Raw genomic sequence first — 60,948 nt, forward strand, 5'->3', positions numbered from 1 at the left:
GTCCGGAGTCTTTAGGTATCTGTAGGCACAATGTAAGTGATGACACCACATCTCACCTGCAGCTTCTGAGGCTCCCTCTTTCATCACTGATGCCGATAATCTGAGGCTGGGCAGCCCGAAACGGGGACAGCAAAGGCAGTACTGTCCCGTTGTATCAATGAGAATCCCACTACCCAGGGGCTCGATGCAAGTGCACTGTTGGCCCTATGGCTAAAGCGGCCTCGGTGGCCCTAAGAGGATAGGGTCATCAATATTTTAACCTGGAAAATCCCTTTAAGACTAAGGCCCCAAATAGCGAGTCGCAAGCAAAATATGCAGTGGAAAAGACCGCATCAGAAATGCAATACGTTTTTTTCCGCAGAGTTCTTCACTCAAAGTCCGCAGAGTTTTCTTCAGCAGAATTTCTGCCTTTATTGTAACTATACAGAAAACACCAGTGTTTCCAAAGATATAATTGAAATGCTGCGATATACAAAAACACAAATGTTTTTTAAGTCGCAGCATATCAGCTGTGGATTTATTTTTTTTTGAAGTGTGTGGATAGGATTAGCCAGAATCCCATCCACTTTGCAGGTAATGTATAATACAGCATGGGGCCCCGGCCAAACTTAGTAATATTGGAGGACCTTGAACTGGTAAGTCCCTGGTAAACACTGATACAAAGTAGGAGTTTAATATCTCAAACTTCTATGTCATGTAAAGTTATATGCCCATGGTCAAGGCCGTTATATCAGATTTTGTTTATTTTTACCATCTATAAAATATTATAGGGTAGGATTTGTTTCAACCCCTTAGTGACCACCAGCCTGTTTTGGACCTTAATGACCAAGCCAAATTTTGGAAATTTGCCCTGTGTGACTTTATCAGTGAATAATTCTGTAACAGTATACCGCAACCAAGCAACTCTGATATTGTTTTTTCGTGACATGTTGTACTTTACTGAGGTGAAATTAGACTGATATAACTTGTGTAAATTTATTTAAAAAACTCCGCAAATGCTGAAAATTTTTAAAATCTTTCAATGTTTTCCATTTTTCAGCTGCGGTATCTCACATATGCACAATAAGACAAGGCAAAAAAGTTAGTAGTTACAGTGGGGCAAAAAAGTATTTAGTCAGTCACCAATAGTGCAAGTTCCGTCTGTAATTTACATCATAGGTAGACCTCAACTATGAGAGACAAAATGAGAAAACAAATCCAGAAAATCACATTGTCTGATTTTGTAAGAATTTATTTGCAAATTATGGTGGAAAATAAGTATTTGGTCAGTAACAAAATTTCATCTCAATACTTTGTTATATATCCTTTGTTGGCAATGACAGAGGTCAAACGTTTTCTGTAAGTCTTCACAAGGTTGGCACACACTGTTGTTGGTATGTTGGCCCATTCCTCCATGCAGATCTCCTCTAGAGCAGTGATGTTTTGGGGCTGTCGCTTGGCAACACGGACTTTCAACTCCCTCCAAAGGTTTTCTATAAGGTTGAGATCTGGAGACTGGCTAGGCCACTCCAGGACCTTGAAATGCTTCTTACAAAGCCACTCCTTCGTTTCCCTGGCGGTGTGCTTTGGATCATTGTCATGTTGAAAGACCCAGCCACGTTTCATCTTCAATGCCCTTGCTGATGGAAGGAGGTTTGCACTCAAAATCTCACGATACATGGCCCCATTCATTCTTTCATGTACCCGGATCAGTCGTCCTGGCCCCTTTGCAGAGAAACAGCCCCAAAGCATGATGTTTCCACCCCCATGCTTTACAGTAGGTATGGTATTTGATGGATGCAACTCAGTATTCTTTTTCCTCCAAACACGAAAAGTTGTGTTTCTACCAAACAGTTCCAGTTTGGTTTCATCAGACCATAGGACATTCTCCCAATACTCTTCTGGATCATCCAAATGCTCTCTAGCAAACTTCAGACGGGCCCGGACATGTACTGGCTTAAGCAGTGGGACACGTCTGGCACTGCAGGATCTGAGTCCCTGGCGGCGTAGTGTGTTACTGATGGTAGGCTTTGTAACATTGGTCCCAGCTCTCTGCAGTTCATTCACTAGGTCCCCCCGCGTGGTTCTGGGATTTTTGCTCACCGTTCTTGTGATCATTTTGACCCCACGGGGTGAGATTTTGCGTGGAGCCCCAGATCGAGGGAGATTATCAGTGGTCTTGTATGTCTTCCATTTTCTAATTATTGCTCCCACGGTTGATTTCTTCAATCCAAGCTGGTTGCCTATTGCAGATTCAGTCTTCCCAGCCTGGTGCAGGGCTACAATTTTGTTTCTGGTGTCCTTTGACAGCTCTTTGGTCTTCACCATAGTGGAGTTTGGAGTCTGACTGTTTGAGGGTGTGCACAGGTGTCTTTTTATACTGATAACAAGTTTAAACAGGTGCCATTACTACAGGTAATGAGTGGAGGAAAGAGGAGACTCTTAAAGAAGAAGTTACAGGTCTGTGAGAGCCAGAAATCTTGATTGTTTGTAGGTGACCAAATACTTATTTTCCACCATAATTTGCAAATAAATTCTTACAAAATCAGACAATGTGATTTTCTGGATTTGTTTTCTCATTTTGTCTCTCATAGTTGAGGTCTACCTATGATGTAAATTACAGACGCCTCTCATCTTTTTAAGTGGTGGAACTTGCACTATTGGTGACTGACTAAATACTTTTTTGCCCCACTGTATATACTTCCAAATGTTCCTTTTGTGTTTCAAGCATATTTGAATGATTTTAGCATATTTGAGTAATTTAGACAATTTACAAGTTTATAAGCAAATTTTGAATATGTGATTTTTTTCTTGTACCAAGCTGTTTGAAGACAGGAATAGACCCAATTTGGAAAACTAGACCCCTTCAGGTATTCTTTGAGGGGTATAGTGAGTATTTTGATCAAACAAATATTGTTTTGCAAGAATTATTAGAAATTTTCATTTTCTTCAAATATGTGTCATTTTAAAGCCAGTTGTTTTGCACACAACACATCAAAAAGAAGAAACACACCCCAAAATATATCACCCCACTTATTCCGCGTTAAAAAATTTACACTTTGTGGCCTTAGTCCTATGTACGCACATACAGTAGGGCCCAAGAGGTAGGGAGTGCTGACTGGATTGCAAAACACAAATTTTGCGTGCAGATATTTTAGGCCCATTGCACATTCGAACAAGATTTGAGTTGCCAAAGCAATTGAAAATCCCCATAAATGACACCATTTTATAAACTAGACCCCTTAAGGTATTCATTGAGGGGTATATTGAGGATTTTACACCCAATAGGTTTTGAAAAACTTTGCGTCAAACAAAAATTTTTCATATTTTTTACACAAAAGTGTCATTTTATAGGCAGTTTTTTTGCACATAACACATGAAAATTGAAAAAAAAAAACAAAATAGATGACTCCATTTCTCCCGTGTTAAAAAATGTCCACTTTGTGGCCTTAATCCTATATACGGATGCACAGTAGGGCCCAAAAAGAAGGGAGCACCAACTGGATTTCAAGACACAGTTTTTGCTTCAAAATGTTTCAGGCCCATTGCACATTCAAGCAAGATTTGAGTTATCAAAGCAATTGAAAACCCCCCTAAATGACACCATTTTATAAACTAGACTCCATAAGGTTTTGAAAAAATTTGACATTGATCAGAGATGTGGCCTAAAAACTACAGATTTAGGCCGCAAGGCCTTTCAAGATGGCGGCCGTCACTATTCAATGAATAGTGACAATCGCCGGACTGGGGTCGGGTAATGGCCGGCCCACGGATGTTCACCAGGTTGTCAGCTAAGATAGTTAGCTGAAAACCCGGTGAGTTTTGGCACTGATAGGGTTAAAACCTATCCTAACCGCCCAACGTAATTTTACTATAGGACAATCAGGAAGGACCTGTCAGTGCCGACGTAATTTTACTATGGGTCGGTCGTTAAGGGGTTAAATGGATTCTATCATTGACTCTAGTGATTTTTAACTAAGCATATATTTGCATATCCTGTAGAAAGGCTCTTCTAGGCATACCTTTTAATTAGTAATCCTCCCAGACGTTTTTGAGTTAGACTGCTTTTATTGATATACTAATTATCCACCACGGTGCACTCCGACAAGTAAGATTTTTCAATGCCTCTGGCTGATTTAAAAGTTAAAAAGGTAGTCCATTTTTGCCTCGACAACCCCTTTCAATTTTTAACTTTAAGGTTACTTTGTGTATGCTCTATGAACCTATTACCTTTTTGAAGTGTGTATGTGAGCAAAGTTTCCACTATGCTGCTATCAGTGGTGGTGCAGGGTGTATTTGGGGGAGGTGTAGACTGTGTGGGGGTGTGATTTATGCTCAATTTGCAGCCTGAGAGAAGGGTGAATGTTGGATTGAGTGAGTAGTGAATTGACCTGACAGCCACACCCATGTCAAATGCTAAGTCAGCCCATACGTGACAACTACAAATTCACGTGAATCTTTGTTCCCACTTTGTCAAAAAAATAAATAAATACAAGGGTTGTGAGTGATCTCGCCTCGCCAAAGCCACTTTGATCCAGCCTCTGGCCTACCTGGACTTGCCACGGGCAAAACTGAGATTCCCTTCTTAACTTTACCGTCTGCTCTCAACCTGAGAGAGGGACCGGGTCTTATAGGATAATATGACACAAGCCTTCTAAAGTTTTATATTTATTAACCCAAGAGGGTCGATACTAGACAACCAACATACATAGAGATATATGCTAGCGGATACAAGCTTATATGGTTACAGAAAGGTATGTTACAGTGCAGTAAGATACAAAGAATAAAAGAATAGAAACAGAATTATAATACCCAGTTGGGTCTCTGGAGTTCACTTCATGAAATCCAGGGCACAGTTCTTTAGAATCCATAAGTAGAGTTCATAAGTAATCCTTAGGTGGTAAGGGATTGACTCACCATTAGCAGAACAGTCCAGGGTGCATGGTATCTCCATAGGCAATAGAGACCTTAGTCCAAGGGATTAGCTTCCACAGCACTTCGTGACACATCCCAGAAGTCCAGGAAGAACAACAAGACCCTGGGGTCTTGTCATGTGTGACAATATATCTCCCCCTCCCACGATGAGGTCAGCAAGGTGGGCAGCTCTGCTCCTCACCTTGTACCAGTATGACTATATACGGTCATAACTCTTTGCAGATGTCCTGTGGAGTCAGGTTGTCTGCTAAAAGGTGATAGCAAAGTTCTCAGTCCACTGATCCCAGACACCCCCTGCTAAGAATAACAAAGTTAGCACAATCATGACAATGCTGTGCCCAGGTTGAGACAAAGGGATGAGCCAAGCTACCTCCAGGGAGGAATTAGGCTTGGACAATTGGACACTATCTCTGGCATCTTGCTAATCAGGTCGAGTAAATTAACAGGGCAAAAGGGAAATGTATCTGAGAAGGCAGTGAAAAAACCCCATAACTCTGGGCCATTTATCACAAGGGTGGACTGTATTGACAGCAAGTGCTAAGAAATTCTTAAAAGTTATACCCTTAGCCCTAATGCACACAACAGAGTGTGAAGGCCAAGGCTCACCAGTGGGGAAGTCTGATGCTCTATTCCGGTCCAATGATTATAGAGCTGGTCTTATATCCTGCTCCCTGTCATTGTAACAGAATTGATTGGAGGCCCCCATGGAAGTGATTGCATCACAAAAGACACTCAGATGTCACTTCGAATGTTATCTGAGTGATTTCAATGAAAAAAATGGAAAAATGTCCCCACTTCCTCTGATGGCACACTCAGTTGTGTACATGGGACCATAGGCTAAGGCCACATATGGAAAAGCAACATTTTCTGTTGTAGGTTTTGCTGTCTTTTTTTTTTAAGCAAAAGCCAAGCATGGCTTCACAAATTATAAGAAATATAAAGCAAGGCGTTATACTTCTTCCTTCTGCTAAATACACTTTTGACTTTGACCCAAAAACATCAGTAAAATCTGCCTCAAAAAGCACAGCTTTTTTGCAATGTGGCCTGAACGTCGCAGCAAAAAACGCAGCATTTTACAGTCACTGCAAAGTGAATCGGATTCTAGCACATTTTTGGAAATTATAGCAGGTCAATTATACCCAGGGAAACGCCAGCAGGCTTCCTGTAAAAAGTGCTGCAGGTAAAACCACGATGCATTTCTACTATAGTTTTTCTGTTGCCCTTTTTAGCTGTGGTCCACTGTGTGGGGCCTTAGCCAAATGGATTTGTTCCATGAGCACAACCATATTTAAATTTGTAGACAATTGAAAGTTAAACATTTTTTCAAACATAATTAAAATTTTTATGAAATTTAAAGATTGTTTCTAAGAGATGAGAGAACAGTAAAATGTTCGATATTCGTTTCGAATAGCCACTCAATATTCGAACGAATATCGAACCCCATTATAGTCTATGGGGAAAAATGCTTTGTTTCAGGGGATCCCACCATTCGACTCAGGAGAGTCACCAAGTCCACTATAACACCCCAGGAAATGATGCCAACACCCTGGAATGCAACTGGGACAGCAGGGGAAGCATGTATGGGGGTATCTAACATGCCCAAGTCACTGTATTATGTTGGGATCCCTGTCAGCTTACGATATGCGCGAGCTGACTTTTTACCATAGGAATGCATTGACCAGCGTTGATTGGCCGAATGCCATACAGAGTACGGCATTCGGCCAATCAACGCTGGTCAATGCATTCCTATGCCGAGATGTAGCAGTACTGGCACTGCTACACCGGAGATGAAGTAGAGCTGAGTGTGCGCTGAATCCTGCTGCACACTCAGCTCTGCTGCATCGGCCAGCACTGCTACATCGGGCCGTGCGCTCAGCTCTGCTTCATCTCTGATGTAGTAGTGCTGGGCGTGCGCTCTGCTTGGCTGCATCTCCGGAGTAGACGAGCTGAGTGCACAGCCCGATGTAGCAGTGCTGGCCGATGTAGCAGTGTCTGATGCAGCAGAGCTGAGTGTGCAGCAGGTTCAGCTGAACCTGCTACACACTCAGATCTGCTGCATCGGACACTGCTACATCGGGCCGTGCGCTCCGATGTAGCAGTCCGAGTGCTGGCTGGTGTAGCAGTGTCCGATGTAGCAGAGCTGAGTGTGCAGCAGGCTCAACCTGCTACATACTCAGCTCTGCTGCATCGGACACTGCTACACTGGTTGAGCCGATCTTGAAATTTCAGGATCGTTTTTAAAATCCGATTTCCGATCATTCAGAGATTGGATTTTAAAAACGATTAGAGATGAGCGAGTAGTATTCGATCGAGTAGGTATTCGATCGAATACTACGGTATTCGAAATACTCGTACTCGATCGAGTACCACTCGCTATTCGAATGTAAAAGTTCGATGCAGAACCAGCATTGATTGGCCGAATGCTATACAGTCGGCCAATCAACGCTGGTTCTTCTCCTACCTTTAGAAGTCTTCTTCGTGCAGCTTCCCCGCGGCGTCTTCCGGCTCTGAATTCACTCTGTAGTGCGGGCATGCGCAGTCGGCTCTGCCCAGGCCCGATGCCTGGCAGAGTGAATTCAGAGCCGGAAGATGCCATGGGGAAGATGCACGGAGAAGACTTCTCGGAGGATCCAGCCCGACCCTCACTCGTGGACTTGGTAAGTATAATTTGATCAAACGTTGCCTACCCCTGAAATGAGCATTTTCCCCCCATAGACTATAATGGGGTTCGATATTCGATTCGAGTAGTCGAATATTGAGGGGCTACTCGAAACGAATATCGAACATTTTACTGCTGCACACTCAGCTCTGCTGCATCTGATGTAGCAGTGCTGAGTGTGCGCTGAACCATGCTGCACACTCAGCTCTGCGTGTGCTGAGCTCTGCCGCTTCTCCGTGTAGCAGTGCTCTGTCAGCACTGCTACATCTGAGATTGGACCACAATGGAAACTGCTGTGGACAGATCTTAGACTCCGCCTCCTCCAGCAGAACCAGCGTTGATTGGCCGAATGCAGTACACTGGCCAGTCAACGCTGGTCAATGCATTCCTATGGGAAAAAGTCAGCTCGTGCATATCGCAATCTGACAGGGATCCCGACCAGATAGAGCCCCAAAGAGCTGGGTGAGTAACATTTCCCCTTAAATAAAGGTAATCCCTAGCTAACCCTGCCTGTACATCTGTCCCTGTCTCACAGTCACATAGTTCACATTCTCAAATTAATTGAATGTTAAACTCACCATTTGTATAAAGTAGAGGTCATCTGATTTCTGCCGCCAATTCCTTTTTCCATTTTTTTTTAACTGTCTCCGTTGTCGTAGTTCCTGTCCCACCTCCCCTGCGCAGTTATTGGTGCAAAAAAACGCACCAGGGAAGGTGGCAGGGTATACAAATTTTTACTGCGTTTGCCTCGTGGTATTCGATGGGAATCGAATACCTCGAACGGCCTGATATTCGATCGAATATATATTCGATCGAACGGTGTTCGCTCATCTCTAGTCTCTAATCATCTTAGGGTCCATTCACAAGGAGTAAATGAGTGCTCATTTTGGCAGAAAACACGTGTAAAAATAAGACTCCCATCGACTTCAATGACATTTTTTACACGTGTAAAAAATGCACCAGAAAACACGTTATTTGATGCGTTTTTTTACACATGTAAAAAATGTCATTGAAGTCAATGGGTCTTATTTTTACACATGTATTCTGCCAAAATGAGCGCATGTTTACTTCGTGTGAATAGACCCGACAGTTTTTGTTTTGATAGGTTATCAATAACCATGAATGTAGGAACTATATATGGCCTGGCAATTACAAGAACCTAGCCATGATTTCCTAACTGTGGCCAAGCAATAACACAAAAGCAGCGTATGCACAACAAGGTAGACCAGCCACAATAAAGTTTCCATTTTTTTTATTTACAGAGAATAAAGTGCAACATGTGTCCTTTTTTTCCCTTGTTAAGGAAGCAGCCTTGTTTTTATCTAAACATTAGTATCAATGTAGATGGATACCCTAACACATGAGAACAATGGACTTCAAAGCAACAAAATAAAAGTAGCCTCCCTTAACCGTTCTGAAAAAAAAGGATGACACCAGCCATATGTGACAGTTTTCATGACCTATATAGCTACGTTTTTTTCACTGAAAATACACCTCATTATATTACAGAAATGCTGAAAGTGCAATATGAATATTTGTAAAGCAGCTCATGTATGGAGCACTTCAACAGGGCTAAAATTGCAAGTGCCTGGCACTGATATCATTGGTGAAGCCCTGAATAGAAGAAATCCTGGTTGTGATCACACAGCATTGTACTTTAGCACTGGCAGCTAGTCACCTAGCAGACAACACGAGCATGCCCGACATCCTGCCTGCTTACTGCTCCTTAGGCAGAGCCATGAAGGGGGCATCAACAATGTCATCAGAGGCATGGGCATGTCGGAGAAATAGCACGAAAACTTGAAATGGAGAGAAGTGTAACCCAGACTCCCCGGACCACTCCTTGTAGCTGCCATTGACCTCAATGCTGATACATGTAACCATAGTAATATCACTGTGTAGCTCTAAAGAGCAGGTGATAAACCCAGAAGAGCGAAAAAGCGCGATGTAATCGCTCCATAAAATAAGCCGCGTCTGTAGCTTTCTTATGCAAGCGTGTTTTTTTTTTCCTGGTGTCGCTTTCTGCTGTTTGCTGCAGCGTTTGCTTGCTCAGATTGCAATACCGCCCTGTGACCACAAGAGGCAGCAGCGTCAATGTCTTTTTTTTTTTTTTTTTTTTTTATTTCAGTGCCTTTTTTTTCCCTCCATGGTTTCTCCTCCTCGCTCTTGTGAGTAACTTGGCGTTTGGTCTCAGCAGCTTCCACACGTTTCCTATACAGAGAGCGCTCAGATTCTCTGCCTCCATTAAGGACACCTCGAGCTGCTCTTTTGCTCTGCAACCTCCCACCCCCTCCCTTTGAAACTTTTATTTCTCGGCTGGATCACCTAGAAAAGCAGCCAGGACGGGGGGAGACAGATCTATCATACAGCCATAGACCAGAGAGCGGGGGACGAACGACTCAAGAGAAAAGCAAGAAGATGGACATGAAAAAGAGAATTCACCTGGAGCTCAGGAACAGGACGCCGTCTGATGTAAGCTCATCTTTCTATTAATCCCCCCGCGATGTGATCGCGCATCCCTTGTCATGGCTCACACGGTATATAGACGGTGACTTGGCCACACTGGCCACCACATGGGCTCCTCACTGCACTTTAGCCCACTTTATGTCACCTGGCACTTCATTGCCATTGCCCACCACAATGCTAAACTTTGCGCCTATGTGATGCCCCTATAGCCTGGAAGGTGATCATTCAGAGTGAGTTTGTTGTCTGTAGGGAAAGGAGGAGGAGGAAGGGATGGCGTTATGGAAAATTAGATTTAGATGGATGGTTTCATTGGTTTTCAGACTTTTAAGTTCCTGTTTTTTTCTACTCTTTCACACTCTCTTTAGCTGCCAGACCGGTAGCCATGTTTTGCATTCACGCATTACCTGACCGCCCTGCCAGGTTGTAAGAGTGTTGGTAATGGTGAGGAGTTGGAGGCTTGTTCCACCCTGGCATGGGAGGAAGTGCAGCACTTTAGTGGAGAGTTAGAAGGACATGCCCCTGGTTTAGGCTGTGCTGGACTATGGCAATAAAATGAAGCTCCATAGTCGTGTGACGGGGCAGCCTGCACACTGGAGACACCGCCGGCTGCCTATTGTGCCCGCACACAGGGCTGGACGGACGGAAAGTCGACTGGAAAGTTGCTGCTGCTGTTCCCTACAAATAGATAAATGCCATCACGTGACTCCGGTATAATGAGGGCAGCATTGTTATCTGTGAGGTAATATGGCACCGCTTGTACTGGCATTATACATAACCCGCAGCTAGTTCCCCGACCGGACGCCCCCATTGTGTAGCCCCCGGCACGGCCCTGTTGATGTTCGCATGCAGCGGCCAGTATACAGTAGCAGTGCCCACACTACAGCACCACATAGTACTGAATGGCCGTGGTGTCATTACATTGCAGCAGCCCTAGTTATAGATCTCCTCACAAATAGCCGAGTACGTGGCTGTTTTCTATGTGTGAGTAGTTACCAGCTCGGTAATATGGAAATGCAATGGAGAAAAAGAAGAAAATACAGATCTAGTCAGCGAGTCCGGGCGACATGTTCCCCTCCTCCTCTTCCTCCTCAGCTAGTCGGGCGGGAAAGCGCAGCAGAGCAGAGGGGGAGGAGGATGTGAGGCTCTTATTCACACACACATATACAGTACACAGAAATAAATCCATTATCCGTACTAAAGTGCAGAACACATCCCCGCCCAGGGAGACGCAGCGCTTGCTGTGCGTTATGTCGGGGTATTCCAGCATTCCCCCAGCCTGGCAATGTCAGAGGAGGAGACATCGCCATGTTGTCCTGTCGTCTTCCTCTTCGCTCACGCTCTCCATGTTGAGTATGTCGTACTGTCGGCGCTCTCCTTCTCTGGTGACAGCTGCAGTGCCCGCCTTCCACCCTCCATTTTGCCCCGTTCAGTGTGTGTGTGTGTATGTGTCCCCGGCATGGCGCTGCTCGGGCATTGGTGTCATTTGCTTCGACGTTTCCAGTGCATTTTGGCTGTCTTCCTCCTCAGCTTCTCCTTCCCTCCCCCCTCGGTGCCTTTGTCTGCTATCTGCCTTGTTTTAAAGGTGTAATCTCCCTTCTTGCTGAACAGTCACTTAGACACCCCCCATAGCCCAATACTTGAATACTTGTACAATGTGTATTTTCTTATATGTTTGACTGAAAGACGTGCACTGTGTATAGAGAGCTCTCCTGTATACCACCCTCAGTGACCTAGTATTGTAGATGCCAGTCACCCCTTACCATCGCTATTGTATAAAGGATACATGATCTAATTCACATTTTATTATTGATTGACCAAACCTGCCAATGCTGATAGCACAATGAGGACTGTCATCACTTAACCATTTTGTTTATAGGTGAATTGAATTGGTCAAGGTCACACGACTTGCTGTGGTTTACCTGCTTTCCAATAGAATGTCCTAAATTCCCATAGACGGTGCCTGATATAAAATTAAAAAGAAAATCCATGTTTATTTGTTACATGATATTGTTATAATAGAAAGTATAGCATTCCTATTAATGTCAGTTAGGATTCTATCACTATATGCTATGTCATGGAGAGGTTAAAACCCTCCCCGTGTAATTATACTATCCCGATTGACATTGCAATGAGCCTCAGTGAAGCACTTGCAGGTTACAAAGTGGCTTTCCACACTATTGGAACTGTCACAATGACACAAGAAGGAAGAAAAATAAGAAGTTCCTTTTTCTGGACTAGCAATGCTTCTGGATGTCTCATTGAAGTTATAAAATATCTTGTCAGATTTAGTTAAAAACTGACACAAAGAAGATATTTTATCAATCCTTATACTATTGTGGCGTAGAGGGATAATATTGTGGGGCATTTCTGGTGCAAAGCATTTTTTGGCACTAAACATGCTCCAAAACTCCTGTTCTGTGTTTCACTCAAATAAGGGGGGGGGGGGGGGGGGGGCATCTTGTCCTGACCTATTCATTATAAGTCACACCGATTTCTAACTGGCATAAATCCCCATTCTGCCACACAGGAGTGTCCCTGGTTGATGAAGAGCCCGGAGACTCTTCATAAATGAGCTGTGGCCTCTGCCTGTCAGGGATTTTATTAGGACTGGTATACAAAATACCAGTTTTAATACATCTGCCCCAATGGATTTGAGCATGTTTGTAGATCGTCATAGTGAGTCATTTTTAAACAAGCAGTTTTCTTGTTTTGTTTTTTTAATACTGATAAACTATCCAAAGGACAGGTCATCAGTACCTGCTAGGTGGGGTTCGACAACCCAATCCTGCATCCAGTTGCCTTCACAGACCAGGTTATTGTAGTTCTGTACCACCTCCTTGACTTCTCAACATAGAAAGAGCGGAGATTTTAATGAATCTTTGGCAAGTTCTACGAAAGCTTTTCCCAAAAAACTATATCAATGTAAGGATGGGTTCACACTATCTTTGTTAATGTCTGTTATTGTCATAATCTCCCATAGGTTCAAGGCTCAATCTAATAAAATGGTAAAATAATAATACATTTTTTTTAAAAAAAATACAAAGTTCAAATCACCCCCCCATCCCTAGAATACACATAAAACTAAAGAATTATTATAAAACACATAAACATTAGATATGCGTCCAAAAACGCACGCTCTACTAAGTGATAAAAATATTTTTCATTGACCGTTAACATCGCAGCAGGGGAAAAAAATCAAAAGTGGGGAACCACCATTTTTAACTGTTTCATCTCTGATAAAAATTTGAGCAAAAAGTGACCAAAGCAATATAAATTCCTCATAATGGTATAACTAAAAATTATGTCTCACCCTGCAAAAAAAGGCTCCTTATACATCCCCATACACAGAAAGATAAAAAGTTATGGGTGTCAGAATATGGCAACTTTAAGGGAAAAAAATGTTTGCAAAGTTTTTTGTTTTTTTTTTTTGTTTTTTTTTCGATTTTTGTGGCTCTTAGGCCACATTCAGACAATGGAGATGCAAAATGGCTGTGCAAAGGGTTCATTTTTCATGACCAGCTAGCACTTGAGGGGGACCATTTTTCATTGATCCTCCATATATTACAGTTTATGGAGGGATCCGTGAAAACAGCCAAAATAGGACATGACCTATATTTTGACGGTCTGTGAGAACAAACTGTCAAAATAATGGTCATGAGAATAGCCCCCATTCACTGACAATGAAAATAATGCTGCTGTGTAACATCTGATTTAAAAAAAAAAAATGGATGTCACATGGCCATTAATCACTGTCAAATGAATGTAGCTTTAGCTGTGTCTCAATATGTGAATTACCCTGATGGTAACAAGCCACGCCCCGTTCATCAAAATCAATTGTTCTTTTTCCCAAAGACAGAATTCGGTCTAAAGCTGCCCATGCTAGTAATCTTTAGAATATTATTTTACTGTGTTTTCATGGTAGTTTGGTGTGCAAATTGTACTATATCATCATATAAGCATATGCTGAAACCGCACGCATGTATGCAATTTTCTGATAAACTATCCCCATGCACCAGAAGACTCGTGAAGGTTATACTGAACAGATAAAAGCAACTGACTTTAATAACAATTAATAAAAGTAGTGTGAACCCTCCCTAGTTATACATTTACTTTCATATGACTTGAGGGAAGGTTTGAATCATGTAAATCTGTTATGCTTTATCATTGTAAGGCCTCCTTGACCAGTTTTGAGCATTCTGTACAGTAAGAGATAGTCTGTTCATTGTTTAGTTTAAACACATCTGTTAATTAGGCTCTCTACAGTTAGGTGGGTGGTATGAGACTGTCTGATCCAATCTAGGACCGCCCACCTGACAGTAAATCTAATTGCTATATTGAGTTCTGAAACTATGGGTAAGTTCATACGTAGTTTTTTTGGTATCCACCTCAAAATCCTGACCAAAAAGAAGGCTCCTATTGAAATCAATAGGAGCCGCTCAGGAGTTTTTTCCGGAAGCCGGAAAAAAGAAGCGAGATGCTCATTCTTCAGGCCGAGTCGCCTCGCGATTCGCCTGAAGACACTCCCTCCTCCAGCCTAGGCCCATTCATTGGGCCTGATCCGGAGTGGAGTGCGCAGCTGGATGCCGGTGCAGCTCAAAGGGCTTTCAGTTGCGGCAACCTGGCTTTTGGTCCAGAACCTGAGGCGGCCTCCGCCTTAGGTTCCGGACCACAAATCGCCGTGTGAACTTACCCTAAGTGTAAGTTCACACAGGCTTTTTTGGTCAGAATTTTGAGGCTGTATCTGCCTCAAAATCCTGACCAAAAAGACAGTTCCCATTGAAATCCATGGGAGCTGGTCAGTTCTTTTTTCCAGGAGACGTTTGTTCTGGCTCCCGGAAAAAAGAAGCGACATGCTCATTCTTTCAGGCGAATTCACCTCGCAACATCTGCCTGAAGACACTCCCTCCTGATTAGGCCCATTCATTTAGGCCTAATCCGGAGTGGAGTGCGCTACTTGATGCTGGTGCAGTGGCCTGCACCTCAGGTTCCGGACCAAAAAAACCCCGTGTGAATTTACCCTAACAGCACTGATTGCTCAGGAATGGTGGGGGCTGAAGAAAAATTCAAATTTTTCCATCATTAGTGGAGCAAGGAGGTGGCAGGAGCTGAGCAGTCGTCGCTGGGTTATGTAGTTCCTGCAATCAGTGCCCACACTAATCATGGGCATTAAACCCCTAGAGCCTCAGTCAATTATGTCCAAGGCGCCATTATCTTGGTGATGCATGGGGGATGGTGTTCCATTGCTGTGACTTCCAGGAGCCTGTTGGAGTCATTGTACAAGTTCTGTTGCAGGCTGCTCCTCACCTGTAGATCAAAAGAATGGACATTTCCATAAATTACATAAATAAAAATTTACTTATGACACTGCAAAAAAAAAGTGCCTTATGCAAAAAAAACAATAAATAAATATCTCAGATGTCAGAATGGTATGACTCCCAAGACATTTTGGATTATTATTATTTTTTTATTTTTTTTTAAGGATTTAAACTAAAACAAACAAACAAAAAAACACTGTAAGGGAGCCTTCACACGGAGTTTATGCTCCGCTCATTCTGAATGTAAACTCGTTCAGGATGAGCGGCGTTAAAACAGATCCCATTGATTTCTATGGGTGCCGGCTTGCGCGCGCTACCCATTGAAATCAATGGGAGGCTTTTTTTTTTTTTTTAACCTATAGCTTTCAATGTGATACGCGCATATGCCGGCACCCATAGAAATCAATGGGATCTGTTTTAACACCGCTCATTGTGAACGAGTTTATGTTAGCGTGAACTCCGTGTGAAGGCTCCCTAAATTTGGTATTTATCTTAATCATACTGACCCACAGAATACTGGTAACGTCATTTTGGCTGCGTAGTAAATGCTGTAAAAATGAAGATGGGAGAAGGTTGTGCAAATGCAGTTTTTCTCTAATTTCATCCCATTCTGAATTTTGTTTTCCAGTACATTGTACGCAACATTAAATGTTACCACTATGAAGTACAAGTTTGTCCAGGAAAAAATTAAGCCCTCAAAAGACTCTGTGAATGAAAGATTGAAAAATGGCTGTGACGGAAAGGAGTTACCCCGTATATACTCAAGTATAAGCCGAGGCCCCTAATTTTTACCACAAAAAACTGGGATAACTTATTGACTCGAGTATAAGCCAAGGGGGGAAATGCAGCAGCTACTGGAAAATTTCAAAAATTAAAATGGCCGGAATTTTTGGGTGCTGGGAAAGGGGAGGGGGTGTTTTGGTTGTCTGTTTGCCCCTTCCCTGAGCTTGAGGACTGTTTTTTTTTTTTTTTGTTTGTTTTTTCCCACTTGGAATTCAGCCTGGCTGAATATAGGGTATCTGCAGTGCTCCTATTAATCCCTTCCCGACGGAACAAGAGCACTGCAGATCCCCTATATTCAGTAGACTGGGCACTTTCAGGCACAGGGATACCTAATGTGTTTGTGTTTCACAGTCATTTTCTACTTTTGCATATAGTCTAGGGAAAGGAGGGATTTAGAACTTTTATTTTTTTTAAAGCTTATTTTTTTCCCCCACTATTTTATGGGAGATTCTATACATTAATATTGCGACTGGTCATAGACTGACTCGAGTATAAGCCGAGGGGGGCTTTTTCAGCACAAAAAGTGTGCTGAAAAATCCGGCTTATACTCAAGTATACGGTAATACAGCCTGACACACACAAACCAAAACCTTACACCACTTTAATATTTGGCTGCTGCCTTATTACAGTAAAACTCCAGCAAAATCTGCATGTCTGCATCATACAGTGCAGATATTTTTTCACAACATATTTTCAGTTTGTAAAAACCTTAAGTTGCCTAAAGTCATAAAAATCGCTGCAGAAAAGACTGCGGAGGAAATGCTTCACATTTTTTTCTTCAGCATTTTTGACAGAAAGTTGGCAGAGTTTTCATCTATGGATTTTCTGCCCATTATACCTATATGGAAAACGCCAGCATTTATGTAGGTATCATGTACATGCTGGTGTTTTAAAAAAACACGAGAGTTTATGAAATTGCAGCATTTCCACTATGGATTTTTTTCTGCAATAAAGTCAGCCAGATAGAATTAGCCAGAATCCCATTCACTTTGCAAGTAATATAAAACGCTGCTATTCGCAATGTGGGGTCCCGGCCTAACTTGCATTTTACTTTTGCCCTTTGTGGTTTTTCAGTGCAGAGTGTATAGCTTCAAACAGGAAAAAACTTTTTTGTACAGTCCAAGTTTTTTCCTGTTTGAACTTATTCCAACTGATGAGTATTTGTATCCATGCATCAGCAGCCTTAGATGAGACTTTGCGCCACAATCACATCATTATCGTGAGTGCCCTGTATGTGCATTTTTTTCTTTCTGCTTTTTTTCTACGCAGAATGTATAACACCTTGTTCCTGTCTACTGGTGGTCTTTCTAAGCGATCCAGAGCCTTTTGACTGTGTGCATGCCCTCACATATACACCGCTCCTAACCACTCTTAAAAGCTATGCTAGAACAATTTAAAGGGCGTTTAGATATTCATCAAAACAAGAATTTTGTTTTCTTTCCGATGATGCAAACCTCTTAAACTCTGAAAGCTCGGCAAAATGTGTTTGAGTGTGTTATAGAGGCATATCCAGCAATTCGTGATCTGTCACGAAGAGGCACACTACCCATAATTAACCTCCGGGAGATGTTTTTTTTTTTTTTTTTTTCAAGGACAGTGGGCAAAGCACTTTTATGCCCTCTTGTGGGAAGACTCCGTATTTAATCAGACCACAGCTGTCAACGTTTGTTCTGAATTGAGTTCTAACTGTATGCAAAGTTTTATATAGAAGATCTTCTGAGTGGCTCCTCTGCCACCACATACATTCCACAGATAAGTTAGTATGAATGGCTTGACACATCCCCTTTACATTTAACTTGAAATATACTGCATTTTTGTGGTCTGTCAATGCCAAAACAGAGTAAGGGTGCATTCACACTGAGTAAACGCTAGCTTATTTTGTAGAGTAAAATTACACTTGTAAATTTTGCTATCCCATTGACTTCAATGATATTTTTTTACAAGTGTAAAAAATACGCCTGTAAAAAATACGCCTGTAAAAAATACGCCTGTAAAAATACGCCTGTAAAATGTCATTGAAGTCAATGGGATAGCAAAATTTACAAGTGTAATTTTACTCTACAAAATAAGCTAGCGTTTACTCAGTGTGAATACACCCTAATACACTTTCTGCTACAAGTTTGTATACATCGAGAACTCTCAATTGCAGTTTATGGCCGCGTAAAGGAGAATTAACAGGCTTTTTCTGCCCTTGCGATATTCAAGTTTTTACTTGAAAATGGTGAATGAAACCATAGAAACTGTACCCGAACATAGTGTTTCATCTGTCCTTCGCTTCCCTCAGATATGATTGTATAAGAAAGCTGACAGATTCACTTTAAGGGCTCACTCACACAAACAAGTTTCTCAGCTGAGTTCTATCCATTTTTGTAACTGACCAAGCTCAGACCTATAAAAGTCAATGGGATGATGGGCACATTTTTTTTTTTTTTTTGTAACAGATATGTGTCAGTTTTGAGAAACTCTGTGAATGTTCTACTCCAAACTCTAATTTCTGGACCAGAGACTCCTAATTAAAAGCGTTATGTGGGGAGAAAACAATAGGCATAAATGGATTAAGCAGGGACAATACATACATGTGGAGAAGACATAGTCCAGCCATAATAAAGACTGAGTTTCTGACAAGTTTCTGAAAGTTCCTGCATTCATGGTCATGTCTATTGACCAATGATCAAGACTGTCACCATTAAAAATGGATAGAGAAAATTTCTAAAATGTTGCAAACCAGTACCTGATTGGCACCGCCCCCCACGCCTACCCGAAACAAAACTTGTACAAAGCAACAAAAAAAACACAAAAAATCTTTATTACAAAACTGACAGCAGCAGAAAGGGAATGTATAAACTGAGAGTATGAAGGAAGACACCAGAAGTGACCCCCCCCCCCCTTTCCCCCAATTATAGGAAGGGAAACTGTATATTTTGATTTTGGAGCTCAAATCTAGAAGGTTTTTGGTCACCATGCCACTTTTGCAGAGTCCTTGAAATGCTAATAAAGTGGAATCCCCTGACGCATGCCCCCATTTAGGAAACTGTACCCTTCAAGGAATTTATCCAGGTGGGTAGTTTGGTAGTGAGCGTTTTTACCTCTCCTTGTGTTGAATTATTTTCCAGAAATTAACGTGCAGCTGATGTTTATCAAATTGTGGGTTGCATTTTCTCCTTTAATTCCTTGTGAAAATGAAAAAATTGAGTGTAAAGTAATGTCTATTGGGAGAAAAGTGTTTTTTAAATTGCAATGTTGTTAAAATGTGTGAAATAGTTGTGAAAGATTGGTTCTGTATGCTATCTGACAATGGTCTGGTTGGAGTATGGAGGCCTTGTGGGAAGTGTGTCAATACTACAATTCAGCCCACCAGGGAGCCCCTGCATCCCGTATAACATTGCTGATGCTGAGGTTCACCTGGCAGCTTCATTTTGACTAAATATGTCCGAACTGAAACTGCTATGATCGGAGACTAAACATATATTGAGAGGTAGCTAGTTTTCCTAATGTTTAGGTGTGTGTGTTTGTGTATGTATATATATGTATATATATATATATATATATAATTTTTTTTTTATTTTTATTTTTTTTCTTATATGATGTGTCTGTGTACCAAATGCCAAATAAGCATCCAGAAGGAGTTGTTGTCCTGTCCTGAAGCTTTCTTGTTGTGACTGTAATGACTATGCAAGTGGTTACAATATTACAGTCAACGGAGAAGATTATTGAGTGAGAACTAAGGGTCCATTCACACAGAGTAAACGCATGCTCATTTTGGCAAAATACAAGTGTAAAGAATACACATGTAAAAATAAGACTCCCATTAACTTCAATGACATTTTTTACACGTGTAAAAAACGCAACGTTCGTGCATTTTTTCACGTGTAAAAAATGTCATTGAAGTCAATGGGAGTTTTATTTTTACATGTGTATTCTTTACACTTGTATTTTGCCAAAATGAGCACGCGTTTACTCCGTGTGAACGGACCCTTAGTCTAAAGATGGCTGCTGGGGTTGTAGTTGGCAGGTTAGCTAGGGAAATGGGGAAGGAGAGTGAATGCAGCCCAAGAATTCATAGGATTTGTATTAAAGGCACAGCACAAGAAGATGCAGATGTAAATTTATGCAGAGCATGCCAAGAGCTCCCAGAGAACCCAGAAATCACTCAAAACACTGCTCAAGGTATTTGGGGGTGAAAGGTCTGTTATTAATAGAACTAACAGCCCTTTTTCAAAAACTCATTTTGTGCCTGGAGAACCCCTCTAGGCTGAAGCCCATGTTGCGGAAATGCAGCTCTTTTTGTTGCGTTTTTGAGCCAAAGCCAGGGGTGGATTGAGCAGAAGCTAGAAGTATAAGAACTTCCTATATTTCACATTGCTTTTGTAGCCATTCTTGGCTTTGGTTCAAATAACCCAAGAAAAAAAGCTGACTTTGAGCAACATGGAGCCTCAGCCTTGGCTTGAGAAAGCGCGTGTGCCGGTGCAAAACGGCTGTTGTCCATGCCCTGCATGTCATTCCCCCCTCCCGATTTGTTTTATCTTCACTGTTTAATAAAGGATAATGTTTTTAAGAAAACTCTTCAAGTGGGTGAGTGCCCCCGTTCCTTTTTTTTTTTCTCTTTTTTCGAACATTTCATTTGTTTTCATTTGGGATGTAGAGCACCACACTGGAAGACATTCATGACCGTACCCATAAGCCACATACAACTGCATAGTGTGTATTAGCAGTTGAATTTAAGCGATAGTGCCACTTTTTCTTGGGCTTTTTGCGTTAAGTGGTTAAAGGGGTATTCCCATGTACATAATCATATCTATATTTGTAGATAATTAAAAGTTAAACATTTTTGCAAATATAAGTTATTACAAATTCTGCAGCGTTTTAAAGATTTTCTCTAACTTTCTTAGTGGTGACAGTATTTTATCTTGATCAATTGCCATGGATATGACCACTAATGCAGGAACTTTCTATGGTCTGTGACTTGTCAGGAACCCAGCCATGATGTCCTTATTGTAGCTGGGTTATCAGGCAGGGACACTACATGTATCAGAAGATATCTCGGCCACAATAAGGAAATCATGGCTGAGATTCTGACCTTAGAAAGTTTCTGCATTGGTGGTCATATCCATGGCAACCGATCAAGATAACAGACTGTCACCACTAAGAAAGTTAGAGAAAATCTTTAAAACTCTGCAGAATTTTTAATTACTTACATTTGAAAAAATGTTTAACTTTTAATCATCTACAAATTAAAAAATAATTATGTAGATGGGAATACCCCTTTAACCCCTTAAGGACCAGGCCATGTTTTGGTTTCGCATTTTCGTTTTTCCCTCCTCACATTTCAAGAGCCATAACTTTTTCATTTTTCAGTTCACAGAGTCACATGATGGCTTATTGTTTGCGGGACAAATTGTACTTTGTAATGGCACCATTCAATATGCTGTGCAATGTACTGGGAAGCTGGGAAAAAATTCAGAATGAGGTGCAATTGGAGAAAAAATGCATTTGCGCCATTTTCTTATGGGTTTAATTTAATCATGTTCTAACACCTGTAACTTTTTCATATTTCCATGTATGGAGCTGGTTGTGGTGTCTTTTTATGCGGGACAAGATGACGTTTCTATTGATACCATTTGGGGAAAGATCTGATGGTTTGATCACTTTTTATTCAATTTTTTATAGGAGGCAAAGTGTTGAAAAAAACGCTTTTTGGCTGTTTTTATTTTTTTTGCCGCTACGCCGTTCGCAGTACGGGATAAATGTTTTAATATTCTAATAGTTCGGGCATTTTGGAGCGCGGGGATACCTAATATGTTTATGTTTAATGTTCTTTAATTACTTTTATAGCTAATCTAGGGAAAGGGGGGTGATTTGAACTTTTATATTTTTTTTATTTTTTTTAATACTTTTAAAAACTTTTTTTTTCTTCTGTTACATTTATGATCAGACCCCTTAGGTACCTTGAAACCTAGGGGGTCTGATCGCTCATACTATTCACTGCAATACTACAGTACTGCAGTGAATAGCAGAATCCCAGCACTTCTATTAGACGATGCCTCTGGCATCGTCTAATAGATCTAGTGCAGAGACAAGCCTGGAAGCCTTCAATAGGCTTCCGGCTGTCATAGCAACCGATCACCGCCCTCATGTGACGTTCAGGAGGGCGGCGATCGGGGAAACATGGCGGCGCCCATGCCGCCGGCGCCGTTTACACACTGTGGTCACGTTTGACCGCAGTGTGTAAAGGGTTAACAGCAGCGATCGGCTCGGGCACCGACCGCTGCTGTTATTGGCAGGTCCTGGCTGTATGATACAGCCGGCATCTGCCGTGTATGGAGCGAGCTCAGCGTGTGAGCTCGCTCCATACATCCCCATGCGACCCATGACGTACAGTTACGTCAAGGGTCGCTAAGGGGTTAAGGCCTCATGGAAGGCAACACTTCCTAGTGTTCCTTGTTTGTAACCTCAGTAGAAATAAAGCATTGTTTTTTTTTATAGGTCATGAGTGGCTGGCTAACTGCTTTTTGAAAGGCATATTATTGGCTAGCTGCCATTCAGTAGCCTCTGTCATGGAAACGGAGAAACATGTTTCACAGCAAAAACCACTTCAAATGTATGCTCCAGCTTAATAGTACAAATTTTAATCCTTATAACCCCATTTATACAACCTCAAAACAATAAAAGGGATGCGTAGAGATATTTGTCTAGTGTATTGTTAGAGATGACTGCAGCAGGTGAGTTAGACTTAGCTCTTCACTAGTTCAGGGTTTAGATGCAGAATAATGCTGTGCACATAAACCCTGCATGGTGACACTCTGAAGTCCCTATAAATCTGTAACACAATTCATTGTAACTGCCTACAGTGCCCCCAGGAAGCATTTCCCTATTCTCTCCTAGAATTGTACTTTTGTAAAACAGTATGCAACATGCCGTATTTTCTTTGAAAGCAAAAAACTGAGTGTTGTACTAAGAGTCAGCAATACAGTTGTGTGCATGATGTTTATGCTAGATTTTAAAGAGGACCTTTCATCACCTGCGGCACATGTGGTGTAATACACCGCTAGAAAGCTGATTTCCCATTCTCTGCTTTCCCATTCTGTGCCCCGGGTGAAGAGCTATCGGTACCGGTACCGTAGCTCTTCAGTGTCAGTAGGGCGTTTCTGACAGTCAGTCAGGAACACTGCTCCTCACAGTAGCGCCTATAGCACTGTACTGTGAGAGCAGTGAGGAACTCCCCTTCTGATGATTCCTCACTGTTCAGCGTCATGGCTGGGTGGTAAGCAACACCCCCTCTCACAGTACAGCGCAATAGACGCTACTTTGAGGAAGGGTGTTCCTGACTGACTGTCAGAAACGCCCTTCTGACATTGAAGAGCTATGGTACCGGCACCAATAACTCTTCACCGGGGGCACAGAATGGGAAAGCCGATAGTGCGCTGAATTCAGCTTCTAAATCTTTGAATCTTGGTGGTAAGAAATGATGAACTAGTATTTTCTAAGAGAGTGACTGCACAGGGAATGCCTTCATTAAATGGAGTCTACCACCTCCTTTACAGACTACATTACAGTGATAAACATACCTATAGGTTTCGAGAAAATCAACTATGATATCTCATGATAATGAGGCACTTGGTGCACTGAGGATAGGCCTTCATCTCCAGGAGTACTGCTCAAATAGCATGGGTGATGTCATAGCAGTGGGAGGAGGGTGGTGCAGGCAAGGGGCTGAAGAGCAATATGAGTGCTCAAAGCAGCTGATGGACCACTGCCTCATTTGCATAAATTTTTGAAGTTGGTTTTCTCCAAATCTACAGAAGTGACATACATAACATGCTTTTGCACATGTTTTTAGATTGTGTGCTAAGGTATAAGATTAATTTTATCTTGAATATGGTATGCAAGAAACCATCATTGGCTAATACGTTCCATGATACTTTTGGACTTACAGCATTGAAGCTTGGTTGTGTTGTGTATATCATTTAGCTGCATCATGTACAGTATTTAATGCCTGTTTTTTGCACATAATGGCTTTACTTTCTTTTTGACCTGCAGAGCAGAATTGTGTACACCCTTTAATAAGCCATGTTTCCCTTAAACAGTAACATGTGTTTGTATAACACATTCCTTGCATAGTAAAAGCAAAGGTGTACAATGTTAGTAAGAGAAGGGCTTTCTTACTTTCAGTCAATGCCCCTTTCATAGAACGTAGGGAATTGGCTCCCCTCAGCTCTGAGACACTTGTCAATGCATTTGTTGTAATGCTTGAGGATATATAATTAATGCCTGTTGTTATCTCGCAGGCAACTCTGTGGGTGAATTCTGACTTGACTGTAAATGTGTGGTTAATATCCACATTATTTCTACAATATAATATGATTTATAAAATCTGCAACATGCCCTAAAATCCACAATGTTTTGTTTCCAATATGTTGGAGGGGAATTTGTGAAAATCCTATCCACGTTTGGTGAACTTGACTTGAGTTTGCCAAGACACCCCACTCATGCATTTATTATATGGGTGGCCATTCTTTTAAGTAGCCACCATGTAATGCTACATTTCTCTTGCAGCGTTGGTTGGTTAACCATGCAATTCTAAGCAAAATTAGCGGTTTTTGCAAGTTTCGTGTAGCTTCACCGACAAATGGAAAGCAATTTCCTTTGACAAATTGATAGTTTAGGGAAATACTGCAACTTAATCTCTTGAAATGGAAAATTATTATATATGTTTCTTGCAGTGTTTCTAAATATGTAATCCAGAGCTGTGCAGTTACAAGCGAAAAAAGTTCCTGACTCAGGCTTCAGAACAAAATTATTAAAAAAACATACTATATAATTTTTAATTTTGTATAATTAAATGCAGAACTTCTTGCCTATTTAAATGAATTTAGAAAACTGCAGTTCTATCAAGCTAAGGACCCCTACATAAAACTGATATAGATGAGCCATTTCCTCCAAAGCTTTTCTCTTTCTTAATCCCATCCACACATTGCAGAAAATAACTCTGCAGCGGACATGCTGCCTTTTTCCAAATCACCCTAGTTTTCTGTAAATCACAGCAGAAAAACCAAAATGCTGGCAATTTCTGTGTAAGTGTAATAGAGGCAGAAAGTCCGTAGAAGAAAACTTTGCAGACTTTCTGTGAAAAGAACAGTGATGCGTTTCTGTGTGTGTGTGTGTGGGGGGGGGGGGTCTTTTTGTTGTTTTTTTTGTTTGTTTTCTTTCTTGTGCTTTTGCTGTGGCTCACTACATGGCACTTTAGCCTACAGGAGTTTTGTTTGGTACTTGCTTATTCTGGTTTCCTTCTCATCGTTGTGAAATAGGCTCATTCTCAGGCCTGAGGTATCTCTGTAATAAGGTTTCAGAACTGGACTCATCCTAGCCAATATGCTCAAAAGCAGTAAATGTTTTTTTCCAGCCTCGATTCTGCTTTATGAGATTCAGCCCAGTCATGACTAATCTGTGCCCCCTCCAGTCCATGTTTCTTTTGACCTTTTCTTGAAGCTACAATGCTTTCTAGCTTTGTGCTAGACTTTGTCAATGATTTTCTAGATAGTTACCTGGTCTGAGTAAGTCAACTGGTGCAAATCTGGCCTATTTATTACCACTTTATCCCAAACAGATTGATGGGAAATCTGTCTATTACTAAATTGATTATAGAAGAGTAACTTAGAAGGCAGTTATTAGATGAACTAATAGAGGAAATAGTTATCTTTCATTTCTACAGCCCTGATATAATCAAAGTAAAAATAATGCTGGAATGTTTTTTTGGCATTGGAGATTTGGGCTAGTAATATGTCTTATCAGAGGAAAATCCCAGTTTCTGCTCTTATCAAGCCATTTCTCTGCTCCAACTCCTGCTGAAATGACTTTCACTGCTATATCCATCTGTAGACAGACTGTATGTCACATTACTCAGATTATATATGTTTATGGAGAGAAGAGAGGGATTAGTGAGCAGGAAGTGCAGGATATAATAGAAGAAAGACTGGCTTACTCTGATTCTGGGGCTAAATAGGTGCTTTCAATCACAGCAAAAAAACACTTTACTCACATCAGTAAATTACAGTACTATTTCATATATGTTCTGCATGTCCTTTGGGCTGTCTGAGTACGAGACCGGCACAGTTATGGAGCAGACTCTTCTGTATTTACCATGTGCAATATATGGTAGCTAGTCTCGACTTTATTGCTCCAATAGGGATGTAAAGTACAGATACAGCACGTAGAAAGGGAAACTACTAAAATTTCTAAAGCTTCTCTTATTTACTTATCATATTTTTTAGCTTATTTGTCATGTGCTTCACCAAATAAATATTGTACCACAAGTTTCTCTTTTTTGTTCTACAGATAAAATAGTCTTGTTCAGAACAGTGTTTTGCATTAGAAAACTGCAAATTAATGTAGTTCATATATTGATGGAATGCAAGTACATGAATGGACACGGCTATTACCTGTGGTTGGGCTTATGGTCGTTGATTTATTAAAAGCACATATATACTTCAAAGACTTCAGGATTATTCTGCTTAAATTTATGAATGGATTTTACCTAAAGAATGTATGAAGGCAAATTAAGGTCTAAGCTTATTTCATCTGTGTTAGATACTTTGTGGTGTCTTGGCTTGGATATACGTCAACATACAGCTCACACTAGACGGATTTATTGGGGTCTATTTGTGCCAATTGGTGTATCCTATAATATAAATATAATTTAATAAATCTAAGTTAAAGAGGACCTGTTACCACCTCCAACAAATCCATCTGTCTACATCAATTTATAGTTGCCGCTCCACAGATTGTTTGTTTTTTTTGGTTTTTTTTTCCTCTAGCCTCCACTATTCCCAAGTAATCAATGCTGTTAGTTTTGATGTCTGATGTACTGAGGGGATATCGTCACTCCATAAGGAGAGAACCACCATTAAGGTGTGTGGAGTCTTATTAAGCCATGAGCGCTTCACTGTGCAAAGGAACTTGGGAAGAATATGCAAATCTGACTTCCATGGTGTAATTAGGATGCCAGTGCCTCAAGTATGTACACCAATAGAGGGTGCTGACTGAGACTCCACACACCTTAATGGTGGTTCTCTCCTTATGGAGTGACGATATCCCCTCAGCCTTGTCTAAGCCTCTCACCTCTACCAGGTCAGTCCTCTCTGCGCCAAGCTGACGAGATGCAAATACATCGAAACAGCTGTCCTTGGCTGAGAGACTGTATCTGGTTAAATCCCAACATCATTGCAGACAAAGGCCTCTGAGAAGGTCGGCATGATGTTAAAGGGAGTGCCCTCTATAGGTTTGTTTGACTGAGACTCTGTCTTCCTAATTACATCATGGAAGATAGACTTGCACATTCTCAGTCAGCGTCCTCTATTGGTGTGCATTCTTGAGGCACTGACATCCTAATTACACCATGGAAGGCAGATTTGCATATTCTTCCCATAGTCTCTGTACTGACAGGAGGGCGGTGTCAGGCAGGAGCAGGTAAGGGGTGTGATTCTGAGCTGTGACACTGGCTGCCTCTGATTGTAGCTCTGAATCACGCCCCCTGCCTGACATTGCCTTTCTGACATTATAGAGCTTACATAGCACATCAGGCATCAAAGCTACCTGTGCTTGTTGTCCATGAACACTGGAGGATAGAGAGAAAATTCCAACTGTGCTGAAATTAGTGAAGTGGCAGATTAACAGATGCTAAGATCTTGAATCGGTAGAGCTGGGGAAACGTTCTCTTTAACACAACAACACTTGTTAATGGTGTGAATAGTAATATTACACCATTAGAATATATTTCACTTTATTTCATTCATGGCATAGTAGTCAAGTCTGGTATTTTTCTACTGTAGGGCTTAAAGCGAGTCCATCAGAATGAAAATAATCAACATTAATCTACTCACAACACCTTGTAGGGCTTCAGGCACAATTTCCAAATATGCCTCTGTTATATTTGACTGTTATTCCGTCTAATAATTATGCTAATAACTGTGGACTTCTGTATATGCTGTAGAGTAAACTCTCCCTAAAACCTTTTTCAAAGTGCCAAACTAAATGTACTACAAATGCCTGCAGACTTCATTCTCCACCCAGAAGGCTGTAGAGTGGTGCCTTGCTCTGAAGCTCTGGTGGAGGATGACGTCAGTGGGCATGCACAGTACATTCAGTAATGCACTTGTCAAACACCTTGAGAAGGGCTTTAAGGGTGTCTATTCTACAGCACAAACAGAAGCTCAAAGTGCAACGTTAATGCACCTAAAACCCTTTGCAGTTCATTAGCATAATTATAAAGGAACAAAATTCCCAGGAATTGAGCAGCAATTACATATAACACAGGCATATTTGGAAACTGTCTTAGGGCTCATTCACACAGAGTTTTATGGCAGCAGATTTTGACGTGGTATCTTCCTCAAAATCCGCTGCCAAAAATTATATTGACTTCAATGGGAGCCGTGTGCTTCTTTTTTCCGCTAGCTAGTAGTGGACAAAAGAAGCAACATGTCCCTTCTTCCCACGGATTCCGCGGCTGGCTCAGCCACGGCACGAGGCTCCCTCCCGTTTAGGTCTATTCATTCGGGCCTAATCCAAAGCGGAATGTCGCGACGGGATGCCGGTGCACTGCCTTGGCATTCTATCGTCCGTTCACGCGCAGAATTCCTTTTCAGCCATGTGAACATACCCTTAGAAGCCCTACGAGGTGCTGTGAGTAGTTTCACAGGTTGAAAATCAGCATTAGTCTATTATTTTCTTCCAACCGTATGTAGGGTTGTCAGAGTATTTATACTTGTAAAAGGATGGAATTGCTTAACCCCTTCCCACTACAAACATTTTTCTTTCTTTCATAATTTTTTTTTTTTTTTTTTGGCTTCTCACCTTCCAAAAGCCATTGGTTCACAGAAATTATAGAGAAACTGCGTTTTTTTGACTTTCTTATGAGCTTTGTTTTTATGTTTTTCATTGTATAGCCAAAATGACATGTTACTTGTATTCAGTGAGTCTGTTCCATTACAGAGAGAAAAAAAAAAAAATCTTGTAGTCTCTAAATTCCGAGACCGGTAATATTATGTTTTGGGTTTCTAAAATTCTAAAATGACAGCTATGAACATAGCCAGAAGTCAAGCGGAGTTGATGGGAATCATCGGCGCCAACAACCCGCTCACTATATGGTGTCTCAGTGAGCTGCTAAGATCCTGGAACAATCACGAGCACAGCGCAAGGAACGAGTTTAGTAGCAGGCCAGCTTAACAGCTGCCGAAATGCCGGAGCAGGTGGATCATCGATGCCAACAACACGCTTATTATATGGTGTCCCAGTGAGCTGCTGGAACAATAACGGGCACAGCGTAAGGAATGAGTTCAGCGGCAGGCCAGCTTGACAGCTGCCTAAACGCCCGAGTAGGCAGATCATCAACACCACCAACACGCTCATTATATGGCGTTCGGACGAGCTGCTGAGATACTGGAACAATCACAGGTGTGAGGAACAAGTTCAGCAGCAGGACAGAGTAAGAGCTGTCAAAACGACAGAGCAGGCAAACCATCCAGTGCAGCAATTTGTTGAATATTGTCAGATCATCGACGCCAACAACACGTAGACGAAGTTGCGGGCAGAGACACACACACAAACGACATACAAAATACACGAGTGAAAAACTGGGCAATTTTTATAGGGCCACTCCACAAACAAAAAATGAAATATACCCGAGCGAAGCCGGGTCCTCCTACTAGTTCATAATATTAGTAGGATTCTTTCACATGTAGCTGAACTAAAGATAACTGTAACAAGCTGTGAATAAGGTCATGAAACGGCCTTTCATTGTTGCAGGCAGGTCGCTGCCCTTCTCCTAGTTTACCACTTGTATCTGGTTAAATTGGGTTAGAGTCCTGTAACTAGCTTCATTTATGCCAAGTGTGGTTTAGCCTGATGGTGTAGCTCTCAATCCTATTTACATATAAACAGTTGATGTTTGCAGTATTCATCCAATTCACATATAGCTGAAAGCTGAGAGTCTTATGCCAAGTACTAGCTACTATACACAGGAGTACGTCTGCCACAAGAAAACTATTAGTGATGATATCTTGGTAATGTGAGCAACTTATTCAACGCATGTGGCCAGATGGTGGTATTAATGCATTCATAGCCAACTGTTGGTATCAAATATAAAACTGTTCACACAATGCCCTCCAGTTAGGGTATCATTTTTACATTTTTTTTTTCCCTTTAAGGAATAAAAGTATATCGGAAAATGTAGATGCAGCATAATACTTGCTTGTAAAAACAATTGGGGAGACTTTTCAAGCAAAATGTATCAGAATTCTGTCATATTGTGTACCAAAAAAAAAAAAAAAAAATCTAACATGCTGCACACTATATTTATCAAGTTTTTTGTTTTCATGATTTGTACTAACAATATACCAGATGCATCAAACCACCTCAGAACCTTTGCTAATTTTTGCACAGTTAAGGACTGTGTAGTCTGAATGTGCAGGTTTACACTCATGCTCAGGTTTCTGTTCTTCAGGTCCGCTTGGGGACCTGAAAAACGCAAACCCTATCTGCTTAAAAAGCCGTTACCTGTAAAACCCGTGGACCCAATAGACTATAATAGAGTTTGCCGGGTTTAAGCAGAAAGAGGGATGGAGTCCCTGAACTGTCCCACAATACCACTGTAACCATAGCCTAATGCCCGGTTCACACATGCTGATGTGTTCCATCCGGAAGGAGTCCGCATGAGGACCCCTACTTACGGAACACAAGCGCAACTGCAAGCGCTGTGCAGTTCAAGCACACGGGCTCCATAGACTATAATGGGGTCCGTGGGCTTGCCACAAACTGCCCTTATGGACGGAACACATCAGCCTATGTGAACCAAGCCTTACACACTATTAGTAAATCTTCCTCCATATGTTTTAGATCTAATACTTTATCTTCTGCTCATGAGTGTTTTTATTGCTAGGAGGTAAATTGGAGAATTCTACAAAACCGGCTGGACCTTTTGCACTTTACATATTGACTGCTATGTATGGTTATTACCTATAAGAAATGTTATTATCCAATATGATGATCATATTTGTGTATTTACCCTATGCCAAATGTTTCGAAAGTGGGAAAGAAAAAGTTTTTTTCTGCTTCTTTGAGAGTTCTCATTGTCGGGTTTAGGGGCTAAACTAAAAGATATGTGCACCTATGGTAACAAGTTTTTCCATAGTAAAACGGTACCCAATTTTACAAATAGGAAAAGCATATTGTCCTACTTGTGTGTTTTCTTGTCTGATTAATTAAAGACATTTTTTTCAGTAATTTAGAAGAACAGTGGCTCTATAGTAAGGGTTTTCTGGTCTGTCTACAGTTGTCATTACATAGACTGGGGCGATAAAGTTTCCACAGCTACCCATTTTCCCCAAAAATAAGACATCCCCCAAAAGTAAGGCATGGGGGGAGGTTTTGTTAAATTGCCTAATATAAGGCACCCCCCAAAAATAAGACATCCCTAAAAACACTGCAGTTGGCAGAACACTGTGCACGATGTTCCATGTGCACAGCTATGCCGGCTGCCTCCTCTGCTGGGATACCACTGTTCCTGCTGCTGTAAGATGAGCTGGGAAAGCATCGTATGCTGCGGGGAGTCCACTCTCCCAGCTCATCCCACAGCAGCCGGAACAGTGGTATCACAGCAGAGGAGGCAGCCAGCTTTCCTGTGCACACGGAGCACAGCGTTCAGCCGGCTGCAATGCCCACTAAGTGAGGCTCTCCGGCAGAAACGCCGGAAGCCTCGCTAATTTCTGCTAAGCCCTGCCAACCACTTCCACCACCGTGACCAACAGCAGCACCAGTGCTGCTATGAAGATGGGGAAGGTAACTAGCATACCTCCCCACCACCACCACCACCTCTTGCACCACCTACAACCGGCAGTCATGCCGGCACTCCGTTAAGGAAGCGCGCTCCAGCCGCTCCATAAGACATCCCCCGAAAATAAGACAGGTCATATATTTTGGAAGATAATTTAATGTAAGACACTGTCTTATTTTCGGGGAAACAGGGTAGGAGCGGTATACATCTGACATGTGGCAGTGTGGCTCTATGAAATTACTGTGTGTCCATCTCACTGCCAAAATATGTCAATTTGTCCTTTGTTTTTTGTGTTTTGGGGTTTTTTTTCTTTCTCTCTCCCCGCCATGCTTGCTACCTTAGAAAACAGCAAGCAGAACAGGGATCAAAGTGGGGAAGAGTGAGGGATACCTTGGTTTGATAGATTTACTATCATTTGTACCAGAAAATTGGCTTTGGTAATAGCTGAAGTCTATGCCTGCCCTGGCTGATATAAATTTCTATTCTGAAGCAGAAGGCCTGCCGAAATGTGCCAGAATAGGTTGGAGCCTCTAATAGTTCACTGTACTATCAGCATGTTATACAGCAGAAGGAGCTGAGCAGTTATGTAGTGTACACGGCATCTGTGCATTTAACCTAATGGAATGATGTATGTTGGAAAAAAAACTCCTGGCATCTACATAAATTCTTCCATAGGCCACCATTTACCAGAAGAGTTAGGCCTACCATATTTTTCATAGGAAGAGCTGCAACCTGTGCTCCCCTCTACAGCGGAAAACCGTGCCACAAAAAAACGTCTACAGTGTTCTTTCCGTCATCTGTCACAACTTTCATTGAAGGCAGGTTCAAACACTGTGTATCCAGAGCCTGGTTTAGCTCTCTGGGCTTTGTAGTCCTACTCAGTGACTGACAGCTATCGCTCTATGCACTTATTCAGGGAAGGTTGGTAATAAGTGAGTAGGACTACCCAGTGGACTCTAGATCCAGAAAGAGGAGATGGTAGAATTAGTGAGTGACAAGATATGCTGAATCATTTCCTCCACAGCTATGTCGGTGTGCTCAGCGGCTCCTGCTCTATGCCATGCCTGCATTTTCTTAGTGACAGGTTCTCTTTGATGTAAACATTTCATTCATGGAGAAGGTCATTTGAAGTTCTTCATACCATCATTGTGGTAAAGAAGCTTGTTTTATGAGCGACTGTACTAAGAGAAGTTTGTGCTTTTGCTCAGTTTAATGCATTTCTTGATTCAAAAACACGGCAAGAATCGAAATAAAATGCTTCATTATGTTAAACTGTCATAATAGGAAAGTCCACTACATAGAGTTTAAGGTGATCTGTAAACCTTTCTTATATTATAAGTTGCCTGTGCATTTTTGTGACTTTGTAACACTTGTTTTCCTTGTGAGTCATCAAATTCACCTTTGATACTTTGTAGAAAAAAATTACATTTCACATCACCTACTAGAATATGTGCGGTGTTATGCCCTCTAGTGTCTGTCTTGCTTATATAAGCCATTTCTTCATTGATGTTGTTTTCTGGTCCATATTCAGTAGCAGTCAGGTGTGTATTTAATAGCCAATATTCCAAAGGAACAAAATAACTATTGAAATTATTGAGAGTTAGCATTGTTCCGTGGACATCTAAATTGGTATCACTATGATTGTACCAACTCTCATAATAAAGCTAACATGTCATTTTTATTTTTATGGTGGCACAATTATTGAATAGTAAATGGCACCATTATGAAGGTCAACTTGATTTGCAAATAATAAGCCCTGATAAAACTCATTCATAAATTCACGGCTTATGGAAGGTGTTGAGTAAAACACGAAAATGAAAAATTGCTGTCCTCAACAAATTAATAAATGTTATAACTAGAGATGAGCGAGTACTGTTCGGATCAGCCGATCCGAACAGCACGCTCGCATAGAAATGAATGGACGTAGCCGGCACGCGGGGGGTTAGGCGGCGGGCCGCCGTCCAAGCGGAAGTACCAGGTGCATCCATTCATTTCTATGGAGCGTGCTGGTCGGATCGGCTGATCCGAACAGTACTCGCTCATCTCTAGTTATAACTATCATTTTGTCAGTGGGGGCAGTGTTATGTAATGGTAGCTGGCAGTGAATTACGCTGTGCACTCTTTAGTAATATAGTAATAACAATTAGATAGCTATAGGATTATATATGAAACTTCTTTCACCTTCAGAATTGCAGCAGTTCTTCGTGGTCTAGACCAGTATTAGAAGGGTGTACCAAGAAAATATTCCACCAAACTTAATTTCTCCAGTCAAATTCAGTATATGTTAGACCTACAATAGCTGCATAGGAAAAAACACGAGTGAACCTATTTTAATAAAATTAATAACTGACTTCCATGAAACACAGCCATTCCGTTATTAGAATAGAATAAAAAAATTTAAATTAGGTTTTTTTTTATAGATCACAGAATATACTTTCGATTCAACTGCACAATATAGGTCACCAGTGGTCAGAGAGAGGGTTTTCGAGGTGTCAGAGCAGAAACTCTGCAACATGAGGAGCTTGGAGACATTCCTCATACCATCTCTCAGTAGTTTTAACATTCTTCTCTGTATTGTTTGTATTTGTTTATTGTTTTTGAGAAGGCGTTGGATACTATTGTAACGATATGCGTTCCTTCTTTACAGGTACGAGAATTGGTACTTGACAACTGCAGAGCACGAGAAGGCAAAATTGAGGGTTTAACAGCAGAGTTTGTTAACTTAGAGTTCCTCAGCCTAATAAATGTCATGTTGATGTCTGTTTCAAACCTTCCAAAGCTGCCCAAGTTAAAAAAGGTAGGTTCTTGTCTCTAGTTTTGTCACTCTCTTAAGGGGGGGCCACATGTAGCAAGTTTGTGTCAAAATTGCCATCAGCTAACTCCTTGTGAATTGCAGCCACAAACTGCAGGGCCAAAAAAAACCAAAGTACAAAGAGTCTTGTATAGCCGCATTCAGACTAGGTTTTTTGATCAGGATTTTGATGTGGAATTCGCATCAAAATTCTGGTCAAAAATCCACCTCCCATTGAAATCATTGGGAGCTGGTCATTTCCTTTTTTCCACGAGCGGGAATGCGCTCGCGGAAAAAAGCGACATGCCCTTTCTTCAGGTGGATTCCGTGGCTGATTCAGCCGCGGACATCTACCTCGGAACACCTCCCTCCCGACTAGGCCCATTCATTTGGGCCTAATCCGGAACGGAATGTACTGCACCGGCATCCAGGCGTGGCTGGCCATTTTTTGGTCCAGAATCTGAGGTGGCCTCCGTCAAATTCCGGACCAAAAAACCCCATCTGAACCGGGCCTATAGCTTTTATAGAACCTTCATATCTATCTATAGTCCTATTACTGAAACTTTAAGTATGGTCAGTATTGGTTATTGTTTCTGGGCCTTATTTCTATACAACCATGTGTATGTGATATGCAGATAAAATATTTGAAAAGTATTTGCTCAGTTATGGTTTTGTCTAGAAATCTGTTCTTGGCATTATTATAATAATAAATAAAAGAAACTTTTTTTTTTTGTCTCTTTTCAGCTTGAATTAAGTGACAATAGAATCTCTGGAGGTCTGGATGTATTAGCAGAAAAACTTCCTAACCTCACACATCTAAATCTCAGTGGAAATAAATTAAAAGATATTAGCACATTGGAACCTCTGGTAGGTTTTGTGTGTGTGTGTGTGTGTGTGTGTGTGTGTGTGTGTGTGTGTGTGTGTGTGTGTGTGTGTTTGTTTTTAATGTTGTTGCCACATCAGAAATACAGTAATCAATAGATTTTAACACTTGACTATTTATAATGAAGTTAAAAAAAATATATTCTCCATATCACCATTACCGTATTTTGCGGACTATAAGGCGCACCGGACTATAAGGCGCATTACCCATGAGCGCCTTATAGTCCTGCCTAGGTCCATATATAAGGCGCACCGGACTACAAGGCGCAGCGCTGTCCGGTGCGCCTTATATGATTGAAAGCGGCGGCCGGCAGACTTTGCCGGCGGCCGCTTAACCCCCCGCGTGCCAGCCGCTTCTATTCATTTCAATGGCACACTTCCATTGAAATGAATGGAAGCGCTCGGCACACGAGGAGTTAAAGGGATTCTACCTTTAAAAGAACTTCCTTCTTGATCACGTCGGAATAGCCTTAAAAGACTATTCGTCTCTTACCTTTTTACCATAGCCAGCGCCGCCTTCTTCCGCAGCTCCGTCTCTGTCTTCTTTGGGCCTCATGGATGATGCATGCGCAGTCGGCTCTAACAGGCTCTCGCAGCCAGAGCCGACTGCGCATGCGTCATCCATGAGGCCCAAAGAAGACGACACGGAAGGCGCGAACACAGCTCAGGGAGAAGGCGGCGCTGGCTATGGGAAAGGTAAGAGACGAATAGCCTTTTTAAGGCTATTCCGACGTGGTTAGGGGGAAGAAGTTCTTTTAATGGTAGAATCTAGAGTTGAGCAAGTACTGTTCGGATCGGCTGATCCGAACAGTACTCGCTCATCTCTAGTAGAATCTCTTTAAGCAGCGGCCCCCGGCAAAGTCTGCATGCCGCTTCCATACATTACAATGAGAGCGCGCTATTCAAATAGTTAGAGATGAACGAATACTATTTGAATAGCGCGCTCCCATTGCAATGTATGGAAGCGGCATGGAGACTTTGCCGGCGGCCGCCGCTTAACTCCTCGCGTGCCGCCGCTTCAAGCCTTATATAAGGCGCACCGGACTATAAGGCGCACTTTCGATTTCTGAGGAAATTGAAGTATTTTATGTGCGCCTTATAGTCCGGAAAATACGGTACATTGTTTGGACCCTTTTGTTACCGCGTGACTTGATTTTGTCATGTTGTTAGTTCATGATTGATTGAATGTTTTACTGTTACTACTCTTATTGTGATTAATTTGTATTTCTGTTTTATCATGAACATAACCATTTTTGAAGACAAGTTAAAGTGAAACATTTTTGCAAATTTATTTAAATGTATTTCTTTAACCCCTTCCCGCCGATGGCACTTTTTGACTTCCTGACTAGAGAAGGGCGAACACCGTTCGATCGAATACATATTCGATCGAATATCAGGCCATTCGAGGAATTCAATTACAATCGAATACCACGAGGCAAACGCAGTAAAAATTTGTATCCCCTCCCACCTTCCCTGGCGCGTTTTTTGCACCAATAACGGCGCAGGGGAAGTGGGACAGGAACTACGACAACGGCAAAAAAAAATCAGAAAAAGGAATTGGCGGCCGGAATCAGGTGACCTCCAATTTAGACGAATGGTGGATTTAACATTTGACTAATTTGGGACTGTGAACTATGTGACTGTGAGACAGGGACAGATCTACAGGCAGGGTTAGCTAGGGATTACCTTTATTTAGGGGGGGGGGGGGATTGTTACTCACACAGCTCTTTGGGGCTCCATCTTGTCGGGATCCCTGTCAGCTTGCAATATGCGCGAGCTGACTTTTTCCCATAGGAAGTACGGCATTCGGCCAGTCAACATTCCTATGCTGAGATGAAGCAGAGCTGAACCTGCTACACACTCGGCTCTACCGATGTAGCAATCCGATGCAGCAGCGCTGAGTGTGTAGCAGGTCCAGCTCTGCTACATTGGACACTGCTACATCGCCAGCACTTAGGGTTGAGCCAATCTTGACATTTCAGGATCGTTTTTAAAATCCAATTTCCGATCATTCGGAGATTGGATTTTAAAAACGATCCTATTCACTACACAGCATGTAGTCCAAAAATTGTTGGACCCCACGCTGTGTAGTGATTAGTTTCCAATATTCAACTACTCCGGAGTTGAGCTGAGCGCACGGCCCAATGTAGCAGAGCTGGCAGATGTAGCAGTCTGATGCAGCAGACTAACACACTCAGCTCTGCTGCAGCAGACTGCTAACATCGGCCACCTCTGCTACATCTCTGGTATAGCAGCTCTGCACTACTCCCAACCATCCCTCCATCTACTCCTCCTGTCACACACATCTTGTGTGTAGCAGAGCTCAGCGCACACTCAGCTCTATTACATCTCTACAACAGAGATGGAGTCTAAAATCGGACCAGAATGGAAACTGCTGTGGACCGATGTTAGACTCCGCCTCCTCAGGCAGAACCAGTGTTGACTGGCCGAATGCTGTACACTGGCCAATCAACGCTGGTCAATGCATGCCTATGGGAAAAAGTCAGCTCCGGCATATCGCAAGCTGACAGGGATTCCGACATAATAAAGGTACTTGATGCCCCCAGACATGCTTCCCCTACTGTCCCAGTTGCATTCCAGGGTGTTGGCATCATTTCCTGGGGTGTCATAGTGGAACCATGTAGCATTTACAAAGCCCTTGAGGTGTCAAAACAGTGGAAACCTCTAGAAAGTGACACCATTTTGAAAACCGCAACCCTCAAAGAATTTATCAAGTGATGTAGTGAGCATTAGTAACCCCGAAGTGAATATGTAAGCTGTGCGGAGTAAATTGGGTACACCAAATCCCATTCTATTTTCCCACTAGCTCCTATGACACGGACGGGGAAGAGGAGCATTCTGGGGGATCAGCGCTGGTGTATAATCTCTCATAAGCTCTAAATATGGGGGGTCCCCTGAAAACGCTCGCACAGCTTATACATTTCCTTCTAGTCGCAGCCACTTATGTCCTAATGATTTGGCGACTTTTGGGGTTTTTGTCTTCACATTGTACAAACTAGATTTTTATTTTTATTTTCTGGAAATGTGGCCATATGAGGGCATGTTGTTTGTGGTATTAGATGTGCTTTTCAATGCCACCATTTTGGGGTGCCTGTAACTTATTGACTACATTTTATTAACTCTTTCTGGGTGGGATGTAAAAGAAAACATCAACGCTGGCATTACTTTTTAGCATTTATTTTTTTTCCCATGCAGCGTACAGCATAAGTAACATGTTACCTTTATTCTACGGGTCGGTACGGTTACGGCGATACCTCATTTATATTATTTTTTAATGCGTTGCTATTTGTACAGAATAAAATTCAATTCAAGGGAAAAAAATCAATTATTTTTGCATTGCCATCTTCTGAAAGGCATAACATTTTTATTTTTAGGTAGACAGAGCTGGGGGGTTTTTTGTTGTTGGTTTTTTTTTGCTGTTTCACTTGTGCTAAAAATTTGTACACCAGCATTTTAAAAAGTTAAAGGTGTCAGAATATGGCAAGTTTTGGAAAAATATTTTTGCAAAGTTCAAAATTTTGTTAAAGAGGACCTTTCATCAGATTGGGCACAGGCAGTTTCTATATACTGCTGGAAAGCTGACAGTGAGCTAAATTCAGCGCACTGCCGGCTTTCCCGATCTGTGCCCCGGGTAAAGAGCTTTCAGTCCCGGTACTGTAGCTCTTTACAGTCAGAAGGGCATTCCTGTCAGTCAGGTACGTCCTTCTCCACAGCAGCGCCTATTGCGATGTACAGTGTGATCGGGAAGGAACGCCCCCTCCCTCTGCTCACAGTGCTCGTCCATAGACGAGTATTATTAGGAGGGGAGGGGGGAGTTCCTCCCCGCTCCACAGTACAGCGCGATAGGCACTGCTGTGCAGAAGGACGTCCCTGACAGACTGTCAGGAATGCCCTTCTGACTGTAAAGAGCTACGGTACCGGGACCGAAAGATCTTTACCCGGGGCACAGATTGGGAATGCTGACGGTGCTCTGAATTCAGCGTACTGTCGGCTTTCCAGCAGTATATAGAACTGCCTGTGCCCCAAACCCATGGAAGGTCCTCTTTAAGGGATTAAAATGTAAATAAAACAATATAAATTTGGTGGCTCCAGAATCATACCGAAACATAGAATACAGGTGACATATCATTTTGCCTGCAGAGTGAGTGCCGTAAAACTGAAGCCTGTAAGAAAGTCGCACAAAGGCACTTTTTCTCCTATTCCACCCCATTCTGAATTTATTATTCTGTACAAGGTACTGGGAAGCTGCAAAAAAAAAAAAAAAGTACCATTATGAAGAACAGTCGCAAACATTAAGCACTCGTATGGCTCTGTGAATTAAAATTTTTTTTTAATAAAAACGTTATGGGGTTTGGAAGGTGGGCAGTTAAAAATAGAAAAAAAAATCCTTCTCTACATAGAGTAGCCTGCAATAGAATGCAGTGAATGACAGGTTGGGGAGCTTTCACAAGGCTCCCTGCTGTCATGGCAATGGGATGCTGGCCCCGGAGCTTGCCGGGAAAATGATGCTTCAGTTTCAGGTTTGACTGAGGTGCCAGAAGGGTTAATGCCCATGATTGGTGCGGGCAACAACCATGGGCATTAGCGCTACGTGTCTACTGTGTAAAACAGTAGACACATGGCATCTATGGCGGCTGCCATGTTTACACACTCAGCATCTGCCATACTAGTACGGCAGATGTCAGGAACGGGTTAATGGAGGAGATGTTTTGCTGCAGTCAGTTTTAGTGTCATAAGGGTGCATTTGGTCAGGTATGCTACTTAACCAGAATTTTTATTTTTTTTACTTCAGAAAAAATTGGAACATTTGAAGAGTCTTGACCTGTTTAACTGTGAAGTAACAAATCTAAATGACTACAGAGAAAGTGTATTCAAACTCCTCCCTCAGCTGACATACTTGGATGGATACGATAGAGATGATAAGGAGGCACCTGACTCTGATGCAGAGGCTGATGGAGATGGTGTTGATGAAGAGGAGGAAGATGAAGGTATGTTGGCCTACTTTTATGCCTCTAATTCAGCGGATAAAAATAATTAATTGGGTTGGATCTGGGGAATCTCGGACCATGGTCTCTGCAGGGTAGCTGCTATGAATTCACTAATGGATAACCCACTATAATTTATGTTTTCAGCATAGTGTAGTGTGGTATTAAAAAATTTAAGAATAGTAAAGAAAAAAAACCTACAACTTAAAGTCTATTGTTGCTGCAGCTTTATCTGTGAATTTCAACCTTTGTAAGGCTGGGTGAGGTGAAATCTGCTGCAGTAAAAACCACTTAACCACTTGCAGTGATTTTGCAGTAGAAAATGATGCAGGATGTCTCTACAAACAATTAACAGTATTTACGCTTTTTATGGGTTTACCCCTAGGATACATGGTGACAGCAGCCAAAGCATCCGCATGCGGTGTGCACAGCGTTAAAAGTTCTAATAGCTCTGAAGTATAAATGCAATTGGTATAACCATTATGTTCAAAATCAAAGCATTTTATACTCTATTTTTTGGACTATAAGAAACTTTTTTTTTTTTTTTGGTCCTGTGAGATCGGGGCAGGGTAGAGGACCACATGTGCCAGCTCTCTGGACCCCTGCCACTCTGCCCTCAATGATCATAGTGGCCAGCAACTCTCAACCACTCTCCCCCTGTCCTATAAATTGGAATATCAGCATGCATTGCTAACTGTCCCTTCTACCTACATTAATCTTGTCCAGACAGCAGGGACAATTGCAGGGATCCTAGCTGCTGCTATTGTAAGTATAGTTCAAGCCCTGTGTCCAGTTCTGCGTGGGGGCATTTAGGAGCCTTAGCTATCTCGGGCAAATACCTCTGGAACATGCTTTATAATGACTGAGATGTACCTGTCTGAAGTGGCCCCCTCACTCTTATTTTCCCTTCATGTCCCACTCCTTCCCATAGACTGGGTACAACTCTCAATAAAGAAGCAAGGGAAGGAATAAAGTAGTGCCGGATTTCACAGAAAGGAGGCAAACTGTGTTTATAAACTAAAATTACTGCCGCCAGAAATGTAAAAGTTGTTTTTAAAGTTTGTGTATGCTTTAAAGGGGTTGTCCAGGAATTACAGGCTTCAGCACGGAGGCTGGGGATGGTAAAATAAAACAAAAAAACCTGTCTCTAGTGCTACACTGTGGTCCATCCCAGCAATGCTCCTTGTCTTGATCCGAAGAAAGTCCTTGCTACATTTGACCGCTGAGGTCTAAGGAAAGGAACCGGGACATCACAGGTGACGTATGTGAGTGAAGTCCCCATTCCTTTCCTGAGGCCACTGATTCACCTCAGCAGTCACGTGTAGCGAAGCTCGGGGTGCCACTGTAGCGAACTGTAGTGGGGCACACTGCAGCACCAGGGACAATGGGTTGTGTTTTTCTTTTATTTGTTTTTGTTTTTCACCTTCCTTGGCCTTCCAGACCAAAACCTGTAATTTCAGGACAACCCCTTTTTAAGGATTGACATTATCTCTTTACATTAATGCAAAGGTAATCTGTTCATAAAATGTAAATTAAAAATAATTAAATTGTTCACACTATTTATATGTATGAACATTGCAAACACATTTTCAGAGGGAGAAGAGGAGGAGGAAGATGATGAAGAGGAGGAAGGTGAAGAGGAAGAAGATATAGATGAGGAGGAGGAAGATGATGAAGATGAGGAAGAGGTTGGAGAAGAGGATGAAGAGGAGGACGGCAGTGGAGAAGAAGAGGTTAGTGTTTTTCATTTTTGTTATTAATACTGTTACTGCGACTATTAGGGTATGTTTACACAGAGATTTTTTGCAGGCAGATTGACGTGGAATCCACCTGAAAAAAACGCCTCCCATTAATTTTAGTGGGAGTCAATAGCATTTTGTTTTTCCTCTATCGGATTTTTTCAGTTTGTGGGGGAAAAAAAAAGGGACATGACCTATCTTCAAGCTGAGGCTGTCTGGAAAAACCCATTGAAGTCTCTGAGAGGCGGAAAAAGTCTGCTCCTGTCCTACCAGGACTGGATTATCTCACAACCCAGTTCCGGCAAGGCTATGGGCCTTTCTGGTGGGCCTGTACATACACAACAGACGAGACCACCATCCAGACACAGCCAGAATGTGCTGCACCTTCTGTTCCCCCTGCCTCCAGCTGGCACAGAATTTTACAATTCTTTTTTTTTTTCTTTTTTTTTTACATACCCACAAAACCTTTCCTATCCCTTCCCTCCAAAATTACTCCCCCCCCTTCTATTTTTTATAAGATTTAATTGTATACTGTGTGTTTTTTATTTATCTATGTAATTATTTATTTTTATTATTTTATCAGGAATGGTTTTGAGTGGGGTAGGGACATTTTTTCTTGTTAAAAAAAATTGTTTTAAAACAAAAACTATCCTACTCTAAAAAAGAAATCTTTGTCATTTAAAAATAAAATCTAAAAAAATGTTCTACTGTATTTCAATTAACTCAACTGAGCACTCCCTAAGGGCTCAGACTGGACCACTGGAGTACCGGTGAATCCTCTGGTGGGCACCATGCCTTTTGGGGGGCTCTACCGATTCACCACTGCTTTTTAATAGACAGTGGAGTTCCAGTAATGACCCCTATTCAATAACCTCTCCTCGATCCTGCTCACAGCAGTCTTCCTCTTCAGCCTCCAGGTGGCATAAGTGTACCGCCCATTACATCATCACAATGTGATGTGCAGCACACAGGGCCCATTGAAGGCTAAAGAGGGAAGATAAAGCAGTAGAGGAGATATAGCCACTTTTCCCTAAAAATACAACCGGATAGCAGAACTGGGAAAAAGTGGCACCCTAACTTGGTTCTGCTACTGGTAGAGGTGGAAGCCACAAGCTTCCTGCTTTTGCTCCCCCTGACTTTTAGGTCACAGGCCACATTAAGTATGTGGCCTGTGAGCTGAGTATCAGTACTTGCCTTGCTTCTCTCTGGTCCCTCCATCGAAACAGTGCACGGAACAAGAGGAAACGGAATCTGGAAGCAGACAGTTAAATAATGACCTAATACTGCTGTATGGAGGGCCAGTGAAGGGACCCCTGTATGGCCCATACAGTGACCCCTTCACTGGTCCCCCTCATATGGTGACTACCTCTCTGGCCCCTTGTACTGTATGGGGACTAGTGATGGGGGCCATTATATTGTGTTAGGACAGTAATGGGGGTTAATATGTGGTTCAGCATTAAAGTGTGATGAATTTAAACCCTTTCTTTACATCCGCCATACTAGATGTTGGGTGTTTAAAGATGGCGGCTGCTTGGGAGCCGGTGGCATCTATTCCCCTCTGTGAGTATGGACGCAGCAGGTTTGTCTTCAGTGAAAATGCCTCATCCGACCAATATCATGATGAAGGAAACTGGAAGTACGGCACCAAGAAGCGGTCTTGGTGTAGGTAGAGTCACCTGATACCAGTACTCACCGCCCCAAAACAGATGTCAGTAGCGCCTGGGAGCCCCCAGTACTACCATAGGCACCGATGACAATAGCAATAAATCTGTACTTGGCATCAGCCATAACCATCAGGACCACTGAAAATACTTCTTGTAGTCGAAGTACTGTGATCCTGAATGTAATGGCTGCTGCACACGTACATGCTTTCTGTTGACGGCGCCGATGCAGTTGGGGAAATTGGCCACAGACTGAAAGCCTGTTGCTGCCTGCAACCAAATCTCCTGGGTCTGACTGGTCAATAATATGGGTTGCAAGTTCTGTCAGATCACATGGCATGTACTCCTCCTCACAATTCCAGACATGGTAGATTTATTAACCCGACATTGGAGGTGCAGTGATGCTTAACTCTCCCGTTACAAGAAACTTATTTAAAAAAGAAAACAAAAACCTGAAATTAGTACACTATAATGACATATTTTCATCCCTATATTGACTATAACCACCAATTGTTTAAAAAAATAAATGGTTAAGAAGGATTGTCACGGGATGGTTAGAGTCCGGCAATAGGCAATGTGTAATATATATTTCATGTGGAATGTATTCTCTAACCTGTTGTAAACATCAGTGTGTAGTTGGCTGATTCGGGTCTAGTGTGTTAGCACATTGTATGCAAATCCCTCTAACTAGTGAGGACCAGTGAGGACAATGGGTGGAGATAATCTGATCAGTGTCTCCAAGAAGATGTTGGACTGTGCATTGTTCAAAAGAGACAGGGAGTCTGCTCTCCTTGGTATAGGTGAGGGGGGAAGGATCTGTGACTCAGCCCTTCCCACCCACAGATAGAGGAAGTAACAGTTTAGTATATAGATGTAGCTAGCAGTTAGTATGAGTTAGCCGGCCTGTGCACAGCTCTGTAGAGAGCCAGGATTTAGTTACAGGACCAAGGAACCAAAGCTATCATTGGATTGTGACTTCTGTGGACTTATTGTTATTACGGTTGATGTGACCGCCGCCGGCTACTAACTTTGTGGATTACAATAAATTGCTGTTGTCTCCCGACCTCTTGCGTCCGTGTTGATTCAAAAGACCTTCCGGAGGAAGACGTATACCTTTGCTCCGTGACAAGGATATTAAAAAGATTTAAAATAAATGTACAAATTTTATAACTTACCGCAATGTGATGAGCAGCCTTTCTGTTGGACTGATTGCCTTCCTCATGTTCATGTCATCATGGTCACCAACAATTCTAACCAAATTAGCATATGCAGGAATGGGTATTACATAGTTACATAGTAGATGAGGTTGGATAAAGACATCAGTCCATCAAGTCCAACCTTTAACCCTACAATCCCTACAGTGTTGATCCAGGGGAAAGCAAAAAACCCCATGAGGCTTATGCCATTTGCCCTATTTCAGGGGAAAAAATTCCTTTCCGACTCCAAATCTGGCAGTCAGTATAAAAACCTTGGATCAATTCGGCAAAATTACATGAACTTGTCTGCAAAGCTGTACAAAAAATAAAATTAAGAATAATATCCCATAGTGCACACAGTATAATGTCCTACAGTGGCCCTTCATACAGATTAATGTACCTTAGTGGCCCCTACAGTTAGACTACATAGGTTTGTCATTGTGATGAGCATGGTGTACATGCACACCAATCGATTTCTTTTTATAAGATTATAAGATGACATACATGTACATCATTTTAGTGAAGTAAAAAAAAAAACTAACCTAACAATAAAAACGTACTCTCTCAGTTCACCATGAAGTTGATCAGTCTGGCCCCTCTCTGACTGAAGGCAGTTAATGGGGGTGAACCCAATATCGCCTATGTCATCTTTCTTGGGGCTGTGAAAACAAAAGAATCTGGATTCACACCAGCGTTTGGTTTCTGTTCAGGGTTTCCATCTCTGAATCCGCTTGAAAAATGCAGATGAAAAACTCCTACATGTAGAACTTTTCTCTGCGCGTTTTTCGGACAGAAACCCAGCGGACCCCATAGTCCACGGGTTTCTGCAGGTATCTGGATTGGATTTCTGTTTTTTGGTTCCCAAAGCAGACTCAAAAGAATGGAAAACCGAGCACTAGTAGTGTGAACCTAGTATAATATGAAATTACACCGTTTAATATATTTGAAACGTGTATTTAAGTACTTACCTCCCTCTACAATCTATGTTGGTGAACTGTGCTGACGATGACATACATGCATTTCTCGTCTAAGCGCCTCGATTCTGTCCTCTTCATTGCCCGCTGGGGCTGTTGAGGAGGCAGAAGGTTCATTTCGGTCCATTTTTATACAATAAAGTCTCTGTAGAACTAACACTATAATGTCAGTGGGCTAAAATGGCGCCTAGAAAAAAAGGGATGGTCTTTTTAATAAAAATGAGGTGGAGGAAAAAAAAGAAAAGCGTCAAAAACTGCATCAGTCATGTCAGAAAACAAGTTTCCTAATGCCTGAAGCAGATTTTTTCTGCCTGCAAAAAAACTCAGTGTGAACATACTCTTATGTGGTATATAATAAACTGCTGCAATCCTCTCAAACTGGGTTATGAAAAAATAATGTCCTGCACAAATGCGATTTCTCTTTTCTTTCAATTGGATCAGTCTAATATCTATGATTGGTTTACATTTCTATTGTGTAAAATAGGGCTGGGTGATGAGCTGTAGCAAAATTACGATTAATTGAACATTTTATATTGAATATGATTACCAAACTGTTGTTTTATGCTACACTCCCTATTATATGCCACTGAATTTTGGTTTTTGTTATTCGTATATCAGCAATCTTGACTGGATATCGCTTTAATTTCCGTTCTGTTTGTCGGAGGACATGAAGAATGGACAACAATGGACTTGTGGGTTTTTTGTTTTTTTTTACTGAAAGCACAGGACCAAAAAGTGGGCTTACAGCATGTTATTTGTCGGGTACTGATCCATCATCATCAATCAGACAGAGACTCAAAACAAATGAGAACATAGCCTAAGTGACGTATCTTCTAGCTAATGGCATTGTGAGACAACATGGCATGGCAGTGTAAATGCAATCTTACTGATGTGTTGTCTAGAAAACAATGTATAAACAAGTATACTGTTTTAACTCCAATTTCTTTTGTTCAGGATGAAGAATTTGGGCATGATGGAGAAGTAGATGAAGAGGAGGAAGATGAAGAGGAAGATGAAGGTTTGCATTATTATTTGATTATACTTTCCATTTTTATGGAAACCCTTATTTCCCCATGAAATAACCGTTCTGGAACATCTTTTTAGAACTTCACATTGTATTATTCTTCTGTTATTCCTGAATTTATAAATTATTTGAGGACTGGGTGACCCCAATAAGTGCTAAGTGTCAGACTGTATAGAAGGGCATCACACTGGCTAGACGAGTGACAAGTGAGGAACAGCACAACGCAGGGTTATTAGAAAAAATGATCCACAGTTATTTCAATGCAGAATACAAGTATTTGGTAAGGCACTGGTTTCCAAACTGTGGCTCACAACTCCTGTGAAGTCGCATGCTATTCACCGATGATCTGGCTGTATAATGCTGTGGTCCTGATATGTCTGATGATGGACGGATCAGGTCACTTGATCCTCAATCATCAACTATGGCAGCCCGGGAGCCTTGTGAAAGTTCCCAGGCCTGTCATTCTATACCTTCTATTGCAGACTACTCTGTGTAGCTTGCAACAGAAATGCTGGATTATTGTAATACATTGCATTAGTGATCAGACCCCCTGGGGTGCCCCCAAAAGAATAATAATAAAAAAATAAACTAAAAATAAAGATATATTAAAAAGTATTAAAAAATGTAAACCCCCCCCCCCAATCACTTTCCCTAGAACACATATAAAAGTACTTTAAATACTGTGAAGTACATATACTTTAGGTATCCCTGTGTCCAAAAACGCCAAGTCTACAAAATCTTTAAAAATATTTTAGAAACTGTAAATGCTGTAGTGGGAAAAATAATCAAGGGTGCCAAATCGCTGTTTTTCACTGTTTGCCTCTGATAACAAATTTTGATAAAAAGTGATCAAAGCAATAGCAATTCGCTAAAATGGTATAACTGAGAAGTATACCTGGTCCTGCAAAAAAAAAAAAAAAAAAAAAGACGCCCTATACACAGAAAAGATTCCCATACACAGAAGTGTTAAAAAGGTAATGGATGTCAGAATATGGCGTCTTTTAGAAAAAAAAAAAAACATTTTGACACAGTTTTGGATTTTTGTTAAGGGGTTAAAATGTACTATACCAATATAAATTTGGTATTCTTGGAATCGTACCAAAACATAGAATACAGGTGACAGGTCATTTTGGCTGCACAGAGAACGCCGTAAAAACGAAGCCCGTAAAAGTCACACAAATGTAGTTTTTCTTAAAATCTAGAAATAATTAATGATAGCATCATGAAGAACAATTTGTCCCGCAAACATTAAGACCTCATATGGCTCTGAGAGCGGAGAAACAAAGAAGTTGTGGGGAACTTGAAGACAAGTTCATGGCCCCACAATGCTGTGCAATGTCCCTTTTTCCGTTTTTACAGTTGTTTAAACAAACAAGATTCCTAGAACTGTTCTTGTGAAAAATATAGATTGGGTGCCTATGGAAAGCAATAACTGCAGGTTTGGATGGAAAATCTGCATCAAAATTGTGAAGGTTTTTTTTTTTTTTTTTCTATATAGAACATTTCAGTAGGGCTGGACAATTATGACCCAAGTTAAAATCCTGATTAATTGATCACTTACCTCAGTTACAATTAATGAACAATTAGGACACGTTACTTTTTACATGTCATGCACCCTATTTATGTGCCAGGCCACATATTGGCAAATGTGAAAGAATAGTTTACAATTAGTAACATATCCTTTTAGACTACGGCAGTGTGAATAGGATAATACAGATGCAAAATTGAATTGATAAAAGTGAGCAAGGGCACAGTGGTAAATTGAAGTGATTTTTGTTTATTTTTTCAGTGACTTACATTGCAGCATCCCTTATTCATTACAATAGACATCAGGCGGGATGATATGGTTTCAGTTGTACATGAATATTTTCTTATTTTCGGAGCAAATATTGCAGCTTCCCTTTTTTATTTTTTCTTGCATAAACTCTGTTTTCTTTTATCATAACCCAATACATTATCTGTCTCATTCTGTAGAAGAAGAGGAACCTTCAAAAGGAGAAAAGAGAAAGAGGGATACAGATGATGAAGGTGATGAAGAGGATGATTAAATTTCTATAAGGAAAAGAAAGGTGGGAAAAAAAGAAAGAAAAAAAATGAAAAGGACCTTATTGGATTACACAGTATTGATTGAACTGGCCCCAACCATGGATAACTGAAAAGCAAGCTGCAAATGAAATGTAACAATTGAATCAAGCCCTATCCCTGAACACCCAAAAAGAGCCAAAGAGTTGTTACTGTGACATTCCTACAGCCAATAAACCCTACTGGAAGCTTACATTCTGGTTTATAATTAAGTCTCAAAAAGGCAAAAAAAAAAAAATTAAAAGGAAAAAGAAATATATATATGTATACAGAGGAAAACAAATATATATATGTATACAAAAAGTTCAGCTAAACAAACTGGGTCAATGCTTTTACTATTACATTGGGGTTCTTAAGGGTTAACAAACTAGAACATTAAGTGTCTGATTGGTAAGTCATGATTGTCAATGGCTACCTAATTAATAGACATTGGAGCACCATTTTTACTTTCTGTACAACAAAAAAAAGAAAAAAAAACTTTGTAAATAAAATCTTAACATTTTGGGTCTGTTTTTTCATGCTCTGCTTTCTTTTCCTAACAGTTCGATATTTTTTTACAGTAGGATGTTTTTGCGACAACTGCAGATGAACTATTTTTAAGAACATGAGTAAAATAAACATGTTACTATTTGGTAAACCCTAGTTGTATGTTTACATTTCTGAATAAGAAGTAAATGATTCTTGATGGTGTAGTTGTAATGTGATTTCTTTTTCTCTATTTATGGATTATGAGTGTTTACTTTTGGAATTGATGAGACTTTTTGTCCTCTGTGACTTTCTGATACTTGTGTGGATGGCATGTGGGGTTGGTTTTTGTTGTGTGTGGGAGTTTTTTTTGTTTTTTTCTTGTTTGGGTAGGGATTTTGTTTAGGATGCTTCAGATTGCTGTCCTTCTACATGAATTGCTAATTTGTTCATAAATGTTTCAAATAGGTATAATCCATGAAAGTGTTTGCCACTAGGATACTGTAGTAAAGTTTGCTAAAAGTGTTTCGAAGGCTGAGTACCCACTTCGCGGAAATTGCTTTTTTTTTTATTGCAGATTTTGCTGCGGTTTTTTTTTTTTTTTTTTTTTTTGAGCCAAAGCCAGGAGTGGAATGAGTAGAAGGGAGAAGTGTAAGAACTTCATATATATATATATATATATATATATATATATATATATATATATATATATATATATAATGTGGCTGTTTATGTGAAAAGGGCCCACATTGTCGATATGGAGTTCTTGGTATCATTGTAACGGTTATGGTGTAACATTGTCCGAAACAGCAAAAAAAAATTTATTGAAAGCACAATTGACATATTTTTAAATAAAATTTTTGCATAAAACAAAATTGTGATTTTTTTACCCAAATATGTTTTGGACTATTTTCTCTATAATTAGTATCGACGATCTGGGCCCTTTTCACGTAAACAGCCACATATAATCTCGTTCCATTTGTAGCCATTCTTGGGTTTGGCTCAAAAACCACAACAAAATCTGCAACAAAAGAAGCTGCGTTTCTTCATTGTGGGGCTTTAGCTTTAGTGATTCCAAACTTCTGCACACTTATACAGTATTTTTGATAATGTATGTATTATATATATATATATATATATATATATATATATATATATATATATATATATATATATACACACTCACCGGCCACTTTATTAGGTACACCATTCTAGTAACGGGTTGGACCCCCTTTTGCCTTCAGAACTGCCTCAATTCTTCGTGGCATAGATTCAACAAGGTGCTGGAAGCATTCCTCAGAGATTTTGGTCCATATTGACATGATGGCATCACACAGTTGCCGCAGATTTGTCGGCTGCACATCCATGATGCGAATCTCCCGTTCCACCACATCCCAAAGATGCTCTATTGGATTGAGATCTGGTGACTGTGGAGGCCATTGGAGTACAGTGAACTCATTGTCATGTTCAAGAAACCAGTCTGAGATGATTCCAGCTTTATGACATGGCGCATTATCCTGCTGAAAGTAGCCATCAGATGTTGGGTGCATTGTGGTCATAAAGGGATGGACATGGTCAGCAACAATACTCAGGTAGGCTTTGGCGTTGCAACGATGCTCAATTGGTACCAAGGGGCCCAAAGAGTGCCAAGAAAATATTCCCCACACCATGACACCACCACCACCAGCCTGAACCGTTGATACAAGGCAGGATGGATCCATGCTTTCATGTTGTTGACGCCAAATTTTGACCCTACCATCCGAATGTCGCAGCAGAAATCGAGACTCATCAGACCAGGCAACGTTTTTCCAATCTTCAATTGTCCAATTTCGATGAGCTTGTGCAAATTGTAGCCTCAGTTTCCTGTTCTTAGCTGAAAGGAGTGGCACCCGGTGTGGTCTTCTGCTGCTGTAGCCCATCTGCCTCAAAGTTCGACGTACTGTGCGTTCAGAGATGCTCTTCTGGCTACCTTGGTTGTAACGGGTGGCTATTTGAGTCACTGTTGCCTTTCTATCAGCTCGAACCAGTCTGGCCATTCTCCTCTGGCATCAACAACGCATTTCCGCCCACAGAACTGCCGCTCACTGGATGTTTTTTCTTTTTTGGACCATTCTCTGTAAACCCTAGAGATGGTTGTGCGTGAAAATCCCAGTAGATCAGCAGTTTCTGAAATACTCAGACCAGCCCTTCTGGCACCAACAACCATGCCACGTTCAAAGGCACTCAAATCACCTTTCTTCCCCATACTGATGCTCGGTTTGAACTGCAGGAGATTGTCTTGACCATGTCTACATGCCTAAATGCACTGAGTTGCCGCCATGTGATTGGCTGATTAGAAATTAAGTGTTAACGAGCAGTTGGACAGGTGTACCTAATAAAGTGGCCGGTGAGTGTATATATTGTGGGGTCACTCAGTGTATATATATATATATATATATATATATATATATATATATATATATATATATATACTGAGTGACCACCATATTAGATGTAGATATCTAGCACTGCATAGGGACCACACTGTGCCTGAGGTCTGATGTCCATGTAGATTATTGAAACAGATTGAGCTCCTTGTCAACTAATGGATGAGTATACTATTGCCATAATGGGTAACAAAACTGAATATTGGGGATTTTATATTGTAGGCAAAGAATAGTAAACCTGAAGTCCAGATTTGTCAGTCTGATCAAATACTGGTTTTATATTAAACCGCACTCTTTTATAGCTTGTTGGTTTTTGTTTTGAATATGGTTAAGTTGCAATTTCATAAATTTTTGTATTTTTAAGTATACAGCTCGCACATGGCAGTGACGCTCAACCTTAGGTTCTTCGATTCTTTCATAACATGACTTGTTAGGTGGCTAGGTTCACATCTGCGACGGGTCTCTGTTCAAGGTTTGCATCCCCTTTTTTCAGAAAGCCAGCAGACCCAAATATCGTCTATGGGGTGCGGGTAACCGCTTTTTTTAAAGTGGATTAAGTTTCCATTTGTGAGGTGCCCAAGTGGACTCCACGAACGGAAATCCAAACGCAGGTAACTGAATAATGGTGGTGGATGTCATATGGGTGTTCACTGTTACACATTACAAGAATCCATATTAACCATAGGAAGTAAGGAATAGCAGACAATTTTTAAGCAATGTAAATGTAAAGTTTGAGGAATCCAGTGTCCATCGATATTGTAGGTGGAACTGCCCTTTTTCAAGCTGTAGGGTGTAGGTGGCAGTAAGAATCATGAGGGGGAAGATCCAAAATGTATTTATTTTAGGTATTTATGGTCTATCCTTAGCCATTGCACAGATCAGCTATTCCAAGGTGTATGCAGTCTTTGTACAAATACAGTGTACGAAGCTAGAAACAATTAGCTCCATGTCCTGTATAGTGGCAGAGTACTGGTTCTGCAGTTCAGCTATCAAGTACTTCAGTATGATTTGATCTGCAGTATCTGCGTCCAGCCACTATACAGGGAACAGAGAGAACTTCTAGTTTTTTGATTTTACAGGTTTTTGCAAGTATTTTCTTTACTTGATTATGGGGGCTGCCATCTTGCCTGAACTTTATTCTGTTCTCTATGAGACTGCATTTAGTGATATGTTTTACTGCAGTCTCATGGCTATAGGCAAAATAGGCTGGAGCTGACTCCTTTAGGTCTGTGGGAGAGTTTTCTAGAAGTACTCTATGCAGGAAGAGGCGTAGATAAAATGTAACATCTGTTGTCAGTAGGTGATGCAATGATGGGCCCAACTGTGTTATCTTCTATTGTAATCCTGTCTGTCTTATCTGTGGTCTGATTGAGGTAACGAACAGGGGGAGGGGAAAAAAAGGGAAAAATCACAGCCCTCTTGCTAGACACAATGCAAAAAAAATCTTTGTTGAACTCATGACACATCAGAAGATTGGAGTGCACGGATATACGGTTCCTTTGGCTTAAGAAGCTTGCAAGTAGATGATGAAAAGGATAAAAATTTCCTGAATGTTGCGTGCATCAATGTGAGGGTTGGTCACTCGTTTTTATGTTTTCACCTACCAGACATTAAAAGTTAAGTTTTATTACGAAGAGATGGATTGCTGGAATTTTATCCTTTTCATCATCTAATTGAGGTAACTGCTGCAAAGAAAACCCTTACAAATTTGGTAAGTGTACAATCTATTTTAGGCTTAAGTGGCTGAAGTGAAGTTTGCAGGATTTAGTAATTTTTCTAAATATAGAAAAAAAATTCTACAAAATATGCTTAAAGGGGTTGTTCAGGCAAAAATGGATACCACGTTTAATTTTTAAATCAGCTGGGGGCAGTGAAAAAATTCATACTCCTTTCATTGTGCCTCCCAGCAAGGTCCTGTGTTGATGTATGGTGGAGGTCCCAGCCAATCAGTGGCCTCCACAAAGGGAATATGATGCCATTACCAGTGAGATCACTGGTCTCTTCATGTGACTGCTGAGGCCAATCAGCGGCTTCAGAGGAGCTCGGGGAAGAGACCTGTGAGAAGACGCCAGAGCAGAAGGATCAGACCGCTCTTGGAGGACAATGGAGCACAGGTGACAGGGGAGTATGAAAAATAGATTTTTTTTAATTTATTTATTTATTTAAACCCCCCCAGCATATTTAAAATAAAAATAAGAAAAATTGTCTGGGCAACCTTAAAGTTAAAAGCTCAATAGAAAAAAAGCATTATCTTCCCTTTTAATTTGAACGATAAAATGTATACTGCTTTTACTCCAACTTAATTGACTTTAATATGTGTAGAGAACAAGAGATCACTTTTCTGATATACTTGAATGTGTTTCTTATTAGTATAGTAGTCTATCTCTAAAGAGAAAAAATTGGTATGATCCATTTTAGTCCCGTGAAATGCAACTGTAGGAAAACTGGTGTCCGTCATGTCACCCTCTCACAAATAACTATTGTACATTGTACCTTGGTTATGATTAATGAACGATTATTTTAACTTGCGATTTACATATCAGCAATACTTATTAGGGTGCATTCACACTACGTTTCCTGAAGCTTATTCTGAACGTAAAACACGTTCAGAATAAGTGGCGTATAAAGCAGCTCCATTCATTTCTATGGGAGCGGGGATACGAGCGCTCCCCATAGAAATGAATGGGCTGTTTCTTTCACTACGAGCAGTCCCATTGAAGTGAATGGGAAGTGCCGGCGTGTACGGCTCGGCATGAGCAGAGCTTGCCGTATACGCCGGCACTTCCCATTCACTTCAGTGGGACTACTCGCAGTGAAAGAAGCAGCCCATTCATTTCTATGGGGAGCTCTCATATGCCGGCTCCCATAGAAATGAATGGAGCTGCTTTATACGCCACTTATTCTGAACGTGTTTTACGTTCAGAATAAGCTTCAGGAAACATAGTGTGAATGCACCCTTAGACATTATTTTCCTCATCATGTGTGAGGAAAAGAAAATCTTATTCTCTTCTTCCTGTATCTTTTTTTTTATTATTATTTTTTATTTTTATAAGTATTATTATTCTTCCATCCACAGAGCCGTATGCGGCTTTTTTTTTTTTGTGCGAGGCAAATTGCTCTGTAATGGTACCATTTATTATTCCAGACGATATAATAGGAAAATAGTTTTGAAAAAAAATCAGAATGGGGTTGAATTAGAGGAAGAATGCATTTGCAGTAAATGTTTCTTAATATTCCTTGATTCAGCATGATCACAGTTTTCATCATGTTTTAACACCTTTACAAAATCCAAAACTTAAAATTAATACTGTTTCCCTCTATGGAAGTGTGTGTTTGTCATTTATTTATGATAAAGAAGGGGGGCTGAATTGTAGTATTTATTTAAAAACAAACTCAGGGCTCGTTCACATCTGCGCCCGGGGTCTCCGCTTTCAGGTTTCTGTTTCCTGCCCAAAACTGGGCAAAAGACAGAAACCTGCAGGCATTTTTCAAACCCATTCAAATGAATGGGTTTGAAAAGTGTCCGGCCATGAGCGCCAGTAAGCGTTTTATGCTCTCTGCGGCAAAACTGTCTTTTTTTTTTTTAACCGGACACAGAGCCGGACATGCAGGACTTTGTGTCTGGTTTTAAAAAAAACAACTTTCGCCGCGGAGAGCATAAAACGCTCACCAGCGCTCACAGCTGGACTTGGCGTGACAGGTTTCCGTCTTCTGCATGCAGAAGATGGAAACTGAAAGTGGAGACCCGAATGCTATGGAAAAATCACTACTTAAAGGGGCTCTATCACTGGATTTTTGCTATTTAAGATAAACATATGCCTGAATAGCATTTAAAACATATATGTAAATGAGCCCTCCATGCTCTGTGGGAGTTTCCGTGCGCCCCTCACGTCATACTCTGTTCACGCCCTCCTCTGCGGTTCTTCTATGTAAGTCCCTCCTCCTGCTTTCGGTTCACAGCCTCCAACTGTCTCTTCCCTGCTAGTGGCACAGGACCTGTGATGATGTCACTACTGCTCTGTGATTGGCTTGTCCCCGTGATGACATCACTACAAGGTCCTTCGTCGTCTTCTAAGTAGTGATCTATACAGAGCAGGGGCTGCTGCTCCCTGTGTGTATCATAGATCTCCATGTGCACTGTAGATCTATGCTATGTGAGACAGAGGGAGCTGCAGCCCCTGCTCTGTATAGATCACTACTTAGAAAATCTATATTTATTACCTGTACCATTGTGCCTCAAACACAGGGTGGGCAGAATTCAAAAGGAGTGCCAACATATGAGGCTGAAGAAAATCTGCCCTACCTCCCTCCTATCAGCTGTTACATGTCCAAGCTGCTTATGATGGCATGGAGCATGGCAACAGCATGGAGGTAGGAGTCCAAACAGCTGGTGGCCACAGTCTGGGTTCACACTGTGGTCTGCCAATTGATTGCCCCTGCTCTATAGGACTCCAGGAGATAGCAAATACTATACTGAACCACCAAAGGCAGTCTCACAGAGCATGGATAGATCAGTAATGTGGACAGGTCATGACTTGCCTTGCTGTTACACCCCTTTAGGGTTAGTTCTCACGTTGGCAGTCCCGCGCGGGTTTTGACACAGAGAGAGACGCTGCGAGCCGCGTCTCTCTCTGGTCAAAACCCGCCTGCCGCAACCATCGCGGTCGTGGCTTTCCCCTCCGTAGCCGGCTCAACATAGGAGGGTGTTGCCGCTAAACGGAAGCCGCGGTCCAGCGTGCCGCGGTTTCCGCCTGAAGATAGGACATGTCGCTTCTTTTCTCTGCTAGCAGCAGCCTGCCGCTAGCGGAAAAAAGAAGCCCAGCAGTCTGCATAGACCACCATTGTAAAGGGGCGGATTTTGAAGCGAAATCCGCTGTCAAAATCCGACGCTTTGTTCACATGTGAACAAGCCCTTAAAGGGAGTTTGTCATCAGAACCGAGCATATTAACCCAGCACCGCAGATACATAGTTTAGGGTCACGTGCATCAAATGCCCTTGTAAATCTGTGCCTCAGTTGCTCAGATATCACTGTTTTTGTCAACATGGAGATGAGCTCTTTGGAGCAATGATGGCATTGCACCTTACCTCTTTGGAACTGTGGCAATTCCCTCATGATAAACACAGTGATACCTCAGCAACAGATGAAACAATTCACAAGGAGAATTTGATTCTGATGACCCTGACTGACATATCTATCTATCTGTTGGGCTGGGTTGATATATCTGGTTCTAGTGACACTCGCTTTTAGCGAGATTATCCACCATGTATTATGCCGGTTTGTTAGAAAGGTCCCTTGACAATAAGCTAATAAACCAGGACCCTGAACTGTAATCAGGATAAACCAACTACAAGGGCTATAAAGAATGAATGACCTGACTACGTAGTAATGGACATAGGAGTCCTCCAGAGAGAGACACTCTGATAGAACAGACACTGGATTAACACTACAGCAGTTTAAAACATTCATGTTAAGTGTAAAATGTATGACTTATGTAGTAAAGATATATTGCATGTTTTATTCTAGAATAGACTTACACTGTTTTTTGGTTCAGCACAACAAATGAAACAGTAGTCTATTAATAAAGATCTTTGATGTATAAAGCGAAGTCAGATCAAAATCTGCTTTTCTTGTAGTTTTTGTTCTGTTAAAGTGCCATTTTCCTTTTGCTTATGTACCCAATAAAATACAACTAGATCACCTACTAGCATAAAACACTGCAAATATGGAATGAATTATATGTCTGTATATTCTGTACTTATTAAATAGGCTTTAGTGCACATTATGTCTTATCCAATCACCTACATCTGTATAACACTTCTAATTTAAAGGTATGGGGTACATTAAAATATAATTTTTATTTGATATATAATAAAAGATTCACAAAAAATATATTTGTATAGCCAAATGTATATAAATATGAGGGTAAAAAGTGGTCGTGAGGAATAAAGTGTGACGCAAAAGATAACCAGTAAGGATCACTTAAATTAATGGTGTATTAGAACCACATAGTCCTATTCGGATGACCAGAAATCGCCACAAATTTTAGGGTATTTCACACTAGTGTAGGGTATCGCAGAGTCACCACCAATCCAGGGTATCTAAAAACACACCCAATGAATGTAAAGCCCAAATTATTAGGACATACACATACATCCACACATCACACTACCTCCGGTAGTAATGTTAACAGGCTCTAACTACCGCTAACTGGAGGGCAAGATTGGTGCCCTCATCACTAATTCTAACAACCACTAAATAAAATTAAAAAAAAAGAATGAGCCACATTGGTGACCCAACCGCACGTAAGACGGCCCTAGAGTATTGTCTGACGCGTTTCAACTGATATAGTTCAGCCAGCTCATCAGAGGCTAGACGGACCTCATGATCAATCTGACCACGGGGGCTATAATGATTCGCCTCCCGCAATGATAGAGAACAGCGTTATGTGCATAGTTTGCCGGTCGGCTGTGATGCGAAGCCTAGGGGGTTACGTATTAATTTGATCCCTTCGGCTAGGTTAGGACACCTCATTTCCAAGTGGGAACAGGAATCTATTGAATCTATTGAAATTCCCTGGGGTCTCCATCGTCCCCAGGGAATTTCCGCTGTGGTAATTCTAGAAATAAGCGGAATAAGAGACCAGCGGGTAGAGATTTGTTTTTTTTTTTTAATCTCAAGGAAACCCGATTTCCGATTACCTCCTACGCACTTGGAAATAAGATCTCTTGATAAGTCTGCAATGGGTGATGAGATGCAGATTATTTATGTGTACAGCATTGCAGCATTACCTACAATAGCAGTCAAAAGTTTAGATACAACTTTTCAGTCCATGGTTTTTCTTGTATGTATTTTATGGAGGCACATATATGGAAATAAGTAGTAAACAAAAAGTATGTTTTATATTTCAGATTATATAAAAAAACAAAAAACTTGATAGTCTTCAGTAGTTGATACCTTTTTAATGGCTAACTAATAATGATGACGGATTACAACGTTTCGGAACTCTAGGCTCCTTTCTCAAGTAAATTTAAAACCATTTCTGAAGGATGCATATTTATGTACAACAGGACACATAGGGATAGAATTCCAGGAGGAAGGGGGGTAGAGGGTTGTTATTAATTGGTACAATCAATGTAAACATTCTAGGTTCTTATGAGTTCTCAGGGTCTCAGGTCAGTGATTTCAGTAAAATGACATAAAACCATGTGACAAATTTAGCCCCTTCTCCAGTGTTTGAAGCAGGGTCATAAATTTACACTCATAAATCCGTTGTTCTTTCTTTGATTTGAAATTCCCTCTTAAAACCAAAATTTTCATGTGTTCGGTGATATTATGATCCTCATTGCAGAAATGTTTTGATACGAGAAGGTCCAGTCTTCGTTCTCTAACTGTATGGCAGTGTGAATTCATACGCATTCTAAGCTGCTGTCCAGTCTCTCCAACATACAGATTTTCAGTGGAAAATTTTATGCACATTATCAAATACACTACATTAGGTGTGCTACAGGTGAACGTACCTGGGATGTTATATTCCCTGATAGAGTTTGGTATCTCTATCCTGTCAGTGGTCAGTATGTGAGGGCAGGTTTTGCACCTCTTCTGTCCACATGGAAATGTTCCTGTGTTAGTTGGAGGTGACAGTGAGCTTCTAACCACCATATTCCTGAGGTTTGGTGGCTGTCTGTAGCACAGGAGAGGGGTCTGGAAATATGGATTTTAGACGGTTGTCTTTTTGTAGTAGTGGATGTAATTTGCATGTGATTCCTCTAAGCATCTCCAGACGTGGGTTATATGTGACAACCAGAGGCACCCGATTGTTTTCCTGTTTGGTATTGTATTTTAATAAATCCGATCTTGGTATTCTTGTGGCCCTGGTGATTTGGTTATCAATAGAGATGAGCGAGTACTGTTCGGATCAGCCGATCCGAACAGCACGCACGCATTGAAATGAATGGATGCACCTGGTACTTCCGCTTTGACGCCGGCCGGCCGCTTAACCCCCCGCGTGCCGGCTACGTCCATTCATTTCAATGCGTGCGTGCTGTTCGGATCGGCTGATCCGAACAGTACTCGCTCATCTCTAGTTATCAATTGTTCTTGGATGGTAACCCTGCCTCAAGAATGTGTTTTTGAGGCCCCCAAGGTGTTCGTCTCTATCCACAGGGTCTGAACATATGCGATGATATCTAATGGTCTGGCTGTATACAATGGAGTTCTTTATGTGTTTAGGATGAAAGCTATCCCATCTTAGGTAGGTAGGGCAGTCAATTGGTTTCCGATACAGCGATGTCTCAATTTTGTTGTCCTGTATCTTGATGACTGCGTCCAGGAAGTTTATTTCAGAGAAGGAGTGATTGAGCGTCAGGTTGATGGTGGGATGGAACTGGTTGAATTGTTCATGGAAGGTTTTCAGCTGTTGTTTACACCCAGTCCAAATGATTAGGATATCATCAATGAAACGGTAATAGGCCAGAGGCCTGGTGGTGCAGGTGGAGAGGAAGTCACTCTCAAGCTTGGCCATGAAGAGATTAGTGTACTGTGCACCATTTTGCTCCCCATTGCGGTACCAGTCTGCTGTAAATAGATGCAGTCACCACAAGAGAAGTAATTGTGGGTGAGGATGAATTTTGGAAGTTTTACCACCGATTCAGCGTTCATACCTCACTCTTCCATGAAAAACTGGCAGGCGTTTACACCGTCCTGGTGTGGGATGTTGGAGTACAAGGATTCTACATCCATG

The 60,948-nt window shown here is 41.3% G+C and overlaps 1 protein-coding gene across 3 annotated transcripts; it reads left to right on the plus strand.

Annotated features, from left to right (window-relative positions):
* The first annotated feature begins 9,711 nt into the window (after nucleotides 1-9,711).
* ANP32B (acidic nuclear phosphoprotein 32 family member B) lies at nucleotides 9,712-50,007 on the plus strand. Of its 3 annotated transcripts, none has more exons than XM_075280369.1 (7): nucleotides 9,712-10,045; nucleotides 34,608-34,757; nucleotides 35,496-35,618; nucleotides 40,447-40,642; nucleotides 42,233-42,376; nucleotides 47,171-47,227; nucleotides 49,208-50,007. In XM_075280369.1, exons 1-7 carry the CDS (start codon nucleotides 9,992-9,994, stop codon nucleotides 49,279-49,281), a joined length of 798 nt encoding a protein of 265 aa, XP_075136470.1. In that variant the 5' UTR covers nucleotides 9,712-9,991; the 3' UTR covers nucleotides 49,282-50,007. The 3 variants fall into 3 exon arrangements, with proteins under 3 accessions (XP_075136470.1, XP_075136468.1, XP_075136469.1); XM_075280367.1 differs by having other exon boundaries at nucleotides 42,233-42,372; nucleotides 47,164-47,227; XM_075280368.1 differs by having other exon boundaries at nucleotides 42,233-42,372; nucleotides 47,164-47,227; nucleotides 49,211-50,007.
* Nucleotides 50,008-60,948: the final 10,941 nt, after the last annotated feature.

The sequence above is a fragment of the Leptodactylus fuscus genome, chromosome 1 (genome assembly GCF_031893055.1).
Source record: "Leptodactylus fuscus isolate aLepFus1 chromosome 1, aLepFus1.hap2, whole genome shotgun sequence".
Taxonomy (NCBI): Eukaryota; Metazoa; Chordata; class Amphibia; order Anura; family Leptodactylidae; genus Leptodactylus; species Leptodactylus fuscus.

What these genes read in the sequence shown, in the direction of transcription:
- ANP32B (XM_075280367.1), top strand. Translation starts at nt 9,992, where the DNA reads ATGGACATGAAAAAGAGAATTCACCTGGAGCTCAGGAACAGGACGCCG. An exon ending in GGAACAGGACGCCGTCTGAT is followed by an intron (nt 10,046 to 34,607) that starts GTAAGCTCATCT and finishes CCTTCTTTACAG; the next exon opens with GTACGAGAATTGGTACTTGA. An exon ending in AGCTGCCCAAGTTAAAAAAG is followed by an intron (nt 34,758 to 35,495) that starts GTAGGTTCTTGT and finishes GTCTCTTTTCAG; the next exon opens with CTTGAATTAAGTGACAATAG.